The sequence below is a fragment of the Mirounga angustirostris genome, unplaced genomic scaffold (assembly GCF_029215605.1).
Source record: "Mirounga angustirostris isolate CCGP_5_RB_7025 unplaced genomic scaffold, mMirAng1.0.hap1 SCAF_8, whole genome shotgun sequence".
Taxonomy (NCBI): Eukaryota; Metazoa; Chordata; class Mammalia; order Carnivora; family Phocidae; genus Mirounga; species Mirounga angustirostris.
In genome coordinates this window covers 67,905,914-67,978,002 of record NW_026991716.1, presented here as the reverse complement: position 1 = coordinate 67,978,002, position 72,089 = coordinate 67,905,914, and the positions used below count along the sequence as shown (strand labels likewise).

General features: G+C 39.2%; 1 protein-coding gene across 8 annotated transcripts; it reads left to right on the top strand.

The window, feature by feature from the left end:
• The first annotated feature begins 24,652 nt into the window (after positions 1–24,652).
• On the top strand, positions 24,653–56,375 carry HMGN3 (high mobility group nucleosomal binding domain 3). 8 transcript variants are annotated; one of them, XM_045867136.3, is made up of 7 exons: positions 24,653–25,053; positions 44,327–44,377; positions 51,140–51,169; positions 53,810–53,860; positions 55,240–55,353; positions 55,474–55,516; positions 55,894–56,375. In XM_045867136.3, the coding sequence occupies exons 1-7, from the start codon at positions 24,811–24,813 to the stop codon at positions 55,905–55,907; spliced, it is 546 nt and encodes a 181-aa protein (XP_045723092.2). In that variant the 5' UTR covers positions 24,653–24,810; the 3' UTR covers positions 55,908–56,375. The 8 variants fall into 8 exon arrangements, with proteins under 8 accessions (XP_045723092.2, XP_045723090.2, XP_045723089.2 ...); XM_045867134.3 differs by having other exon boundaries at positions 55,474–55,560; XM_045867133.3 differs by having other exon boundaries at positions 55,474–55,566.
• The last annotated feature ends 15,714 nt before the right edge of the window (positions 56,376–72,089 follow it).

Below are 72,089 nucleotides of genomic sequence, written 5' to 3'. Positions count from 1 at the left end.
AGATGGCTTCCCAGGGGAATTCTACCAAACATTTCAAGAAGAATTAATACCTAATCTTCTGAAACTGTTCCAAAAAATAGAAATGGAAGGAAAACTTCCAAACTCATTTTTATGAGGGCACCATTACCTTGATCCCAAAACCAGACAAAGACCCCATTAAAAAGGAGAACTACAGACCAATATCCCTGATGAACATGGATGCAAAAATTCTCACCAAAATACTAGCCAATAGGACCCAACAGTACGTTAAAAGGATTATTCACCATGACCAAGTGGGATTTATCCCTGGGCTGCAAGGTTGGTTCAACATCCGCAAATCAATCAATGTGATACAATACATTAACAAAAGAAAGAACAAGAATCATATGATCCTCTCAATAGACGCAGAAAAAGCTTTTGACAAAGTATAGCATCCTTTCTTGATCAAGATATACTTCAGAGTATAGGCATAGAGGGTACATACCTCAATATCATAAAAGCCATCTATGAAAAACCTACAGCGAATATCATTCTCAATGGGGAAAAACTGAGAACTTTCCCCCTAAGGTCAGGAATGTGGCAGGGATGTCCACTATCACCACTGCTATTCAACATAGTATTAAAAATCCTAGCCTCAGCAATCAGACAACAAAAAGAAATCAAAGGCATCCAAATCGGCAAAGAAGTCAAACTCTCACTCTTTGCAGATGATATGATACTTTATGTGGAAAACCCCAAAGACTCCACCCCAAAACTGCTAGAACTCATACAGGAATTCAGTAAAGTGGCAGGATATAAAATCAATGCACAGAAGTCAGTGGCATTCCTATACACCAACAACAAGACAGAAGAAAGAGAAATTAAGGAGTTGATCCCATTTACAATTGCACCCAAAACCATAAGATACCTAGGAATAAATCTAACCAAAGAGGCAAAGGATCTGTACTCAGAAAACTATAAAATACTCATGAAAGAAATTGAGGAAGACACAAAGAAATGGAAAAACGTTCCATGCTCATGGATTGGAAGAACAAATATTGTGAAGATGTCAATGCTACCTAGAGCAATGTACACATTCAATGCAATCCCCATCAAAATACCATCCACCTTTTTCAAAGAAATGGAACAAATAATCCTAAAATTTGTATGGAACCAGAAAAGACCCTGCATAGCCAGAGGAATGTTGAAAAAGAAAAGCAAAGCTGGCGGCATCACAATTCCGGACTTCAAGCTCTATTACAAAGCTGTCATCATCAAGACAGTATGGTACTGGCACAAAAACAGACACATAGATCAATGGAACAGAATAGAGAGCCCAGAAATGGACCTTCAACTCTATGGTCAACTAATCTTCGACAAAGCCGGAAAGAATGTCCAATGGAAAAAAGACAGTCTCTTCAACAAATGGTGTTGGGAAAATTGGGCAGCCACATGCAGAAGAATGAAACTGGACCATTTCCTTACACCACACACAAAAAATAGACTCCAAATGGTTGAAAGACCTCAATGTGAGACAGGAATCCATCTAAATCCTAAAGGAGAACACAGGCAGCAACCTCTTCGACCTCAGCTGCAGCAACTTCTTCCTAGAAACATCACCAAAGGCAAGGGAAGCAAGGGCAAAAATGGCTATTGGGACTTCATCAAGATAAAAAGCTTTTGCACAGCAAAAGAAAGTCAACAAAACCAAAAGACAACCAACAGAATGGGAGAAGATATTTGCAAATGACATATCAGATAAGGGACTAGTATCCAAAATCTATAAAGAACTTCTCAAACTCAACACCCAAAGAACAAAGAATCCAATCAAGAAATGGGCAGAAGACATGAACAGACATTTTTCCAAAGAAGACATCTAAATGGCCAACAGATACATGAAAAAGTGCTCAACATCGCTTGGCATCAGGGAAATCCAAATCAAAACCTCAATGAGATACCACCTCACACCAGTCAGAGTGGCTAAAATTAGCAAGTCAGGAAATGACAGATGTTGGTGGGGATGTGGAGAAAGGGGAACCCTTCTACACTATTGGTGGGAATGCAAGCTGGTGCAGCCACTCTGGAAAACAGTATGGAGGTTCCTCAAAAAGTTGAAAATAGAGCTACCATACGATCCAGCAATTGCACTACTGGGTATTTACCCCTAAGATACAAATGTAGGGACCCGAAGGGGTACGTGCACCCCGATGTGTATAGCAGCAATGTCCACAATAGCCAAACTGTGGAAAGAGCCAAGATGTCCATCGACAGATGAATGGATAAAGAAGAGGTGGTATATATATACAATGGAATATTATGCAGCCATCAAAAGGAATGAGATCTTGCCATTTGCAACGACGTGGATGGAACTGGAGGGTGTTATGCTGAGCGAGATAAGTCAATCAGAGAAAGACATATATCATATGACCTCACTGATATGAGGAATTCTTTTTTTTTTAAGATTTTTTTTTATTTATTTGAGAGAGAGAGAATGAGAGAGAGCACATTAGAGGGGGGAGGGTCAGAGGGAGAAGCAGACTCCCTGCTGAGCAGGGAGCCCAATGCGGGACTCGATCCAGGGACTCCAGGATCATGAGCTGAGCCGAAGGCAGTCGCTTAACCAACTGAGCCACCCAGGCGCCCGATATGAGGAATTCTTAATCTCAGGAAACAAACTGAGTGCTGCTGGAGTGGTGGGGGGTGGGAGGGATGGGGTGGCTGGGTAATAGACACTGGAGAGGGTATGTGCTATGGTGAGCACTGGGAATTGTGCAAGACTGTTGAATCACAGACCTGTACCTCTGAAACAAATAATGCAATATATGTTAAAAAAAAAAAAAAAAAAGAAGATAGCAGGAGGGGAAGAATGAAGGGGGGGAAATCGGAGGGGGAGATGAACCATGAGAGACAATGGACTCTGAAAAACAAACTGAGGGTTCTAGAGGGGAGGGGGGTGGGAGGATGGGTTAGCCTGGTAATGGGTATTAAAGAGGGCATGTTCTGCATGGAACACTGGGTGTTATACGCAAACAATGAATCATGGAACACTACATCAAAAACTAACGATGTAATGTATGGTGATTAACATAACAATAAAAAATTAAAATCCCTAAAAAAATAAAATAAAATAAAATACATTTGGGGATGAAAGTCTAAGACAGATGTATTAATTTGTGAACAACTTAAGACAACAGTAGCAAACCAGATAAATCCTTAAATAGGCTCTTGAAATGGGCAAAAATACTACTATATCCACTAGTCAATTTATTCTCCCACTATCCAACATGAGTATTCAAGATTTCTTTACTCTCTTCAAAAAATTTGGATTCAATGCTGTGGCTGCCACTGCTGCAACCCCTAACTTCACCATACTCCTTCACCTTCACTCCTTCCACCTTCCCTGCTCTCATGATCCCTTCTCACTTTTCAAGGCTAGCAGCATTGCATCTCTTTCTTTGACTCTCTTCTGCCTCCCTCTTCACTTTTGTTTACATTTAGATATAATCCACATACCATAAAATTCACCCTTTTAAAGCATAAAATTCAGTGGCTGTGAGTATGTTTACAAAGTCATATAAGTATCACTGTTAATTCCAGAAATTTTCCATCACCCCAAAAAGACATCTTACACTCCTCGGCAGTCATTCTTCATTCCTCTTTCCTTTAGCTCTTGGCAACCACTAATTTACTTTGTGTCTCTGTGGATATGCCTATTATGGAAATATAAATGGAAACATGCAATATATAGCCTTCTGTGTCTGGTTTCTTTCACTTAGTTCGTCCACGTGGTAGCACATATCAATATGTCAAGGTTCTTCCCTGTGGTGGCATGTATCTGTACTTCATCCTCTTCACGGCTGAAAAATATTCCATTGTTTGGAAATACCACACATTGTTTATCCATTGATAACAGTGGATGGATATTTGGGATGGTTTCACCTTTTGGTTACTGTGAATAATGCTGTTAGGCAAATTCATGTACAAGTTTTTGTATGAACACATGTTTTTAGTTCTCTTGGGTATAGATCCAGGGGTAAAATCATATTGTAACACTATATTTAACTTTTTGGGAGAGGATTCCAATTTCTCCAAATCCTCATTAACACTTGTTCTTTTCTTTTCTTTTTTTATTTCTATAGCTATCCTAATGGCTGTGAAGTAGTATCTCATTGTGGTTTTGATTTGCATTTTCCTAAGGACTGATGATGTTGAGTATCTTTTCATATGCTTTTTGGCCATTCATATATCCACTTTGGAAAAATGTCCACTCAAATTTTTTGCCCCTTTCTAATTATTGTTGAGTTAAAACATTTTTTATATATTCTGGATACTAGACCCTTGTCAGATTTATGATAAGAAAATATTTTCTCCCATACTGTGGGTTGTGTTTTCACTTTTCTTGATAGTGTGCTTTGATGCAAAAAAAGTTTCTAATTTTTTTTAAAAGATGTTATCTTTAAGTAATCTCTCCACCCAGTGTGGGGCTCAAACTTACAACCCTGAGATCACTAGCCATCAGGGAAATACAAATCAAAACCTCAATGAGATACCACCTTACACCAGTTAGAATGGCAAAAATTAACAAAACAGGAAACAAATGTTGGTGAGGATGTGGAGAAAGGGGAACCCTCTTACACTGTTGGTGGGAATGCAAACTGGTACAGCCACTCTGGAAAACAGTATGGAATTTCCTCAAGATGTTAAAAATAGAGCTACTCTATGATCTAGCAATTGCACTACTAGGTATTTACCCCAAAGATACAGATGTGGTGAAAAGAAGGGGTACATGCACCCCAGTGTTCATAGCAGCAATGTCCACAATAGCCATACTGTGGAAAGAGCAGAGATGCCCTTCAACAGATGAATGGATAAAGAAGATGTTGTACATATATACAATGGAATATTACTCAGCCATCAGAAAGGATGAATACCCACCATTTGCATCTACATGGATGGAACTGGAGGGGATTATGCTAAATGAGGTAAGTCAAGCAGAGAAAGACAATTATCATATGGTTTCACTCATATGTGGAACATAAGCAATAGCACAGAGGACCATAGGGGTAGGGAGGGAAATCTGAAGGGGGAGAAATCAGAGAGGGAGACGAACCATGAGAGGCTATGGACTCCAGGAGACAAACTGAGGGTTTCAGAGGGGTTCCAGAGCACTGGATGTCTTTCCATTTATTTAGGCATTCTTTAATTTCTTTCAGCAATGTCAGTTTTCAGTGTACAAATCTTGTGCCTCTTTGGCTAAATTTATTCCCAAGTATTTTATTCTTGTTTATACTTTTATAGTAAGTGAAATAATTTTCCTTAATTTCATTTTTGTATTGTTTGTTCTAATATATAAAACACAACTCACTTTTGTATATTGATCTTGTATCCTGTAAACTTGCTGAACTTACTATAATAGCTTTTCTGTAAATGGAGGCAGTTTTACTTCTTTCACCCCAATTAGATTCTCCCCTTCCCCCTCTCATTGAATAGAAGTCATAAAAGCAGACATTCTTTGCTTGTTCCTGATTTTAGGGAGAAAGCTTTCAGACTTTTGCCATTAAGTATGATATCAGCTATGAGTTTTTCATAGATATTTATTACTTTGAGGGTATTCCCTTCTGCTCCTACTTTATTGAATATTTTTATCAGAAAATGCTTTTTCTTCTTCTATTCAAATGATCATGTTGAGGGTTTTTTCCCCCTTTATTCTATAATACGGTATATTTCATTGATTCATTTTTTATGTTGAAACAACTTTGGATTCCTGGAATAAATCCCACTTGATCATGTTGTATAATTCTTTTTATATGTTGCTGGATTTGGCTTATTAGTATTCTGTTGAAGATTCACAAGGGATATTGGTCTGTAGTTTTCTTTTCATGTTATGTCCTTACCTGGCTTTTGTATCAGGGTAATAGTGGTTTCATAGAATAAGTTAGGAACTTTTCCTTTCTCTCCTATTTTTTGGAAGAGTCTGTGAAGGATTGGTGCTAATATTTCTATAAATACTTGGTAGAATTCACCAGTGGAGCCAAATGGTCCTGGGCTTTTCTTTGATATAAAGGTTTTGATTACTGATTTAACCTCCTTGCTTATTATAGATCAATAACATATTTTCTATTTCTTCTTGAGTCGTGTTGGTAATTTGTATCTTTGTAAGAATTCGTCCATTTTATCTAGGTAATCTAATTTGTTCACATATAATTATTTATAGTATTTAATTTTAAGCTTTTTTAATTCTATGAGGTTGGTAAAAATGTCCCCTATTTCATTCCTAATTTTAGTAACTAAATCTTCTCTCTTTATCATGATCAGTCTAGCTAAATATCTGTCAGTTTTATTGATCTCTTCAATGAACTAACTTTTAGTTTCTTTGATTTCCTGTATCATGTTTCTATTTTCTATTTTATTTATTTCAGCTCTAGTCTTTATCGTTTCCACCCTTCTGCTTTCTTTGGGTTTGACTTGCTCATCTTTTTCTTATATATTAAGTCAGAAGTTTAGATTGTTGATCTGAAATATTCCTTCTTTTTCTCATAGCTTACAGCTATAAATTTTCCTCTAATTACTGTGGTTTTTTTGTGTGTGTATGTGTCCCATAAGTTTTGGTATGTTGTGCTTTCACTTTTATTCATCTCCAAATACTTTCTAAATTCCCTTGTGGTTTCTTCTTGGAATCATTGGTTCTTCAGATGTGTGTTATTTAATTCCCACATATGTGTGAATTTTCAAAACTTCCTTTTGTTTTTTATTTCTAATTTCCTTCAATTGTAGTTGAAATAACATATTTTGTATTATTTCAATCCTTTTAAATTTATTGAAATGTGTTCAATATAATGGCCTAACTATGATCTGTCCTGGTAAACATTCCATGCACACTTGAGAAGAATATACATTCTGTTGTTGTTGGGTTGTTTTCTATAGATGTCAGGTCTAGTTGGTTTATACTGTTGTTCAAATTCATTTCCTTGTTGATCTGTCTATTTCCCTATTCATTATGGCAAGTGAGATATCAAAGTCTTCAAGTATTATTGTCACATTGACTATATCTCTGTTCAATTTTGTCAGCTTTTGCTTCATACATATTGAGTCTCTGTTAAGTACATAGATGTCTATATTTGTTGTATCTTCCTAACATATTGACCTTATATCACTATAAAATGTCCACCTTTCTCTCTAGTATTATAAATTAGAAAACTAATTTTTATTTTTAAGTCTATTTTGTCTAGTATTTGTATAGCCACTACAACTCTCTTTTGGTTACAAGTATCTCATTTCTATCCTTTAACTTTTAACATATTTTTGTCTTTAGACCTAAAGTGAGTCTCTTAGGCACATACTGTTGGATTATTGGGGTTTTTTTAATTTGTTTTTTTGGTTTGTTTTGTTTTTAAATCTATCTGCCACTCTGTCTTCTAACTCGAGAATTTAATCCATTTACATTTAATATAATTATTGATAAGCTAGGATTTACTATCTATAGACATCTATTAGGTCTATAGATAAATTTTATTCTATTCTTCTATTTTGCTGTTTTATATGTTCCTTGTGTCTTTTGTATTCTTCAATTCCTCAATTACTGCCTTCCTTTATGTTAAATAGATACTTTCTAGTGTTCTATTTTAATTCCCTTATAGAATTTATCTTTTACTATATATCTCAGTTATTTTCTTATTGGTTTCCTTGGGGATTACCATTAATATCTTAAGGTCAGCTAATCAACAACCTTAATTCCACCTGTAACCTTAATTCCTCTTTGCCATGTAACATAATTTATTCACAGTTTCCAGAGATGAGGATGTGGAAATTTTGAGGAAACCATTATTCTGCCTACTATAGGCACCTAAAAGTCAGTATTTGCAAACTTCTTCTGTTTGCAAATGTTGCCCGCAAATGTTGCCCGCAAATACACAATCACACACACACACACACACACACACAAGATTCCACAAAATAAACAAGCAAATGACAAACTCCTGGTACTTTCCCAGGGTTTCCACATCTCAGTGTCTCACTGAATCATTTCTTATTGTGTAAACTAGACCTAGGCATTATCTTTCACAACTTCCTTTCTCTCACTCTTTAAATCCCATTCATTATCAAATCCTAGTTGACTTACCTCCCCCCAAATTTTCTGTTTCTGCATTTCTACTTCCATCATCCTAATCTAAACAACTTTTACTAATCTTTTCCTCATTATTATGTCCTAAGAAGCCTTTTTCAACATTTTTTCCTAATTGCCCTATCCACAAAATGTAAGCACCACAAATATATTGTATAGTTATGATTTATATATAAAAAAAGTAAATATATTAAATACAGGAGTTTTTTATTCATTATAGGATTAAGAATGGCTAAGTAAAATTTTGAAGTTAAAAGGTAAATTAGAAAGCTTTCAACATTTAACTTAACTTTAAAACTATATTTGCTGAGTAACTCTTTTTTAATGAATAAAAAAATTTATTAGCTATTTATTACAAACCAGGTAGTCTGATTGATGATTTTGAAGCACAGTATGTCATTTAAACTTTTATCTATAAGTTTTAATTTTTATCAAACTTGTATATGTACGTTGTTTTAAATGTTAAATGAAGCCTACTATGGAAAATAGCAATCCTCTACTTTTATCCCCCTTCCATTCCCCAATTTACAGTAGGTAAATTTTAATGTAATTTACATGCTTATGTAAATTGCAATGTATCAAATATATGCATAAATGCAAATGAGCGATTTATATAAATACATACTAATAATAGACATGTAATCAAGTTTTTCTTAAAAAACCATTAAACTGTATTTTCCAGGGGTACCTGGGTGGCTCAGATGGTTAAGTGTCTGCCTTCAGCTCAGGTCATGATCTGAGGGTCCTGGGATTGAGCCCAGCGTCCCACTCCCTGTTCAGTGGGGAGCCTGCCTCTCCCTCTCCCTCAGCCCCGACCCCTGGTTATTTTCTCTCTCTCTCTCAAATAAATAAATAAATAAATAAATTTGTATTTTCCAGCAAAAGTATAATTAAAAACTGAATTAGGGGCACCTGGGTGGCTCAGTTGTTAAGCGTCTGCCTTCAGCTTAGGTTGTGATCCCAGGGTCCAAGGATCAAGCCCTGCATCGGGCTCCCTGCTCGGCGGGAAGCCTGCTTCTCTCTCTCCCACTCCCCCTGCTTGTGTTCCCTCTCTCACTGTGTCTCTCTCTGTCAAATAAATAAATCAAATCTTAAAAAAAAAACTGAATTAATTTTTTAATTAATTTCTTAAAGTTATTTTAGTTTTGACTTTGACTTTTACCTGATATTGGAATATAAAATTTAATTTAATTAGCTGCTAGATACCAATTCAGATATTGTTGCCATTTTTTTATCATTTGATAAGATGAATGATGAGTTGATTAACTTCTGTCAAATTAAATAACATAATATAAACTGCTTTTATTTAATTCTCAAAGCTCAACTCACACACAAAAGCATTAAGATCAAACATAAACAGCATCTAAGGTAGCCAAAAGCAGCCCATACCCATGCTCAGACCATCTCCTGTAATATGCATTCAAGATCAAATAATCTTGCAAGACAAAGTCCCCAATTACAGCCATCTATTCCCTGTTGTTAGGTAGCACTGATTTTGCATACATTTTGTGCATCATCCAAAAATCCAATGCCAAGGTTGCTCATGTGATACCTCAAAACAACACTAAAACCCAATGAGAGATATTAAATACTGAGGGAAAAGGTTTTATCAATCAAAGTTGAGCTTTGGAGGGTCACAAACTATAATAATAATAATAGCTAAGATTTTTTTGCCCCCAAATGAACCAATTTTCACCCCGTTGGGGGTGATATCACCCCTATTAAGAGTTCATGGTTGGGGAGCCTGGGTGGCTTGGTTGGATGAGCAGCCAACTCTTGGTTTTGGCTCAGGTCATGATCTCAGGGTTGTGGTATTAAGCCCTGTGTCAGGCTCCCATGCTCAGTGGGGGGTCTGCTTGGGATTCTCCCTCTCCCCCTCTCTCTATCCCTACCCCCACTCCCAGGCATACACCTCTCTCTCTCTTAAATAAATAAATAAATCTTAAAAAAAAAAAAAGAGTTCATGGTCTAAACAATCAGCATTTATCATTTGTATTCCTACTCAATACCTCCTTCTTACCTCTCTGATCTTTCTTTACAATGCTGTCAGAATGATTTTCCTAAACAAACTTTAATCACCCCACCTCCTTCCGTGCTTTCAGCAGCTCTCCAAGTAAAGCAAAAAGACCTAACAATGCCTACAAATTATGCATGATCTGGTCCTAGTTCACATCATCTCATATAATAACCTCCAACCCTTTCTGCACACCAGCAACACTGCCCTTTATTTCACTGAACCACCCTCTTGCCACAGAGACTTTACACATGCTGTTCTGCCTGAAGACTCTTCTCTGCCTTCTTTGCTTATTTAAAGGCTATTTCTTCAGACTTTTGCTTAATCATTCCTTCCTCAAGGGATCATTTTCTGTTTTTCCCAATTTTATCAAATCTACCTTTAATAAACTGTAACATGACCATACCTTCCCTTCAGTGACACTCATTATAGTTGTAATTTTATTTGTTCTGTAAGTTCTATAGTCCCTAAGTTTTATGTCTTTTTTTCACCAGTATCTCCCCAATATCTAGCATAAATCTGGCACATAGTAAGTGCTCAATAGTTTATTGAACGAATGCATAATTGATGAATTAATTGTGTTTTAAAGAACTCAAAAGGTTAAGTAGTTTGAACGAGTAAAAAAAAAATCATTGAGACCCATACCATAATTGTCTGCAAAGGCTTGATGAGGCAAAAGTGAAACTATAATAACAAGTATAAACTATAAAAACAAGCAATATGACTCTAGACCTTGAGTCTTCTATTAAATTGTATTCCAGAAATCTTAACAATTAAACAAATTGTGGGGGCGCCTGGGTGGCTCAGTCGGTTAAGCATCTGCCTTCGGCTCAGGTCATGATCCCAGGGTCCTGGGATCGAGCCCCACATCGGGCTCCCTGCTCAGCAGAGAGCCTGCTTCTCCCTCTCCCTCGGCCTGCCTCTCTGCCTACCTGTCCTCTCTCCCTATCTCTCTGTCAAATAAATAAATAAAATATTTTAAAAAATTGTGTTTGAGAGTTGCCATATTGTCACCTAGGAATGCTATCAAATATAGTAAATGCTAAAACTGTTCCAAATGTAATAACTATTTGATACTTCAGATCACATCCTGAGAACCTGCAGTGCCTTAGGGACATTGTTGCAAACCACAATTATCACAGCACAACTCAGCAGTCACAGACAACACGTGCTTGCTTTCAGCGATCTGTCAAAAATGCTGCACCAGTATTCTGCCTCCCAGCCTTGTGCTGTGTCTGGGCTGACGACAATACCCTGGCATACAAGCAGGCACGGAGAAGGAGCCCTTACAAGCCTTAGGGTGTGAAGGCAGCTACTAACCTCTATCCACAGAAAATGGCCTTCATGCCACCTATTGCACAAGTGTTTAATACTGTCGATGATGCTGAGGACGGCATTAATGTAGTGAGTAGTATGACAGGTTTTAGTCAGAAATTTGGGACTTAGTCCTATCCCCATCATTAACCACTTGCATGACCTTGGAAAATGCATTTGACCTCATTAGACCTCTGTAGAAATTAAACCAGATGAGAGGTTGAAACACTGACACTACTAAACTCTCCTGCTAATAATTTTTAACCATGGACCTTGTATTTCAAAATATTATGTCTAGAAAAAAATCACTTAGTGAGCAACAATTATTTCATTTTTTTGTTTTGTTAAAAATTCTGACAAATCTCTAAGGGGGACTAGGAATGGTGGCCACACAGATGGAGGAAGCTGTGGGAGGCAGAGGGCAGTGTAGGTGATTGGGCCAGAAGGAGATGTCAATTTTATCAGTTAATTAAGAAACAATTTGATGTCCTGCTTTTATAGAACAAAGACCTATAAAACTGAGCACATTAGGGGGAAAAAAGCCCAGCAGAAGTATGATTTTGTCAAGGAATTTTGAAATATTGAAAATAGCACATGACATCTCATTATTACCTTTGTAATTATTCAAAGATCTCAGATTAGACACACTGTACAAGATGATCCCTGAAGTCCCTAGAAAAAGTGCACTCCAAAATGAATTTCTATTAAATGAACTTTGGGATCGCTGACTTCTGTAATCAAGTTAGGGAATTTTTTTAGGAGGCAGGCAGTAATCTCTTGTACACATAAAATTATATGTAAGAAAAAAATGAAATTATGTAGTTCAAGGGAAAATATATTTTTCTTGCAAATATGCACTTTATAAATATTTTCTATCAATATTTTAAATTCATTTAGATTATGCATTCTCAGTGGGGCACTGTTGAACCAAACAGGACAAAATTTGTTCCTTGGGGAGTGTTAAGAAAAAACTTAATATTACAATGGAATGCAGCTCTCCAAAGTGCAGCTCTACCTAATTAAATATTATTCCTTAGTATTTCATTCCTCTTGTTGAGTTTTGGGTTTTTAGGGGTATCACATAAGCAGCATTGACACTGGATTCATGGAAGGTACCAAATGTATGCCAGGTCAGTTCTACAAAACTATGTCTAATAGAAGGCTGTGAATCAAGGACTTTCTCTTGCTCAATTGTTTGATCTCAAAAATCACATTTCAAGAGGTAGCCTGAACATGGGTACGGGCTGCTGTTGATCTGGTGATGTTGTTCCTCATGCTTTCAGGTGTAAGGTGGAGTTTGAAAATTAAATAAAAATAGTTCATATTTTATTGCTTAACTTGATAAAAAGTATTTGATACGTTATCAGTTATGTCAAGTGCTAAAAAGAAAACTTTCAACAATATCTGCATGATAAATTAGCAGCTAAATTAAAAGTTACATTTTCACACCAAACGAAAGCCTGAAGTTTAGTTTACTAAAAATAATTAAGAAATTATTTTAAATTTTTCAATAATTTTACTTTTGCTGGAAAGTAACACTTTTGAGTGATTTCTGAAAAAAATTCAGCTACATTGCTATCATTATTATGTATTTATATGTATTGCTAGAATTTGACCCTTCTCTGAAATTTAGTTTCTTTCAGATTCTTTTTTTTCCATTTAATCGCTCTCTCTTTTAAAATATGAGTTTCTAAGTTTATGTAATTTTTTTTTCATTTAAGGATGCAAGTGATCGTCATATTTCCTATATCCTAACTGGAACAGAATGCCATTTGTTTTAATGTTGCCATTTTGATAAAGGGAGAAATCAATAGTATACAGGGATTTTATATGTTTGATTTAAACCTTTATGGAAGCAGGGACATGTCAGCATCCAAAATGAAGATTACTTCTCCAGTCTAAAGACACTGATATACTAGGTTATGTATTCTGTAAGGGGTCTCAGTACAGGGAAGTAGCCAAAATGAAATTCTTAGAAATGGGCTACAATGTTGGGGACAATGCTAATTCTTAGATTGTGGGACAAGAGCTCTTCAAATCCTTCCTACGTAGAGTCAATTGATCCTCACCTTGTAATTAAATTTTCTCATGGTTTCCTTATAGAGTCAAAAGCAAACATGAAGCCTCATATTAGAGTATTTTCTCTTTGGTCTAGCAAGAGATGTTAGTCAAAATAGTGTAAAACACCAGACTAGATTAAAGATCTAGAGATGGGTTCTCGTAAATGGAAGAGATGGACAGGATTTAAGGGGTTTCTCCCTTGGACAGAGAGTGTATTCTGTGTGTGAAGAAAGAAGTGTGCACAGACATTTGGGTGGCTAAAGAGAGGCACGGTGCCTGAGATGCTAGTGTACTAGTTTTCCATTGCTGCTGTAACAAATTATCATAAACAGTGGCTTAAGACAACAAACATTTATTGTCTTACAGTTCTATAGGCCAGAAGTCCAACATGTCTTCCTGGGTTAAGAATAAGGTGTTGGCTGGGCTGTGTTCTTTTCTGGAGCCTCGAGGGGAGAATCTGTTCTCCTGCCTTTTCCAGCTTCTAAAGGCCATCTGCATTCGTTGGCTCATGGTCTCCTTTCTTCTCCAATTTCAGAAGTGGTGGGTTGAGTCCTCTTCACATGGAACCTCTCTGACACTCCTTCTGTGGTTACATCTGCCTTTTGACCATAACCAGGAAAAGTTCTCTGCTTTTAGGAATCCATGTGATTATATTGGGCCCACCCAGATAGTCAAGGATAATCTCCCCATCTCAGGGTCCTTACTGCAAAGTCCTTTCTCTGTTTTTACATATTCATAGGAATATCCTGGGAATTAGGATGTGGATATCTTTGAGGGACAGTTATTCTGCCTTCCATAGTTAGTTAAACCTCAATATCTATTTACTTCTTTTTCAAAAGTAGAACCTCCATGTTATTTACTGGAAGCAGAGAACATCACTGCTCAGAAGGAAAACCATGCTTCCCAGCTTCCTTTCATATGTTTGATGTGACTAAATTCTACCATGGGATATAAGTGGAAGTGCTATATGCAGCTTCTGGAAGTTGCCTTAAAGAAAGAAAGCATTTCTTTCTTTCTCTTTTATCCTTCCTGCTGGCAAAAATGTACACATGAGGAATAAAGTTGGATCAGTCATCTTGGAAGATGACATAGAAGCTGTATAATGAGGATGACAGGATGATGAAATAGGAGACTGCATCCCAGTTGGTCATGGTGCTACCATATAAACCCTGTGATTTTATTTTATTTTTTTTAAGATTTATTTATTTGAGAGAGAAAGAGCAGGGGGAGGGGGAGGGAGGATAGGAAGAGAGAGAATCCCAAGCAGACTCCAGGCCAGGGCATAGAGCCTGATGTGAGGTTTGATCCCACAACCCTGAGATCATGACCTGAGCTAAAACCGAGAGTCAGACACTGAACTGACTGAGCTACCCAGGCGCCCCTCAACCCTGTGATTTTAATGTGAAGGAGAAAATTAACTTCCATCTTCCTAACTTCTGTTATTATGGGATTTAGATGCTCAAATGTATTCCTATCAAATATATAGGGTGCAATGACATTGACCAGCCAAAGTATAGAAAACAAGATAAATAGATAAGGGATGAGAAATGAGCACTTGGGATTTCTCCAGGCTTTGGCCAGCTAAAGAAAGAGAAGTCATGGATGTGGCCATAGAAAACAAAACAAGAACAAAAAACCAATCAAACAAACAAACAAAAAACCTCAAGAAGAAGGTGTAACCAAAGCAATGCAATGGAGGTGTAAGGTTCAAACACAGCAGCCTTTTCACTGAGAGCCTCCGTTCATTGTTTTTCCCTGTAAACTTTGAAAGAGTAAAATTTTAATTTTAAAAGTTAAAACCTTATCAATTTTCCCTGGGGGGAAAAAAGGACCCAAAAATCTCAGTGGCTTAAAATAACAAAGGCTTATTTCTCATTCACTAAATGTTCGCTGCAGGTCAGCAGGGAACACTGCTAATTTCAATAATTCAGGGATCCAGGCTGAGAGAAGCTCATCTTACTGTATGCCTCTCTTCATGACAGCAGGAAAAAGAGAGTATGGTGAATCATACACTGACTTTTAAAAATGGTGCTCAGCATAGCACACTACTCCTGTCACACGCTATACCATGGATGAACCTTGAGGACATTATGCTAAGTAAAATAAGCAATCCACAATGACAAATATTGCATGATTCATTCCATTTATATGAGGTACCTACAGTAGTAAAATTTATACAGAAAGTACAATGGTGGTCACAGGGTAGGGGGGAGGGGAGGTAAACGGGGAAGTTATTTAATGGGTACAGAGTTTCTAGTTTTGCAAAATGAAAATGTTCTGGGTTTCATAAGAACATTCATGTGAGTATGCTTAACACTACAGAATAGTACACCTAAAAGTGGTTACGATGGTAAATTTTATGTTATGTGGTTTTTACCACAGTAAAAAAAAGTGGTGCTCAGGAAAGACAAACATCACTTATGTTCACATTTAATTAGCCAAAGTAAGTTTACATAGCTAGGCCTAACTTTAAAAGTGGGAGGAGGAGAAGGATAATCCCATTAGAAGTAAAACCAATGAACAGTACTGATTATTACCATAGTCATCTCTTCTGGGCATGAAATATTTCTTTCACCCTCCTTCCTGCAAACAAAATGCATTTACTCAATCCTTTTGAGAAAGGAGAACTCAAAAATCCCAGTGATGACGTCAAGCTCAAAGCCCAGGATCTCTGGGTGATGCATGGTGGTCTTCATTTCAGAGAATACTAGCCTCTAAAACGGGTCCATGTGCATCTCCTCTTGATCCAGAGACCTGACCCTCCCTGTGGGGGAGCAGGATCAGGGTGACTTTAATAAATGCTTTAATATAATAATCCTTTAATAAAAAAAGGAAGAATGAGAAACACATGGCAGTCACTGGCCTATTATAATTCTGATATTAGACTGAGCAGAAGTTTTAGGCCTCCTACCCAAAGCTGAGGAATTGTCCCTGAATAGGCTTCATGTAGGTTTCCTAGGAGGGGCTCCCCTGGTATTTATCTCCACGGTCCTTGGATTTTCCCTTTGGGAGGTTCCTCCTTTTCCATTATTCTTCTTGACCTTGTCTGAAGTAGGCAGTGAAGAATATATTAATTTGCCTTAGAGATTGAGCAGTTTTCTCAGCATACTTCTTGTTCAAGGGTCCAAGGGTCATTTTAAGTCTCAAACAGCCACAATGGCATTTAATGCAGTTTGGTGCCTCTTTTAGCAGTGAAACCATCTTCCCAACTTAAACTTCTTTGACTTCTTACCTACCCCCATGTTTCCTTTCTAGACATATGACTTTGTCATATTTCTCTGCTCTCTTGCCCCAATGTCTGTCTCCCTCCTCCTCTCCCTCTCTCTCTGTCTCCATCTCTGTCCCTATCCCGCTCTTTCTCTCTTTCCTTCTCTCTCTCCTTCCTTCCCTTCCTAATTGTAGGTTCCTTGAGCCTAGCAGTGAGTACACCTTTCCTCCTGAACCACTGTATGTTATTTTGAGCTATTTGGTCCAATTGAAAGGAATTTCAGGCCAGCACACCCTAACCCATGCTCAGTGATTTGATCCTTGCTACAAAGCTGAGTTTGTGGTGCCTTGTGGTGCCTTGTGGTCCCTTGTGGCTCAAAGTATCAATTTTATCCTTTACTGTTTGGGTTGAGAACCAGTTGCATTTGAATCTCTGAATTTGTAGACTCTCTAGTCTTTTCTATTTATCATTGTAAACTGACCAATTCTTCTCCAAACATATATCTTTCTTGTAATATTGTGCCAAATGCAGTTGATAGCAGCCAATTAAATGGTAGTATTAATGTTTTCAATCTCTTCCCTAAAGTTAGGTATGCCTTTTACCTTCCAATTTACTGCAGGCAACACTTTTTCCAAATGTTTCATCACCAGAAAAATCCATTCCTCCAGTCTTCAGCAATAGTTTCTTTGATTCTCTCTGACCAGCTCTTAAGCCAATGCCACATATTTTAGGGTTTATTTTATTATTAAGACAGTACCCCAAGCTCTTAGGTTCTAAGTTCTATGTCATTTTGGAATAAGGTAGATAATCCTGTGAGAACAAATTTCCCCAAATATCAACAGCTTAAATAAAAGGTTTATTTTCACTTATGTCCCATATCCATTGGAAAGGGTTTCAAAGGGCACCATTCACAGTGGTCACTCAGGGACACACATAGACAGTCTGCATCTCAACATTTGCGTCCATAATCATAGATTCAGATGGAAATAAAGCTGGAAATATTTTCTTTTTTCTTTTTTTTTTATTCTTATGTTAATCCCCATACATTACATCATTAGTTTTAGATGAAGGAAATATTTTCTAAACAATACTAATAGAAGCTCTATAGCTCTGAGTTCAGATGCAGGGAACAGAACCTGTTGTATCTAATTTAAGGAGGCAGAGATACATTCAAGGAGTCAATGGCTTGTGGACAGCTGGGAGGACTAAAGAAACAGACTCTACCTTTAATTTTCAGAAAACTCCCAAAGTCACACCCCAGAACCAGGTCATCGAAGGAGCTCTGCTTCTTCTGAAGTCAGGACTCCACTAGCGTCAGGACTCCATGAGAATAAAAGTACTTTCTCAATCAGGAAGCCACCACTGCTCCCAGTTCTAGACCATGCCTCACCTGCTACAGTCTATGTCTGCAGAGTGGATGCAGGGAGTCCTGCCTAGCAAAACCCACAAAGCCAGCGCCTGGGATCTCTGAGGATATTGTTGCAGGAAAAGAGAAAGCAGCAGACACAGCAGACATAGCCTAGTGTGGCCTCCTCCTAATCGCCACTCCACAAATTTCATGCTAGTGCATCTAATTGGCCAAATCCAAATCACACCCAGAACCCGAGCTGCTCTGGGATGTGATTTTTTAGATTCTAGCATCAACGGTACAGGGAGGCATACTACAGCAAAGATGGAGTTGAGCCACAAGCCAACATATCCATCCCTTAACACATGGCAGTAGGCCATAGTTTAGGGCAGTACATTCTACAGCAACAATAAAACTTGTTTGTAATGTTTATCTCTGCCTATTTTAAAGTGATTTTAAGAGGTTTACACTATACATTCATAATCAGGTCCTTAGGGATTCAGGAAAAGTTAAAATTTTTCTGTGTTCTATTTTATAATCTATGGGGGAATATAATATACTTTCTTTTTTCCTGTATTAGTTTATTTTTTTAATTTAAATTCAATTAATGAACATATAATGTATTATTTGTTTCAGGGTACAGGTCTGTGATTCATCAGTCTTATATAATACCCAGTGCTCATTACAACACTGATATACTTTCTTCAAACAAAATATGTTAAGTACTATGGTGCAGGCACATGCGCATTCCTATAGCTTACTGTCTCCAATTTTCACACCAATTCTATGAGGTGGTGTATTCGTTAGGGATTATATTCAGCTGCACGTCACAGACACTCACCTACCATGGCTTAATCAAGCAGGTGCTTATTTTCCATGCATAAAAAGTAGTGGAGTGGTACAATCCAGGGCCAGTACAGAGACCTGCAGCCCTGTCTTTCTCTTTCATTCTTGACTTGTTCCGCTCATCCTCTTGGACGTAAGATAAGTGTTCTACTTCCAGACATTATTACCAACTTCCAGGATGGAAGAAGGAGAAGAACAAAGGCAAAAGGCAGCTGTGGGGCTGGGTCTGCCCCTGCCCTGTCATAGGTAGTGTTGACACTACGACCTTGTGACGTCTGCACACATCTCATTCACCAAAACAGTGTCACGTAGCAACCTCTCTCTGCTGGGGAAGTGGAGAACTAAAGTTTTTGTTTTGCTTTGGCCAGCTCTAATGTCAAAAATCAGAATTCTGTCAGTAAGACCGAAGACTAGTGTGAATATTGGGTTTGTAACTGGCAGTGTCTACCTTGGATCAACATCATTATTGTCATTTTACAGCAACAAAAAAAGCGGATGTCAAAGAGGTTAAGTAGTGGGATTGCAGCTCAATGACTTGGGATGTGAGTTCAAGCCGAATGGCTCCAAATTCAGGGCTTTTTGATGAGGATTTATTTAAAGAATAGTTAAAACTTCAGAAAAGTTTTGACATATCCTATATATAAAGAGGTAAATTGGATTATTCAGAAAGCAAATTTTTAAAAAATTTGTTAAAGGTTCCAAAGGCCAGAAGTGGGAGTAGGAATGAGAAAGGGGGGAAGGATGAGATTTTCTGTGGGAATAACACAATGCCATGCCTCAAAAAAAGCAACAACAACAACTCTGTGTAAAAGCAGCCTTAAAAGGATTATGGCACTTTTCAGGCTAGCGTTCCACTGCTGGGTAGAAATGTATTGCCTTGAGAATTAGGACAGTTATTAACCAAGCTAACCTGAAAAATCTTCTCCAGTTGCCATACGGTGTTTTCCAGAATGATTCACTTGACTTTCATTTCCCTAAGCCTGGATTTTGTTTATTTGTTTTCATTGAGGAAAGAACATGGTTCAATCTGCCCTGAAAGGCAGGACCACTGTGCACAGTGACAGGAAAGGGGCTACTGGGTGTTTCTTGCAAGATCCCAAGGATTCTGAGGTTTGAAGAAATGCAGAAGACATTAGAAATGGGTAGCCAAGATCCCCAGCTTCGAAGGCAGGGTGCGGTCCTGTCTGAGAGTGTACTGGCAAAGGCAGTAATCTACAAGAATGTATATATAACTCCATCTGAGAGATCTGCAACAACCCCTAATGAGTTTCTGGCACTTTGCAGATTGTGAGTTTTCCCCTAAGGGGATGAGTGGTGTCCTTACTTTGCTGCGTCCTCACCATGAAGCCCTTCCCTTAACTTTCACTCCTTGTACACGGCTGGCTCTTGGCACCAGACAAGCTACCAATCTGGCAGAAAGTGATGGCTGGACAAATGTAGCCCAATCCCTGGTTCTAACTACTGAGCATGGCTAATTCATCCCCCAAGAGTCATTTGGGAGTCACAAAGAGCAAATTAATTACACTCCGATGAGTTTAAGCAGCAGCAATAAGAAGAAGGAGAGGTAAATAACACAGAGATTGAACCTGAAAAGGACTAGGGGTGGGAAAACTGTGTAGAACATACATAGGGTAAAGAATCTGCGCACAGATTAAATTTGATTGAAAGCTGGGAAAAACAAGTTGGTTCCTGTTAGAAGATCACAGAATGTCCTGGCCCCCTTGCTGTTAATGCAATTACAAGGTATGCTTGTACAATCACTGAAATAATAAAACATTGAAAGGGTGTGGTTTGTGGAACTTTGAGCAGGTTAGGTTCCCTTTGAGGATGTGGGGCCCGGGAATTTAATCTTGTCAGGGGCTCAAGGAGCTGCCCAGAGCGCTGCCAGCGAAGATCCCAGCTATTCTAGGATCTCAAAGTGTACAGTTTTTAATGACTCTTCATGCTCCTTACAAGTAGAGAAGAGGAGGGAGAAGAATGCAGAGTAAGCATGTAGTGCCAGTCAAAACTGGAACCGAGGACAGACGGAGTAGAAGCACAAGGCGAGGTCCATGGTAGGGAAGTTTCACCCACAGCATTATGCTCCTTCTCTGCAAGTGTGTTAAGTAGGCAGCAGGCTTTTACAGCATTCGAATCTAAGTACTGGCATTCAGCAAATGGTCGTTGAGAACTAAGGCCTAGCTTAAAATTCTCAAATTCTAGTATAAGCGTCATAGGAGAGGGGCGTCTGGGTGGTGCAGTCAGTTAACTGTCCAACTCTTGGTTTCGGCTCAGCTCATGATCTCAGGGTCGGGAGATCAAGGCCCAAGTCGGGCTCTGTACCCAGCGCAGAGTCTACTTGAGATTCTCTCTCCCTCTCCCTCTGCCCCCCCAACTTGTGTGTGCACACTCTCTCTCATAAATACATACATACATACACACATAAAAGAATCATAGGAGGAACTTGTTTGAAGTGCAGACTCCCAGGTCTAGTCATTAAAAATTCTGATTCAATAACTTGGGCTTAGGGTCTAGGTACCTGCATCAGGCAGCTCCTGTGATTTGAGGTTGGTGGCTCTTAGACCTGGTTACTTTGTAAAAACTGTAACATGGTCTCTGCAAAAGTTAGCGTTCAGCAAACTAGAGATTTGACTAATAAAAATGCGAACAAAATAAAGTATTCCTTTGCCACCTCTTGTCAGTTGTTTTTGGTGTTTTGTTATATTCCTGAAATCATTCACCTCTGGAAATCTTTGGCCAATTTCCTGAAGAACAGTTTATTCCAGAATTACAGAGTTATCAGAAGCAACAATAGATTCTACATATTAATTCTCCAGCAATTTGCCATTAATTAAAGCAATACCCTGCCTATGCCTGCCTGAAAGAGGGAAGAATGAACAGATCAAGAGGGAGATGATAATTTCCCTTCAAAACTTCCTTTCAAGATTTGAAGATTAAACACCCTTCTTCAGAGCAAGAAATTGCTGGAACCCCAAAGATCCATAAGATTCATTAGGGCTGTGAAGTAGCTTTACTTCACAGTAATACCTATCCTAAATATACCAATACCTATCCTAAAAATACATTTCAGGTCTCAACCTAGAACACTCACACACGCCTCCACGCACACACGCCCATACATGCCAACTATATACGTACATGTGTGCTGTGTGTTTATGTGGGAATGTATGAGAAATGGAAACATTTTAGAAAACACTACTTATCTTTACCATGTGAAATGCACCCTGATATTTTCCATGCTCTGCCCTTTCTTTTCTTCTCCTTTCTCCTGCTCTCTTCCTTAATGATAGTCATGATACCACCAATGGGTTTGCCCTGCTGTTTTGAAAAATGCTGAGGTAGGTATAAGATTCCAACTGTTTTGACTAGGAAAGAAGGGGAGAGGAATTGGAATTGGAAAAGAAGTTTGTTCACTAATTTTTCTTTCTTTCTTCCTCAGGCAGTAACTCCCTTTATTTGTCCACTGTCCATCTTGGCTAAGATAGTCTCCACATCTTGTAGAGAAGATTTTACTGGCTTAGAGGTTGATGTTTCGAAGCAAGTGAAACACTCAGCAGAATATACTGATAAACACATGAGTTTTTACTTCTTACCAGGTTGACCTTGCCTCCTCACTGTCTTGCATGAGGCATGCTCATTTCTGTTCAGTTGTCTTTATCTCCTAACCTGGAATCCTACCTACCCACTAAATTATTCTCTTTGCCTACTCTTCTTTCCTCCACAGGTCTGTGCTTATTTTCTCAGACCTTAAAGCTACTGAAGCTACAGGGAGAACCCTCCATTCCAGAGTGTTCTCCTCAGGCAGGTGCAATCCACTTCAAAGGAAAGAAGATCAATGCTGTTATTCATTTCAAAACTAATCTGTTATTTTTGTCACTTGTAAATGAACTAAGAGGCTCAAATGACCCAAGGTTCCCACAATCAACTTTCTTTATCCAACTAGCAAATTTCATTTTCATTGCAATTATTTTATTATGTGCAGTAAAAACATTCACAATTTTGTTTGCTGTTGATTGCCTAGCCTTGAAAAATATAAACTAAAGATGCCAAATTGTGAGCCGCTTTTCCTCACAGAGGGAAAAATTCACCCTAGACTACCTTTGTTGTGAAACATTTTGATCTCCATAAAGAAAAAATTTTCGACCCAGATTACAAGTGCTACCCAGCATCCTTCCCACACATATCTTATTAAAAATGTCTTCACTGGCTTTTTTTCTTTTTTAACCACCAAGCATTCTGCAAATGAACTCTTTCCCAAGACAACTCCATTATAAATATGATTTTTATGGTAAAATTATTAACCTCAAAGTTTTTATCCAATTCTCAAGCAAAGAACTGGTTTTATCCGAGTTATTCTGAGCATATTGTGATCCACTGAATGCCTGAAAGCAAGAAATCTACCAAAGACAAATCTGTCAAAAGGACCAATTTGAAAAAGATCTCCTATTGGGGCAATATGAGCATTAAAAAATAGTAATAATGGCAATAGGTTGAATCATATCAAATATATACAAATCCATCAGTTCCTAAAGATATTACAAAAATAAAATCATTGACCACTTCTAGAGTTTGCTGGGATGTCAATTCATTATTCTGAAAATTAATAAAGAAAAAAGCCACATTAAAATTTATTTGATCGCTTCTCAGCCTTTTGGCTAAGATCAAGTGTAAAATTAATTACTTGATGACATTTAATGCATATTTGCAGCCTCTGCATGACCAAAGTGAACTTAGCCATGTATGTGGTGTAAGACTTCAATATATTTTCCTATGATGTGAACTTTTGCCTTCTAATATGATTATGAAACTAAACTTGCCTAATTTTGCTTTTCCTATAGTTTCTTAAGAATGAAATTATTCATTATGGTCTTTTGTATTTGACTTGTTTCATGTGGCATCTTGTTTTTGGCATTCATTCATGTAGGGATATTTTGTTCCTTTTTATTGCTGAGTATTATTCTATTGCATATGGTTACCACAGTTTGCTTACCCATTCACTAGTGCTTTTCCTTTATCTGCTGAAATGATTTGTTTTTTACTTTATTCTATTAATATAGTGAATTACATTGGTTGGTTTTTAGATGTTAAACCAACTTTGAATTCCTAGGATAAACCTCACTGGTCATGATGTCTTATCCCTTTAAATGTTGTTGGGTTTGATTTACTAAAATTTTGTTCAAGATTTTTGTGTCTATGTTTATAAAGGATATTGGTCCATACTCTCTTTTCTTTTGAGATCTTACACTGGTTTTGTTATCAGGGTAAAACTGATCTCATAAAATAAATTCAGAAGTGTCTCTGCAATGTCAGTTTAATGCCTTGCAGAACTTTGAGAAATATTAAATTATGTCTATTTTAAATATATTTATTTAAATATGTTTCAAATATAATCTGTTCTGACCTTGTTCATTCTTTTTCTAATTTCCATAACAAACATCCTATTCATCTTCAAGCCTAGTTTGAAGTTGGCTGAATTAGTGAGTGATTTGTAATCACAGATTTTTAGGAAACGAAAGCTAAGTAACTTTTGAGATTATTGCCATTAGATATCTAGAAAGGGAAACTGAGACCCTTAGAAATTGCCACACTCTCCCAGAACAGGGTATCTTCTCACTCTTACAGGTCTCCATCACCTAACATTCATTACAAGCCTTTACGGGGTAGGAAACGTATCAAGTGCCTGCTGTGCATATACTTATACTATATAGTTGATGTGTCCAGCCTTACTCTTTTTCCTGACTATAAAGGCCCACACTGTTCCTACTGACAGGATCCAAATAGGGAGCAGCAAAACGATGAAACTCCAGGACCGTGTGGCTTGGGGGTTACTAGTTGAACTGGGCATGCTCAGTCACCAGGCAGATTTTTTTCGGTGAAGTGGAAACTACAACAGCGCTTACCGTGTGCGCTGAGGTGGGCGTGCCCTCGTGGAATTTAGAATGTTGCCGCAGCCAATGGGGCCTCGCGGCCGGCTGCCGGGGCTCCTCATTGGAGGAGCGGAGAGGCGAGCGAGTAGAGGGCCCCTGGAGGGAGCCGCGGAGGTGCAGGTCGGAGAGGCCGGGCTACGCCGTGCCCTGTGCGTGAGCAGCTGCGGCGGCGGCAACCAGCGGCGGTGTCTGCAGTTCCACCCCGTTGCTTTACTTTTTAGCTGCACGAACGTAGTCATTATGCCGAAGAGAAAGGTAAGTCTTACCAAAAAAGATTCAAAGGCCTTCAAATTGTGCTTACAGCAGATCTTGTCATTGCGGTGGATTGCGCGGAATGCGCTTGGTAGTAACTCGGCGTTTGCGAATCTCTTTGCTTCCCCACGCTTTTCAGATGCCTGTTGCGGACATTCCTCCTTCCCTCTCTCCCTCCCTCCGTCCTCATCGGTTTCTGCCTGATACTTTCTCTCCAGCGACGCGGCTTCCCTTCTTTCTGAACTCATGCTAGCTGGAATGGTTTCCACCTCGAACAACAAGAAGCAAAAGAGCTTTCCATTCGCCCTTCCAGGAGGGGAGTTTCCTCTTTGAAACTGCCGGGTTGTGATTAGTGTGGAGGGAAAGCAGTGACGGGGGCGGAGGGGGGGGAACAAGTCCATGCATAGGGAGGCCGAAAAAAAAAATAAGTCGGGCAGATGTTGGGGTTATTCCCAGGTGGGCCTAGCCCACGGCTGGGCGCGTCGCGTCGGCTCTGAGGCCAAGGGAAGGGAAAGCCATGTTTAAAATAGCACTCACCCCCCTGCTCGCCTCCGCTGCAGACCCGTATGTACCAACTCCCGTGTCAATCAGGGCTGGGGACGGCGCAGGCGGGGCCGGGCGGCCGGGACCTGCCGGCAGTTCGCGGCGGGAGCGGCGGAGTTAGCCACGCGCAGGACGGGACAGCGCCGGTGGCGCCCACCGTGGCTTGCCGAGGAATGCGGCCAGCGGGTCCGCTCCGGCGACCCAAGCCCGCACGCAGTCGGGGCAGGCGGGGTGCGCGTGCTCCCGCGCCCCTCGGTACCCACAAGGAACCGGGGACATTTTCGTCCCGGCTTCAGCTCCTTGGGGACTGTTACGTCCCCTTCCGCGCGGGGCCGGGACACGAAGTATCTAGCTCCGCGGTGCATGTTTCCCTCGGGGTCATGGTCCTGGGGAGGGAAGGGAAGGTTTTCCTTCACCCAGAGGAAACCGGTGTGTGGCGGCTGTAACCTAAGAAAATGTTTTGCACCCTCCCACTGCCTGCCAGGAGTGTAAATCAGTGTGTCTTAAATTTGAGGCAAAATTACAAATAATATCCTGCTTTATCAGTTAAAGACTATGGCCTGATTTGTGGCATTATTTTATAAAAATAGAGAAGCTTTTGCTTTCTTACCCGCCATTACTAAGAATTGGATGGGAACTTGTCTCCTACACTTTTTAAAAAACACAACAAAAGTTTGTTGTGTTTTTTTTTTTTTTTCTTAATCTTACAGTTTATTGTGCACATACTGTGTGCTTCATACTGTGGGAAGAGTTTGACTTGTATTATTTTATTTACTCCTCGGTACATCTTGAGAGGTGTTAACGCCATTGAACTAGGGTTTGAATACCTGAGTTCCCCAACGTTTCACCAACCAATAAGCTAGTACCAAAGATTTAGTGGTGGGCGGGTCAAGTCGAATTTAGGAAATGCAAAGAGATTAGGAACCTGAGAAGATGGATGGCATATTAGGAGTGCTAATACTTGGGATTCATTATTTAAATTTGTTTATGAAAATACTGCTTTCCAGGCCTGTTTTACTAGAACTAGGGTATTTAAAATGATACCACCATTTTCAACATTTATCTGAGGATTAATGACTACGTTGGGAATTCTAGTAGAGTCAAAAGAACCAGTCATCAAGAGATGAGTGATGGAGTGAATTTGTGCCATCCCTTTTCCTGAGAATTATTAGCAAATTTAAATGAACAGTAACTTAGATGTGCACAAACCTATTATTAGACCCTGATGTGCTGGAGTCCTTGTTGTTATTGAAGGGCCAGAGTTGGTGAAACCATTACTCTTACTTGCTCTCATTGTCCATCTCTCTTAAGGAAACAGGGGAAGGAAAGAACAGTACTGGCTTTTGGTTATTTTATTTCTCTGGAAGGCAGGGAGTTCCTGTGAAGAAGCTAGCCAGGCATCCTGGGACTAGGGGCAGACTTGCATACAAGCACCTGAGTGTCATCCCTCAGGACATCAGCATGTTCTTCAGAGATGGAAAACCTGACCTTGATTAATAGGAAGGCTTTTCATTTATACCTGGAGCCCAAAGTTGATACCTGGACAGAAGCAGCCACAAATTTAACATAGTTACCACGCCATCCTATCTATCAGTCACACCTTAGAGCTGCCTCATGGAATCCTGGAGGCCACTGGAGCTTACTGGTAAAGCCTGCCTAGATGCAAAGAAAAGACCTGAAGACAATCTGTGCCTAGCACGTCAAGAGCTATAAAGCTGGGGCACCTGCTAAAACATTTATATACTACTCCACGTTATTTTTCTTGACTAAAGGACTGCCTGTTTTACATTAAAATAAATTTTTTAAAAGTGCCCCCGGAATACTTTTTTGCCGTCTTGGCCCCCTTTTTTCAACTTTTTTCCAGAAATCAAGAAAAGTTATTTAATAAACACCTGTTTAGGCTGTTCTGCAGAGTAAGATCTGGAATCCTAGCACTGCTTTAATGTCATGGGGATACATAGTTCACTCTCATGGAGCTTATATTCAATTCATTGAAGATGATAAGAGTAGCAGGCACAAAGCACTTGAGTAACATTAAGACTATATATATATATATATATATGTGGAATATACATATATATACACAATATATATGTATATATATTCCAGAATATACAGTTTAGGTATAGATTCTAAACGCTGTAGGACTTTTAGGAAAAGAAGGTTGAATTTGGGTGGATCTTGCAAGTGTAGGTAGGACTCAAATATATACAGAGAAAACCAGAGTCATTTTCTGTTATCAGGCATTTGAATGCCTCTTCTGATTGTATCTTAATATAAGCAGGCCTCAGTTAAACAACTTAAAGGCCATAATACCCACATTAATATAAAACGTTCTTTTATTAATCAACTCAGTTAAACAACTTAAAGGCCATAATACCCACATTAATATAAAATGTTCTTTTATTAATCATATCTTTGTTTTATCTCTATCTTTGTGTATGATAATTTTATTAAACCAAATGGTTTTTTTTATAACTGTAGTAGAATTTTTTGAAGCAATATGCACTCAACAGTAAGGAGTTCTTTAGTTAACATTAGATCTCTTTCTGAGTTTGCTAAATTTGAAAAAAGTTCAGTTTCCAGTATTTATTACCTAATGGGTGATGGGCCACCCACCACTTTTTAGTAGAGAGTGGGATAGCAGGGAAAATGATAATATGCATGAATGCAGGTGGTGCTGAGATCATGAGTGACTGAGTTCTAGACTGTTCTGGTCAGACAGCCATGAATGCCTGCTGTGGTCACATTATTATGTGATGATATGATGTTCTACAAAGAGAGATCAGCCAGTGAGGCCTAGAGTCATGGTCCTGGCATGATTAGCAACAGCAAACACATTTTCACATCTTTTTTTTTTTTTTTTTTTTTTAATTTTTCCAGTACCTCATCACTGGAACTATTGGAAATGTCTAGTGTATCACATCAGAAATACACTAATGAGGCAATTTTCCATGAATTTGGGGTGTAAACATTAGTGTCTCTTTACACTCAAAGGCTTAAGGAAGAAAAGGCTGTCTGCCTCTTTGAAATTTGAAATTAGGTTTTATCTCTTAAAGTGGAGAGGCCTAGTAGTTCTGGACTGGGCACAAGGGATGCTTAACTAACAATATTCAAGGTTTCTGATTAATGTTTCAAAAGAATATCACATGTCATAACACCAGAGACAGACTCTATAAATGAAAATACAGATGGATGTGACTTCATGACTTCACGACTTCAGTATGACAAAAACCCATTGTTAACAAAATCTAGAAACTTAGGAAAAACTGGGAAAAAGTATTTGTATCACATATCACTGAAAAAAGTTTGCTATTTTAAAAAGATAGAGTCTCACATGTCCTTATGGAAAAGATGTATATCCTTATAAGAAAATAGCAGACTCAAATAGATGAAGTGTTCAGTTTTGCTAGAGATCAAAGAAATGTATATTATTAAGAATAAGGAGATGTGATTTTTTAAAGCCAATTTGGTAAAAAATATTGGAAGTATCACTGCCAAGTGCTGAATGATACTGACACCCCATAGCAACAATCAAGCAGTGTGGATGGGAGTACAATTTCACTCTAAAAAAAAAAAGGCCTTATTTGAGTATGATCTACTTACCATAATGTCCATTCATCTATTCAAAGTGTGCAAATCAGTAATTTTAAGTAAATTTATAGAGCTATGTAACATTACCATAATTACCATTTCCATCACTCTGAAAAGGTTTCTCGAGTTGTTTGCATCCAGTCTCTGCTCCCATCCCAGTTCCAGGCAACCACTAATCTCCTGACTCTATAGATTTGCCTTTTCTGGAAATTTTACATAAAAGGAATCAAAGAGTACACAGCCTTTTGTGTCTGGTTTCTTTCAGCATAATGTTTTTGAGGTCCATACATGCTGTAGCATGAATCAGTACTACTTTCTTTTCTGTTGCCCAATGATATTCCATCGTTTATCCTTTCACAAATGGGTGGACATTTGGATTGTTCTGGTTTTCAGTTATTATGAATAATGATGCCATGAATATTGATCTGTAAGTCTTTCATGGGCATATTTTCATTTTTCTTGGGAAGTTTCCTAACCATAGAACTGGTGGGCGGTATGACAGTCTGTTTTTAACATTTTAAGAAACTTTCAAACTATTTTCCAAAGTGATTGTACATACCATCAGTGGATGAGGGTTCCAGTGTCTCTACATCTTTGCTCATACCTGGTATTGTCACTTCTTATGCTTATAGCCATTCTAATAAATTTAATTTACATTTCCATAATAACTAATGACGAGCATCTTTTCATGTGCTTACTAGCATAATGTATCTCTTAGGTGAAATGTCTATTCAGATATTTTGCCCATATTTTAACTAGGTTTTTAGTCTTACTGAGTTGTTAGAGTTCTGTAAATACTCCAAATACAAGTCCTTTATTAGCTGTATGGTTTGTAGATACTTTCTTCCAGTCTGTGACTTTGTAAAATAATTTGTCTTAATGATGTCTTTTGAAAAACAGAAGTTTATTTATTTTGATAAAATCTATTTAGCATCACATCTAATAAATCTTTGCCTAATCCAGAGTCAAAAATATTTTCTCTTAGAAGTTTTATAGTTTTCACTCTTATATTTAGTTCTGTGATCCACTTTGAGTTAATATTGAATCTAGTGTGAGATAGGGTTTAAATTCACTCTGTCTCATTGGTTTTTTTGGTTGTTTTTTTTGTATGTTGTTAGCCAGTTTTCCCAATACCAATTGTTGAAAGACCATCCTTTTCCCACTAAATTGCTTAGGTACCTTTGTGGAAAACCAATTCCATCATAAATGTAAAGGTTTCTTTCTGGGTTCTCAGTTATGTTCCATTGTCTATAAGTCTGCCCTTATGTCAGTACCACATTATCATGATTATTATGGTTTTATAGTAAGATCTGAATTCTGGTACTATCAGTCCTCTACTTTGTTCTTCTTTTTCAAAATTCTTTTGTCTATTATGTTCTTTGCAATTCCATATAAATTTTAGAATCAGCTTATAAACTTCTACAAAACACCTCCCATAATTTTAATAGGGATTGAATTGAATCTATAAATCAATTTAGGATGAATAACCTTCTTAACCATATTGAGTTTTCTAGTATGAATATGAAAGGGCCTAACTACATGTAGTATGCTATCCATAAATGCTTGCTGAGTTTAATTGAGTTAATATTGATATGGTACCTATGTTTGAGTAAAGGCTCCAAAATGACAGGCTTGTACATTTTATTCATTGATTCACTTATTTCATGTTAAATAAACATTTATTGAGCATCACCTTTATGCAAAGCACCATCATGTTGGGAAAATAAGTGAATTGGGTTTTTTCCCAACCCTCTTTGAGGTGAATAAGTAAATGCCCTCATTTTTAAGGATCTTTTAGTCTGATAGGGTAGGTAATAGACATATGTAAGTACTTATAATTCATGGCAAAAAATGATAATGAGCCACAAGAAAGGCTATGAGAGTTCAAAGGTTTAGCCAGACCACATGTCTGAAGAAAAAACACTGACAAGAAGTTGTTTGGTTAAAAGGGCTGGAGGTTATAGCTTTTTTTTAAATCTCAGGAGGATCAGTGCTAGTTTGTTATTAAAGGTGATCTGTCATTGGTCTTTTCTGTGAAGTCTTGCTTTCTTTGAAGTATAAGGAAGTTAAATTCAAGCCTGTTAGCAGTTGAGATTACATTGTGTGCAGTAACTGCCCTCCCTCATTAGTAAAGATTAAGTGACTTCATGGCCTTTATGCCTTTCTTTTAACCACCGTCTTGTATTTTAAAGGTGGTTGTCTGACAAGCACCATGTTTCTAAATTAGCACACGTTATTTAATTACCTAATTTGGAATTAACTTCATAATCGTCCTAATTTGACTTGACCATGAGATGGTTCTGATGGTTCTAATATCCCATGCCCCTAGCGCAGGTAGTAGAACTATTTGTTGAACAAGTGCACAAGTGAATCATTTTCAAGGGAAGAAAGGAGTAAGTTGAATTATTTCATATACGTGGTGAGGAGGTAGCCTGGTATGGTTCTGACGTGTATTGTTTACTAGCTGTATGATTTAGGGAACATTGCTTAACTCCTTCCTAAACTTTGAAATTCCTAATTCTCTAGGACTCAGTTTTCTTGTCTGTGAAACAGGGATACAAATATGTTCTACCTCATTGGGTTGTTGGGGGAATTAAATGAGATGGTGAATGCAAAGTACTTAGCATAACACCTGGTGTGTGTAAAACAGTCAATGGATGTTCCTTATTGCAAAAATGATATTTTCAATTATTCAGAGAACTGCAGTGAAATAGGCTTATGATAAGCCCCATGCTTCCTTTTTGTAGGAGGACAAATGGCACACACAGTGGATGGGGAGCAGGTAGATCTCACCCTGCATGTTTAATTAACTGCAGTTCTAGAAGTAGATGTTCAACACACAGATAACAAATGCAGTGTTTTTGAAGGAACATAAGCTTTAACCTGGTGCATTTTTACATGGTTGGTTTTTCTCAAAGAAAAAAATATATTTAAAAATATCTCCATATAACATTAAAATTCCCTTGGCAAATCAGTTATCAAGTGATCCTCTTTTCCTGTATTTTCCACCTAAAACACTGCTTTGTTTACACCAAAGTTAAATATATTCCACTTTCCTGCAGGGTACAATTTGGAAATGGTGACTGAAATAAAAACCATTTTAGCTGTCTGCTTTCACAGTACCTAGTATGTTGAAATATGATGTTAGTCTCCTGAGTAATTTAAAAATCAGTGTTGAAGATAACAAACCAAATCAAAATGTTGAATTCCTTTTTCACTGGCTGCTTATTTTTTGCCTATTTCACTGTCTTCTTAGAAGAGTTCAGTCACATCAAGTATTGGTTCCTTGAGTCCTGTATTACTATATCTTGTGGACACATCCAGAAAACAGGGCCATTTAGACGTGGCAAAGGCAAATACATATTTGATCACACATAAAGTAAATGATACACATATTCAGAAGTAGGGAAACAGGAAAAACGGTTTTAAATTTCAAAATTGGTTGCAAAATTTAATACTTTAAGGGAAACCTATCAGTAACAACATATAAATATATTTATTACTATTAAAATTTAAATAGCTACCATTTATTGAATGCCTGGATGTACCAGACCTTAGGTATTATATGCTTTGTATTCATTAGGCATCTTATTTTAAACCAAAGTATGTGAAGCTATTAGGAACAAACATATAGGGGAACTATTATGGTGTAATTTCATATTATTTCATGTTTTTTTCTCATAACAGTTATATGAGGCTATTCTCATCTCACAGATACGATAATGACAGCCACGATAAATAACATTTAGATGGCTTCCTATAACTCAGGCACTGTCTGAGCACTTTGCATTAATGAACAAAATCCTCTCAACCACCCAGTAAGGTATATGTACTCTTCAAACTGCCATCTTAAAGAAGGCCCCAGTGATAAGAAATGGCCCAGCTGGGACTGCAGTCCTGGCAGTCTGGCTCCAGAGCCTGTGGTTTTAACTGCCAAGCCCTACGGCTTTTCTCATACACACAAGAGAATATTAGGATTTAGTAAGATGAAGGAATTCCCCGCAGGTCACGCAGCGAGGAGGTAATAGAACCAGGAATTCTAAGCCAACCTCTTTTACCCAAGAATTTTGCTCTTAACTATTATACCACAGTACTTCCCATAAATGTTTATTTCTGAGAACCTCATGTATTTTTACTCAAACTAAAATGCCCAGTGAATGAAACAAGGAAGAATCAAGAGTTATATAAATACGCGAGTGTTCATTTGATTAAATGTTGTCTTTATTAAGACCTAGGCTGATGCCTTTTTTTTCTAGGTCCAGTCCAACTTACCCAAGTCATCACTCTCTGTGATCATGCCCTAAGGTTGGTGTCAGGGTCCAGGCATCTGCTCCATTGGAGAGGCACATTGCCATGAAGCCTTCTGGGTATTTCAGTTAACTAATGGATCGTAGGGTCATATACAAAATACGTATATGCACAATGTCCTCACCTAAGTATTGATATCTTTGAGTATCGAGAGTCTAAGACTCAATTATTTTCTCCAGTTACCATAAACTGCTGGATTTACTATTTCCAAGATATATTGTGTTCATTAATTTGTTCTATAGAGAATAACAGGGATACTCCCCTGTGATCAGAAACACGTAAGTACCCTGGCATAGTATATAATATATTGAGAGGTTGTAATGTAAATATTATGTTACCTGACGTCATTTAAAAAAATGAGCAGGTGCTTTTGTTTTTAGAACTCTTCAAATAAGAATAAGAATAAAAGCTTTATAATTTAGAAAATCTTTTGGACCTAGGACTGAATTTATTTCAGGTTCTGGATTACCAAGATTAATGTTTAATTACAAAAGTTATTTATTTATTTTTTTTTAAAGATTTTATTTATTTATTCATGAGAGACACAGAGAGAGGCAGAGGGAGAAGCAGGCTCCCAAGGAGCAGGGAGCCCGATGTGGGACTCGATCCCAGGACGCTGGGATCATGACCTGAGCCGAAGGCAGACACTTAACCATCTGAGCCACCCAGGCGCCCCTACAAAAGTTATTTTTAAGAGGTATACTGTAAGGTGATTTTATTTTAAAATTATATTTTGATTATTCTGACCCCATGCAAAGATAAATGCGAAGTCTACCCTGAGAAGTGTTGGGTTTCTTATTTATTTTTATTTTCTCTCTTTCTCTTTCTTTTTTTTCTTTTTGGGTATAAGCTGTGTTTTTTTTACAATACTGGACAGAATTAGTTAAATTCTACTTTGTGGGAAGTCATGAGTATTAAGCATGGTGTATGTGGGAGATAAACATACCAAAGATTTGAGGTGATCAAAATGTGAAGTTTGAAGACTCCTTCTGAAGTTCTATATGTGTTCCATGGAATACATTTTTTAAAACTATATTCTTTCTACTTCTCATTGCTTTCCTTTACCTCCTCTTAATTACAATTTTTAATTTTTTTTTTAATTTTTTTATTTATTTGAGAGAGAGAGAATGAGAGAGAGCACATGAGAGGGGGGAGGGTTGGAGGGAGAAGCAGACTCCCTGCAGAGCAGGGAGCCCGATGCGGGACTCGATCCAGGGACTCCAGGATCATGACCTGAGCCGAAGGCAGTCGCTTAACCAACTGAGCCACCCCGGCGCCCACAATTTTTAATTTTTTTATCCCCCTTTTTGTGGTCACATGTCAATCACATCAGACCTCACTGAATATCAGTTTTGCAAAAATGCAGGGAACATCATAACTGTGTTTACCATTTGCTAGAAATTAATTCATATCTGGGCAAATAGGAAAACAGAGTAACCATCTGGAAAGATCCCTGGTATAAAAGTTGGAAAACTTGGATCTAGTGTGGACTCCACCTCCTCTTTAGGGGAAAGTCACCTGACCTCTTTGAACTTTTATTCTTTGTCTGTAAAATGGGAATGTTAATTAAGGTCACCCATGTATATTCCTATGCTGTTGAGAGGACCAAATACAACAAGTAAAAGTCATTGAAAAATGTCAAGCGCTATAAAAACTAATAGAAATTATTTGGTGTTTTGTCTTTAGTTTTAATAGTAAGGTGAAAATACTTTTATCTATGTGACCATTCAGAAACCCAGAATGGTACTTTTGTGCATCTCAACATAGAGTATTTTTAATGGGGAATTGTTTATTATTCCAAGAGGCTCACCAATGAGGGGGGATAGGAAACATTCCACTGCATATTATATGCTCTTCCACTTGATCTACATATTAAAATATTTCCCAGTCGGGAAACCTTTTGCTCTTCTAGCATCCTAGATGTGCAGCCAATTTTGAAATTCAGAAAACTAACACAAACCACTCTGAGAGGTGTAGTGCTTAAGAGAATGAACTCTGAGACAGCCTACCTGGCTCTGAATCCTAGGTCTCCCCTTACCGGCAAGATTACCAGCTAGGTAATCTTGAGCAAATTACTTAACCTCTCTGGTCTCAATTCCTCATTTATAAAACAGACATGATGCTACTTTACCAACTTCACAGGATTGTGGTGAGGATTAAAAATTTAGATCATTGCCTTGCACGTAAGTGCAATATATACATTATTTATTATTATTATTATTATTATTATTATTATTATTATTATTACTTAGGATCCATTGTTTTGTCCTTTTCCAAGACCCCAGTACCTATAGGCATCCCTATAATATACACAGTGACACTTCTGTAGTGTGATTAATAAGTACACGAGCAGCTAAGTAAGTCAGGAAAATGAGATCTTCAGGCCCATCATCTTTCAGTTGTACTTGTGAAGAAACTCGGGCAGAGGGAAGTGAGATGTGAGCCAGACCGGAATTCAGGCTTCTGACTTCAGCCAGGTGCTTTCCCTTCTGTACAAAACCACTCACACGAAAAACGTAACTCAGGTGGAAGAGGCAATTCAGACCAAAGAGATGTGTGAAATGTTTAACGTTTATTTCATATTAAACTTCCATTATTGCATTATATATATTTACGCTAATAAAATTTCACCGAACATCCTAGAACATGGCTTTTTCTTTTACTTTTTGTTACCTTTTATACCTGAATACAATGTGAGATATTTTCCCTAAAGGTATCCCTCAGGAAAAAAAGGTAGTTTCTGTTTATTTCAGTTCATCCAGTCTTTTACAACAGCGTTTTTAACTCAATTACTTTTATCTCTAACAACAAAATAACATTGTGGGAAGACATACTAGCCTGACGTGACCTCAGTAAATGAATTTGGGTTTATAGAAGTTGATGAAATTAATAGACATAAGCAAGGAAGGAGGTAGCAGAGGAATTTAACATTAGTTTGATTATTAACCCTCTTAACGTGATCTCTCAATTCTAAGTATTGGGTTTTTAAAGATTATTTTAAAAAGTAATGCAGTATTGGAGGATCCCAAACAGATCTACAGAATGAATGAAAAACAACCATGCTAATGTTAAATAATGATCCAGGTGGCTTAAATAAAAATTTAAATGTGTCTGTTTCATGTGTCCATTTCATGTGTCATGGAATATTTGAATTTAAGAGAACTACCTGTTATTTAGAAAACCTCAAGAATTTTATGGGTAGGGGTGCCTGGGTGGCTCAGTCGTTAAGTGTCTGCCTTCAGCTCAGGTCATGATCCCAGTGTCCTGGATCGAGCCCCGCATCGGGCTCCCTGCTCCGAGGGAAGCCTGCTTCTCCCTCTCCCACTCCCACTGCTTGTGTTCCCTCTCTCGCTGTGTTTCTCTCTGTCAAATAAATAAATAAAATCTTAAAAAAAAAAGAATTTCATGGGCAGTGCCCCCATTTGGGGTGGAAATTAACACTGTGTTAATCAAATAGTTGAGTTATATATTCATTTTAGCAGAAGAGCAGCAGAGTTCGTTATATGCACATTTCTCTGGGTGGGTTATTTGGATATTTCCTCTGCTAGCCAGCTCACTCTTAGACTGCTTCTTTTCTCCAGCCTTGGATTTGTAACAGAAAATGTAAATTAATTTTTAAAGAAATTTTAAATAATAATGAAGAGGCTTAAAAAATATTGGCGATCAAGTTAGAGAAGAATCACCTCAAAGTAATGCATTCCCCAGGTTAAAAGAAGTAATTATTGGTTTATGTGCATTGTTGTATCTGCTCCCAGCTTTCCCACATTAGCATGGACAACCCAGGAGTTGAGACTGGATTTGTTCTATGGCTGCTGGAAAATGGTTACTTGAATTTCATACATACTCTAGGCTCTCAAGTAATTCACTTAACTTACAAAGCAATATCCCTGTCACTTAAAATCTTAGAAGAAAATCTCTAAGGGCTGACACTTACCAATAAAGAATTTTTGGATCTTTAATATAAGGCCCTGCACTTGTTGCAAGAATCCTGAGCCTTCCCCTTTCTTGTCTTGTGTGGCTTAGAACGATGGCGCAAGCCAGGTACTAGCCTTACATGTCCCAGCTGTCGGCCACACGGTCAGTGTCTTTCTCTGCACTGATAATCCACAGGCTCATGCCCTTTGAATTGTTCCCAAGCAACTCTTGAAGGGTATAAGGACTTTCCCATCCTCTCTGATATCTTCCTGAGTTTGGAGGGAGAAAATCTGGTGTAACACCACCACTACCCTGGTGTGCCCCTCTATCTGGTGGTAACTGCTCTTTACTGGAAGACAATCAGGCAGTTTTTCCTGTTGACTCCTTATGGATCATCTGTGGAATAAAAATTCCAAGTTTCTTTTCTTGGTTTCCTGATAAGGACTTCTGGTTTGTTTAGTCTTCAGGAGAATGGTTGTGTCCCCTTAGTACATTTTTGCGTCCTCATGTGCAGGGCTCAGGCATGTCTGTGTAGGGAAAGAATGGGGATGGTACAGTTGGTCAGCTGCTGAAGGAATCCAGCCTTCCCCTGTCAGCTCTCCTCCTACACTAGCCCAAGGAGTGTTCGCATTCATGGGGTCTTGCTCTTGGCTTAACCATCTTGCCCACTCCAGTGCCTTCCTGTGAACCCAGTTGAAGCAATTATGAATATGTCTTGAACAGAAAAGAAAGAGGCAGTATATAAACCAGATTTATAAGTCACTTAAGAAGTGCAGAAAATGCTGTGGATAAACCTAGTCATGAATTTGTGTTAGGGCACAGTTAAACTAGACTTGATGGAACAAGTTTGCTTCTAGTCTTTTTTTTCCTCAACATTGCTAATATTTTTATTTGGAAAAAATTTAAATACAGAAAAATCCAGAAAATAATATAACATATTCATTTACCCACCTCTCAAATTTCACAAATTTTAATGTTATCATTTTGCTTCAGATATTTTTTAAATAAAATAAAATGTTACAGATAAAGTTGAAGTTTCCTTAGAAACATCCCCTTGTTCCCATCCCTTATCAGCCTCCCTAGAGGTAACCATTATCATGAATTTGTTGTGTATCCTTCCAGTCCATGATTTTATACTTTTATGAAATGTGTGTCATATATAAATCCTTAATATTGATTTGTGCATGTTTTAAAATTTGTAGAAGTGGAATCATATACATATATTATTCGGTTTTTCTCCTTCTGTCACTTGACATTAAAATGGATGAGTATTATTTGTTTAGGTATATTGTGATTACTAATGTATTTGGACTTTTTCTAAGGACTTATTTTATGGTTTTTATTTATTATTTGTCCTTTTCTTTCCTCAATTTTTTGTTAAAATGTGCTTTATTCCACTCCTCCTGATTTGGAAGTTTATAGATTCTGTTCCTTACGTTAAAAATTTTAAGGGCTATCTTTAAATTTTATTTTATTTATTTTTTTTAAAGATTTTATTTATATATTTGACAGAGACACAGTGAAAGAGGGAACACAAGCAGGGGGAGTGGGAAGGGGAGAAGCAGGCTTCCCGCGGAGCAGGGAGCCCGATGCGGGGCTCGATCCCAGGACCCTGAGATCATGACCTGAGCCGAAGGCAGGTGCTTAACGACTGAGCCACTCAGGCGCCCCTTTAAATTTTATTTTAACAAAGTCTAAAATGATTCTGTGTCTGTATCATCCTCAGAACAAAACCAGGACTCTAGCATGCTTTAACTTCTCATCTATTCATTCTGCTCTCATTTTTTGTGGTTATTATGGTCTAGAACTATGCTGTTCAGTATGGTAGCCACTAGCTACATGAGGCAGTTAAGCACTCTTTAAAAAAAAAAATGAGCTGAATTTTTTAAATTTCAATTTTGATCAATTTAAATTCAAAAACTTGTATTAGATTAAGTTATTGAAAAAATTTAAATACGTTTGGAACAACCTGGATATGTGAAACTACTATAAACTTTATGAACTCTAAATATAGATCAGGTACTCCGGTGAAAACCTAGCATTTGAGTGGAGATGTGCTTATGTTAAGTGTAAAGTACATGCTGCATTTTGAAGATTTAGTATCAGAAAGCTTTGTAAAATACCTCAATAATTTGTAAATTGGTAACACATTGAAATGATACAATTTTAGATAGATTCAGTTAAATATTAAAATTAATTTCATCTGTTTCTTCATACTTTTTTAATGTGGCTATTAGAAAATCCGGAATTACATGTTATATTTCTATAGGACAGCACTGGTCTAGGATTTCTATTGAAGCTTTTTTAAACACAAAAAAAATAGGTATTATCTACAAGTAATAGTTAATTAGATTTACCAGTATTTCATACTTAATTCATATATACTTTGCTTCCATCTGAATTCATTTTTATAATTGCTAAATTTGATCCATTAGTAACAGGTCCTCATTGAAAGGAAGGTTCTATTGATGGTTAACTGTCTTAAGTATCTGTATTCTGAGATATCTTTATTTTTCGTTCATTCTTAAATGATAGCTGGGTATAAGGTTCTAGGTTGATAGTTACCATCAACTACTTGAACATTACTCCATATTTCTTATATTTGTAGTTGCTGGTGAGAAGTAATTCTTCGTAGATAATCCATCTTTTAACTGATAATTTCTAAGATTTTTCTCACTTTACTATAGTTTTACTACTTCATGTTTCATTGTATTTATTTGTTTTGTTTCCAGTTTGTTCCTTGGCATAAGCTTTCAATCTGGAGACTCATGACTTCAATTTGGGAAAATTCTCAGCCACCATATCTTTGCCTTGCTACTAGTACCTCTGTTCCTGGCTTCTGAATTGTCTGTTAGGTATATGTGGAGCCTCTCAATTAACCGTGTCTGCTAACCTCTCTTGCATAGTGTTCATTACTTTATTGCTCTTTGTTGCACTCTGAGCTAATTACTCAGCAGTCTATGATAGTTTATTATTTCTTCTGTCCCTGGTCTAGAGCTTATGTTTTGAGGGTTTTTTCTTTTTTATTTCAATGAGCCTACTTTTATTTTCAGAATCTGTAATTCAAACAAGTTCAACTACCTGTTGATTTTTGCCAAAGTTCATGCCTTCGTGGCCGATTCTCTGTCCCCATCTGGTCACCAGGTGTTCAGTGATCCACCTTCCTGCTGATTTGCCCTCAGATCAGCTCTCAGTGGTACTCCAGACTTCTAGAATCCCTGCTGTGCCTTCCATCTGGCCACCATGTTTGTCTGCCACCCCCCTCCTGGCTCTCAATTCACTACCCTTGCCACTCAGGTACTGAAGTAGCCTCATGTATGTGAATGAGACCTTTTTGTTTGACTATGGTTCTCTACCCTCTTGACCATTCTGGATTCAAACTGGATTAGCACAAGCCTGCTCTGTCCTGGGAAGTGAGACGAGAACCCTTCTGCCTTGGAATTCCTCACACTCACCTCATCCTTCCCATCAGCCCGCTAGAAGGTTGAAGGACGTCTGAGATCATCAGTGTACACCCCCAATGCCCATTTCCCCCTTTGTCTTTATTCCTCACAATCTCTTGGGACAAAAACTTTGGGCTTCTGTTTCAATCCCTTCATACCATACCCTCCTTCCTGTCCCCAGCCTCATGGCTAAGTGTTAAAGGTGGACAGGGTGTGTGATAAGACAGTCTGAAATGGTAAGTCCTTCTGAAATTACTCTATGTTACCCTGTTCAAAAACAGATGACAAGGTTACAGGGAATCTGGATGTGTTCACCTTTAAGGTTCTGTTGAATATAATTGGACATTTGATAATTTAAAGACTCATTAAGATACATATTTCGTTGCATAACATCTGTATAACAATTCACTGTCTATAAAATGCTCTAACATCTCACTTGGTCTTAAGCATGATGCTTGGGAGTTCAATGTCATTATCATCTGTCATTCACGGATGAAGAGACTCTAGGTAGAGAGCCAGCATTCAAGCCCTTGTCCTGACCTGCATTCATGCTACAGTACCACACTGATCCCAGGGTAAAGATCATTTGGCTTGTTTCTAAATTTGTTATGTGCTTGTTAATAGAAAGCCCTTATGGAGAGATTGCCAGAGAAACCAGCTTTGCCTTGAGTTGTAACTCTTCACATTTCCACTCTTACATTCATTCATCTGAAGCCATTAACATTTTCAGTTATACCTGTTTTTTGTGTGTGTGGCATCTTTCCAGGTTTCTTTTTTTTTTTTTCCAGTTATTTGCATTTGACTTAGGTCAGTGTTTAGAAAGTGATCCCCCAATCATATTGCTGTCAATAATGCACTGCATAGAAGAATATTGGAAATTATGTCATTAACATCCATTTTTAACTTTTTTAACGTCAGTTAACATCAGAATAACTGTGTGCTACTTCTTTAAATGCCTACCAGTTACAGGTGGAGGATACCCCAGACTGAACTGGGGTACCAACTGGCCTAACAGGTGTGAATGAGAGCCCAGCACTTCTTTTTTTTTTTTTAAAGAATTTTTTTTTTATTTATTCATTTGAGACAGAGAGATACAGAGAGAGAGAGTAGGAGCAGTGGGGAGAGGCAGAGGGAGAGTGAGAAGCAGACTCCCCGCTAAGCAGGGAGCCTGATGAGGGGCTCGATCCCAGGACCTGGAGATCATGACCTGAGCTGAAGGCAGAAGCTTAACGACTGAGCCACCCAGGCGCCCCCGAGAGCCCAGCACTTCTTGACAGAGGATCTCATTTGTGGCCAGAGGGTCGAGTTTGTAGCATAGAATTGAGCAAAGTCAAATGGTCCATACATGGACTGTCTTCATATGCTCACACTTTGTAAGGTTTTGCTCTCTCCAACTTGCCCGGCTGGTATAGCAAGATCTGTGAATTAGAAATTCCTGTGCAAGAGAGTGGGGAACAGAAAAGAGAAGCTCTGTTTCCCTTCATGATAGAGAAGGTATCAGGGAAGAGGGGAAAATGGTTGGTTCATTTGGTAAACAAGAACTCCATCATGAGAAGCGCCTGGGCAGCTCAGTTGGTTAAGTGTCTGACTCTTGGTTTTGGCTCAGGTCATGATATTTGGGTCGTGAGATCGAGTCCTGCCTCCAGCTCCCTGCTTGTCTGCTTGTCTCCATCTCCCTCTGCTCCTCCCCTCGCTTGTGTGGGTGCACTCTCTCTCTCTCTCTCTCAAATAAATAAATCTGGAAGGAAGGGAGGGAGGGAAGGAGGAAGGAAGGAAAAAAGAACAGAACTCCATGCATGTCTCCATCTTCTCTGCTCCTCCCCTCGCTTGTGCGGGTGCGTGCGCTCTCTCTCTCTCTCTCTCTCAAATAAATAAATCAGGAAGGACGGGTGGGAGGGAGGAAGGGAGGAAGGAAGGAAGGGAGGGAAAGAAGAAAAGAAAAGAAAAGAACTCCATGCACATGCGAGGTTCTGGAGAGAGGTGAACTGACAGACTGTGGAGAGAGAGAGGCTGTGGACAGCCTCAGGGAGAACTGAAGGTTTACTAGGTCATCTGCCTTGAAGAAAAGCTATTGACTTTCCAAAAGACTTTATCTACTTCTGATCTATGTTTTACATGTTATTTTATAAACTGTTTTTTTTTTTAACTTAGCATTATCTTATGTGGACTTTCTATGTATTCACACAGCCTAACTATTTTTAATCCCATTGCATTAATAATTACATAGTTTACTTAAATATTTCTCTATTATTTACTAATCATGTGAGTGGTTTCCAGTTACTCCTTATTAAAAACGGTACAACTAAAACGGTATTTTTACAGTCTGTCTTTGAGTCCTGGTTCCAAAACTGGAATTACTGGATCATTATATGATTAGTCCTGTGTTTCTTTCTCAGATTGCCAGTTTGTTCTTTGAAAATATCATATTAATTTACAGCGTCACAAGGCCCACCAAACAGTGGGTTTTATTATCTTTAAAATTTTTTCCTCATTTTATCAGATGAGGCATTACCACATAGCCGTTTCATTTTGCTCAAGCCAAGCAGTATGCCAAATGTCAGTTTGCTATTTGTATTTTTTCTCCCAGAAACTCTATTCATATCTTCTGCCCACCTGTCATAGAGATTGGGTAATCACCTTCCACATTTATATGGTTTTAAAATATGTGAAATAGTTTAATTTTCTAATTAGCTCAATCGTTTTCATCTTATTTACTGCCTTTAGCCAGTAAAAATATATTGGGATCTGCAGTGTGTCACCTACATCTAAGGATATTTTTCCCTCAGTTGTATGTACTGTTGTACTTACATAAAGGAGTCAGATCTGAGCTGTCACCGGGGTGACAGGTGCTGCCCCAGGGGGTGGGTCAAAATCAGGAAACAGATCAGCTGGGGTGGCCTGGCGTTGGGCTGTCCGGCCAAGGCTGGGAGTTCAGTAGAGATGCTGGAGTTGATAAAGAATAATAATCCATGACACATTTGTCAAGTCATATCAAGAAGCGGGCTAGAAATCAAAGCGAGGCGAGTATGGGACAAAAATATGCTTTTGTGCTCAGGCTGAGCTTTCTTAGCCTCCTGCCCTCATCTTAGAGAAACAAAGTTCCTGGAACGTGTGGTGGTTCCTGGCACCGCTGCCCCTGGCCACTGAGTCTCTGTTCTTTAACTAGTGGTGGAATCATCAAAAATCAATGAAAATGACGTAGGGTGAGTGCACATTAAAAACAGGGGTTCATATCAGCTCTTGCACCACTCCTGTTTTAAGATTGGAGCAGTTGTGCAGATAAATGCTGTGTGTGTGTGTGCGCACGTGTGCATGTGTGTAAAATGTATCCTCTTACAAACTTAACTTTTTCTCCACAAAATATCTGTTGACTTATGTGGTTCTGTGAATTGAAATAGCTATTTTTTTTCAAATCTGCCTCAAATGTGTGCTTTCCCTTTTAAATACAATTCACTGAAATATTTTCTTTCTAGTCTCCGGAGAATACAGAGGGCAAGGATGGATCCAAAGTAACTAAACAGGAGGTAAGTGTATCTTTGACATCCTGTATTTAATTATTTTAACTGAAATTTTTAAATATTGCTAGGATTGTCTACATCTGAGTGAATGCAATTCTGAATAAGGTTGTTGAGACTACATAAACCAGAGATAAAAGTGTCACTGTGGAGTGTCTCTTGGCCTAGGTAAATTTCAGTTGGGTACAGTGGTGCAGCATTTTCCACTTACTATGTTGTTTATGTTTCTACCTGTCGGTCTTACTATCTCGTAAAGTGGATACTGAGAATTCCTTCTGGGCAAAGAGCGAGATAATAGGTAAATTCATCAAGGAGAACAAAGTCTGCCTTTCACAGCAAGGAAATGAAAGACTGTTGATTTAATAAATTCTCCGCTCCGATGAGTGAATTATAAATTCCTTTTTTTAATGCTGAATATTTCCTAAAAGGAGTCATCTCTAAAGTAAAAAACTGTGAAAAGACACACAGAATGTCAAAATATTAAAGTTTTTTTTTTAATCAGTAAAATTCTTAGGGCTTAGGATAGTTAATTAGGTAACAATTCAAAGAAACTGTGTATTAAAGGGTATGTGCTAAGGTGAGCGCTGTGAATTTTATAAGAATGATGAATCACAGACCTGTACCCCTGAAACAAATAATACATTATATATTAATTAAAAAAAAATGGACTCAAAAAAAAAATAAATAAAGTACAGAAACCTCCAAAAAGCTAAGAAATGGAGAGAGATGGTTGCATTTACCCACCGTGGTAATATGAACTTCTAAAAGGAGATGGATGAAAAAGTAGCAGATTAGATGCTAACTCTGATGACAGCCATTCACTTTTGCAGAGCTTCACAGTGTGTAAAAAAACTGCAGCTCTTACCCTTGAGCTTATAAACTAAAAGGGTCATGTGAAAGTCAGAAACAGTATCTGGTTATAGATTCTTTGGGTGATTCATACTGTGGTTTAATAATTCAGAGGAGTTTGTCATGATAGCAGAACCCCTCCACAAAATTTGTACAAGGGAATTTGTTCTGCCAAATGGAAAATCTTTAACAGAATCTATAACTAAATTAATTTAAAAGCAAAACAAACAAAACTGCCTGTAACCAAGGCCCCACCATCATTTCCAGCATTCAGTGTCTAACAGAGTTTGGGAGGTGAAGTTTGTGGTCCCCTGTCAAGTTACTAAACAAACACTAGAATCAACCAAAAAATGACAAATGCATGGATTTTCCTGAAAATGGCAAAATGTAATTTGTAGGACAGTTGGCTAAGTGTAACAAATCTTAATGTAATTTTTAGATTTGGACACAAACCGCATTTGGATTTTTCCTTAGGAACTGCTATTTAAATTGATCTGTCAGTCAGAAAACCTAGAAACCATTACACACAATAGATCTTGGAGAGTATAAACAGTCTTTCCAATCCTTCTACACAGAGCAGTCAAGCTGGTTAGAATATATGTAAGAGATTCTTGCTTATCCAGCTGTCTTATACGTATTATTTTAGCCTCAGAATTTTAATTATTTGTGTTATTTATATATTTTATATTATTTTTAACAATTTACTTTATGTTATTATATATATTATTGCTAACAAAAATTGTTCCTAGAAAAAACTCTTACCATGTCATTTAAGCCAAGACCAGATTAAAACTCATGATTTGTCTTCAGGACATCAACACAATTGTTTGAAAAGTGAAAAGGTCAGTCAGTTAGCTGGTGGGTTAGGGTAAGAACTGTCAGACAGTATATTGATTGATTTTTCCCCCCCACTGAATTGACTGAATTTTCTAGTTATGTCATTGAATATGCACAGGCTTGACTATGGGGAATAGGTATCAGTTACAAAGAGGGATCCTCTTTTGAAAATCCTCTTCCACTGCCATGATATTTCAAGGGCATGGTGCAGAGTATAGTTTTTGGACAATAAGCGACCACAAAAATATGTTAAAAGCATCACACTTGGCAGTTTACAAAGCCCTTTCACGTTCATTATTTTATCTGATCATTACAATAACCCTGAAATGAGGGCAGAGTACATTCACTCCTCAACAGAAATGTACTGTGCACCTGTGATGTGCCAAGCACTGTTCTAGGGTCTGCAGTTTCCACAGTGAACAAAAGAAGCCAAAATCTCTTCCTTCATGGAGCTTCCATTTTAGTGGAAAGAGAAAGGGAGTAAAATAAAATCACTGGATATTTGCTATGAAGAAAAATAAAGCCAGGAAAGGGAATAATGAATATCAGGGAAATGCTATGTTTGATAACAGGCAGATATTATTATTTCCAGCTTTTTACTAGAGGAAACAAGGTCCTGAGAGAAATACATTATTTTCCACAGATGTCACAACTTGTGTATTGCAAAACCAGGAAAAATATCTGAGTCTCCTGATTCAAAATCCTATGTCCTCATGCCACTTTTGTGGTAATCATAAATCTGGCTATCCAGTGCCATTTTTCTGTCCTCTCCATTCCCCAGCCAAGGCTCTGCTATCCATCTTTCCCCACTTCCCAGTTTTCCAAAAAGGTAATTTCTATTTGGCTCCTCATTCGTCTTTGGAAATTAAGAGCAGCTTGACTTCTGGCTTTGCCTTTGAGTACACATGGTCCCTGACTTGTGATGGTCTGACTTAATTTTTTGGCTTTACTGTGGTGAGAAAGCAATGCTCATTCAGTAGAAACCATGCTTTCGGTTTTGCTCTTTTCCCAGGCTATCTTTATGTGGTGTGACGCTCGCCTGTGATGCCGGGAGGTGGCCATGAGCCGCAGCTCCCAGGCAGCCCTACGATTGCGAGGGTCGACAACCCATCCGTGTACAACCCTTCTGTACCTAGACAACCGTTCTGTTTTTCACTTTCCGGATAGTACTCAATAAATTACGTGGGGTATTCAACACTTTATTATAAAACAGGCTTTGTGTAAGATAACGGTGCCCAACTGTGGGCTAATATACATGTTCTGGGCACATTTAAGAGAGGCTAGTCTAAGCTATGATGTTTGGTAGGTTGAGTGTATTAAATGCATTCTCAACTTACGATGGGTTTATGAGGATGTAACTCCATTGGAAGTTGAGGAAGATCTGTACATGGTCAGGCTTAGGAGCATTAAGAAATCTTATAAAAATAAACATACTTCCAAATCCCATTGGAATGGCCCATATGTTTCAAGCAGTATTCAGCAAAGTCCAGTGATTCTACTTGAATCCAGCTATCCCAGTGAACTTAGTTGTAGTGAAGTTAGACTTCCACGTTCTTTTGCAACCAGGATGCTAAAGTAAAAGACTCTGTGTCTTTCAGAGTAGCCTTCACCAGAATTTGCTCCAACCCAGGGAGTGATCAGTTACTCAAATGCTTATTAAAGAATTTCGTTGTGCCCAGCCCCTATACACCACAGTGACAAACCCTCCCATATCTTGTCTCTGTAATTCTTGGTGACGTGTCATTCTGAAAGTCTTCTTTCCTCCTCTGAGAACCACTCTTTTGGCCACTTCTCACAAGGAGTCAGTCAACAAATTGAGAGAAATTCTTACTTTTTTTTTTTTCATAGTGGTCCTGCCCAACAGTCCGAGTCTCAAATGAATACTTAAAATGCTAGTGCTTTAAGGAGAAAAAACTGGCAGTCTTGTCCACGTTACAGCCAATAAATACAGCCCGGTCATTTATAGATTTTAAGGCTGTGCAAGCTGATGGAAGCTTCCAGGAAGGTGAACAAACTTGCATGCATAAGCTGCTGCCTGTGAGTGCAAGGTCTGTCTCAGCCTCCACTGTTTGCAGTGAAAAAGAAAATCTCTTATGGTCACTGGAAAGGGAAATTTAAGAAAAGTCCTTCTTAAATAGCATAGAAAGAAGAGCCAGTGAATTTTAGACAGAAAGTCATGAAATGATTTTACAGTAAAAGATGTGCTTTTTCGAGACGGTTGGTTTCGACAGCCTGGAGAGGCAGACCTTGTTTTTGCATTAATTTCCTAGGCTTGTTATTTCAAAACTCTTGTACTGGGCCTGAATTAAAAAAACGTAGGGAGTCCTCTGGATCAGAACGGCTTTGGGGCCCAGCAGAATAGTGCTTGCTTGGGGTTGGAGTATCTCTGGAAATCCCAAAGCGGTCTCTGACGTCTGCCTCTTCGGTATGCTCAAGGGATCACAGCGAGAGCAGAGGAACTGCAGCACCAGAGTTGGAAATTTTTCACATGGTTTGGCCTCGCTTCTGTGAGATTTTACTCACGACCACTACTTGGTGGATAGGAAGGCAGTTTAAGTAGTGGTGTATTTGGCGTCTTTTCAGATCCCATCCTGGACGGTAGCTGAGCAGTGGCCTCGGCACGGCTCCCCTCCAGTTCCCACTACTACACATTTCTGGTGCATATGCATTCTGCTCACCTCAGCATTTCGTGAGGGCCCCCGCTGGGCACTGGAGCTACGGAACTGCCAGACAAGAGGGTCTTGTGCAGTAGGGGTACAGACAGGAGACAGATGAGGTGACCAGTGAGGTAAGGCCGATGCCGTACATACGTAGACACCAGCTGGAGAGGGATTCAGATAAGGTCCGTTCACCCCTCTTGAGCATAGAGGTGGCCATTTTTTCTCTCAGAGTGTCTCTTTCTGAGCACTCTTCTACCAGCGGGGCTTCACCTGGGAGAGGGTGGGGTAGTTCTTGAGGCCATACAGAAGCATCAAAGCTGAGCTCTGTTTGGTAATTAGTGGATGCTCCGAGAGCATTCTGAAGAAGCACAAGTTACTTGCTGGCTGATTCAGTTGCTAATGTTGTCTTTTTTTGGTGATACCCAGTTCGTTGCAGTTCACCATCCTGAGAAAGGCATCACAGGATTTGGGTTCTGGTTCCCTGTGACTCATGGGTGCATTGTCATGAATGCATCCGTGATAATCCTAGCAGACACCATGGTGTTTCCTATGGAGCATCTGATACAGGCACTCCTCCCATACTAAGCGTCGAGCTGTACGTCCTCTTACCCTGTGCAGTGAATATATCACGGCTACCACTTCACCGGCCCCGTCTCCAGTCTCTGCATATTCTGTTAGCTGGCCTGAAGTCCAGCTCTGCTTTTTTCCCTGAGACCCCAGGGTTAAAATTATTCATGGAGGCTCTGGCCCTTCGTTTCCTTCTGTAGTTGAAAGGAAGATGAATTTAGCTTCCTCCAGCTATTTTCAGGAAGAAAGTTCTTAGATGTGAAGATGGCAAGAAATATTTCTTCCAGTTTGGCCTGACCAGCTGACCTGCACTGACCTAAGCACAGCTTCAAGAATTCCATAATTCCGGGGCGCCTGGGTGGCTCAGTTGGTTAAGTGACTGCCTTCGGCTCAGGTCATGATACTGGAGTCCCGGAATCGAGTCCCACATCGGGCTCCCTGCTCGGCAGGGAGTCTGCTTCTCCCTCTGACCCTCCCCCCTCTCATGTGCTCTCTCTCATTCTCTCTCTCTAAAATAAATAAATAAAATCTTTAAAAAAAAAAAAGAATCCCATAATTCCTTGCAGTTGTGGCATGGGTTCCTACTGACCATTTTTGCTGACCCCCTTAAAACAATTATTTGAAACATTTAAGCTATCGTAATGAGGCAAAGTCTGCATAAGACAGCAAGGATTAGGCAAAAGATCGAGTTCATTTTTTCAGCACATCCTTTTGAGAATCTACTATGTGTTAGGTGGAACATACACTGTGTTCTGCCAGAGACAGAGCAGTGAGTACAACAGACAAAAAGTATGGAGTATTTATTTCTGGAACACTTTTAAAGAAAGGCAGCTGTACTTTCAGAATGTGAAATCCCTTGGGGAGCCATCTTTTGCTGATGGTAAGTAGAGTATCAGTTCTGTGTGCTTCTTTCTGAAATGCCTACAACAGTTTGGCTATTTTAAATTTTCTTTGCAGTCTCATTTGCTTAATTTGTGCTGTCCTTGAAAAGATTTCCTGAAAAATACCGATCTCAATCCAGTTTTTCTAAATTTTCTAAACGTCCAAACTGAAAGATGAGTGAATTTTGGGGGCCCCCGGGTGGCTTAGTCAGTTAAGCATCTGCCTTCGGCTCAGGTCATGATCTCAGGGTCCTGGGATGGAACCCCACGTCTGCTCACCCAGGAGTCTGCTTCTCCTTTTCCCCCTGACCCTCCCCCGATGCTCGTGCTCTCACTCATTCTCTCTCTCTCAAATGAATAAATTTTTAAAAATCTTTATCAAAAAAAGATTAGTGGGCTTTTTACTCTGTTTAAATCTTTAGTTAAACGTATGCATTTAGCAGATAAATAAATATAAATACCTGTTACAGGTAAAAGGAAGTCTTTCTTATTAACTGCCTAAGATTTATCATCATTCTCCTTTCTAGCATAGTAACAAGTCAGGGAACTCCTACTTTTGTTTCTACACAATTATATACGTCTTTTTTTCTATTAATGTGTAAGTTTTAGTTCTGTTTGTAAGGAACAAGAGTCAGACTGAAACTAAGTTCTTAAACAGCTCCTCAATGCTCCTGTTGTTCATTTTATCACAAAAGGAGATTATGGGTCAGAACCTAAATTAATCTTCCTTTCTTTTTCTTGCCCACAACACCCTTAGTTAGGAGAGGCCATTTCTTTGAATAGTGTGTCTACACGTCTTTAGAAAACTTCCTCTTGAGTATTGTGGTACCCAGGGCACTTGAAGTACCCACCTGGAGAGGGTAATGGGAGCCATACCATAATACTCTTTCAACAAAGTCAGATATCAGGAATGAATTTTTAAAAACCAACTTGGTTTGGTATAATACGAATACATATTTTTTTCATTTCCTTTGTAGCCCACTAGACGGTCTGCCAGATTGTCCGCGGTGAGTACTTTAGAACCCCCTTGTTGTTAGTTCTTATGAGTCCATGTTCCCTCTGTTCAGGACAAAGCAGCAGAAGGAAGATTAAGGTATTATTTCCCTTGAGTTTTTTTATTTCCTTTTTGGAAATTACCTGGGTCAGAATTTCTAGCAAACGTGACCAGTGTTGCCAAGCAGTTTACTTGAGCAGATAGGTCATTGAAAAGTCACACGGCCACCCCCATTACCAAGAGTATAAAGCCCGGGAAGTAGTTGGACATTGCTAGATCTCTGCAACAAAAGAAGCACATTAAGCCAAGTCCTACCTCCTGATTCCACATGATGTGCTAAGGTGGACAAGAATTCGGAGTCTCCGCAGCTCATGCTTCCATCAGAATGTGCTGAAAGCTATCAGAATCCATGTGCTGTAGCCTCATTTCAGAACCAGAGAAGCTTTGAAAAAGTAATGATTCCACTTTGCCACTCAAGAGTCTCCCACTGTGGGTGAGGCCTGGGGAATAGACAAGGGTTAAGATCATTAGGTGTGACCAAGCCTTGGCCATGAATGGGTTCCAGCCCTTCTCACCGTGCTATGCTCCTCCTTGCTGTCCTGCCGGTGTACCAGTCCTCACTCCGCCAAGACAGGTGGTCAGCCTGGCTCGCTGGTGGAGGAATTTGGTTGAAATAGCTGCCCCCCAGGCTGCGCACTGAGATGTAGGGAGAAAGGCGTTGGCTTCTTGGCCGCCAGGAGCTGCTCGCTCCTTTGGCCTTCAGGGAAGCATGGCTTCCATCCTCGGCCAACACCTGTGCCTGGCACAGAGCAGGGAATAAATGCAGAAATGTTTAATTAGGGCACTGACAAGTTCAGAGGTATAGCCGAGTTTGGGTTGGGTGAGGCAGTGCTTCACGTGAGCTAAGGAAGCGATATTAGAGTCGCCCGAAAGATTAAGAGCCGGGAGGTGTGTGTGTACACAGTTAAACTGGATTCTTCTGCAGCCCCCTTAAGATGGTGTGCTCTGTCCAATATTAACTTTCACCAGGGTTCAGTAGTTACATTTTAACTTTTGTTAGGCTTAACTATAGATTATACTACAAGCCGCTATAGTCCGTGGATCTCTAGCCCATTAAGGGAGTAGACCTCCTAAATCAAATAAAAACCAAAATTTAAAACCAGGCTTTTCCTGAGCACCGTGAACCAGCAGTAGAAGCACCTTCCACCGAGATCATCTGCTGACACAGAGCCTCCTCAGTGGCCAGTGGGACTACAGACTGCAGAACCTCATCCTTTCTTGTCCCATCAACACGCTTGAATGCTGAATCTCTTACAGAAAATATAAAAGAAAATTATTTGCTGTAAATTGTGAAAACAAATATATGTTAATACAATATATCAAAGCCTGATACAACACAATTTTTTAAGTCCTGAAAATGTAGGAGCTCTGCAAGCTGCTGTATTTGGGGAATAGACTACAGATTTAGGGTGGTAAGATTAATAAAAACACCCCTTATTTCTCAAGCCGTTTTCTTTTTGTATTTGAAAAGTCATGTCTAACAGCCAGTCTTCTGGAATTGCACTGTCTACGATTTCCCTTTATGCCCTTGATGAACAGGGCCAGATTCAATATGAACCTGAACCACCTAGAGGCATTGCGGAGGAATTTTTCTCCAGAGGGGAAGACCTTGGGTGGTGTTTTCTGCTTAAAAGCCATTCTCCCTAGTGCTCCGAGAGAAGTACACTTATTTTTTTCTAGCTTGATGAGAGAAATATTTGCCCTAAAATAGCTATAGAAAACCAGAGGCTTAAACCCGTTATCTTCCCCAGTGTCCCCACGTGCACCCTGGTCTAGGAGCCCTGGTAAGCAGGAGAGGGCTGAAGCCCCAAATGGAGGGGACCTTGGCCACAGGGTAGGCACTGCTCAGGGCAATGGGGAAGAGAACCACATGAATCAAGAGGAAAATAGTCACTTTGTGGACTCTTTGGCTAAGTTTAAGAAAAATCTTAAACTTTGGAAGCTAACAGTGGACATTTTATTATTATAATTGTGTTCTTAATAAAGAGCTCTAGGAGCAAGTGAGCCCAGTGTCTGGGTGGGTGAGAGATTCTTCTCTCACCTTGAGCTGGCATTGGAGAGGATGAAAGTAGAAGAAGCTTGGCTACAGAACTTGAAATCAACATCAGAGGTGGAAGGATGTGGAAATGATTTTGAAATACTTCACAGGCAGCAGTCTTCATTACCGGATGGGCTTTGCCTGCGATTGTGCTGTGATTTCTAGACTGTTGGGAAGGCTAGTGTGACCAAATTCATTGAGTCATTTGGCTGAGGGCCTGAGTCATTCCTCTTACTGCTGTGCTGTGATCAAAGGAAGTACAGAGACATCAGAGATGGAAGCTTAAACCTGTTCCTGGAGAGCTACTCTGGACTGGGGAATAATGAGTCGGCTTTTAAATCTCACCTGCTGTTCACTTGAGAACCCAGGATGAAAATAGTTATGAAATGCACAGATCTTTATGCTGTTACCTGATGCTGAAAATAGAACGAAATATTTTTAAATGAACAGAATCAGAGTCAAAATGGACTGTTGTCTTTTGCAGTCTTGCTGTGTGCCTTTTGGTCCTCAGGGTTGTCTTTTTCAGTATTTGTATAATTTAATTTATCTTTGCAGAAACCTGCTCCACCCAAACCTGAACCTAAACCAAGGAAAACATCTGCTAAGGTAAGAGGTGCTCCCTCCCCCATGTTGGCCTTTTTTAAAACAATGAATAAATTATAATTCCATATCTAAAAATCATCCAAGGAAAGATCACATTTACTGATTCAGGCTAAACGTATGATTAGGAAAGTATCACCATTGTTAACATTCTTTCTCAAAAGGCATAAAGCACAGTTTTATGCTTTACCAGGAATTTCTCATTCGGTCAGTAAAGGCAAAGTCAGAGCATGTTACTCCGAGAAGCCTCATGTCCAAGAGGGGTTTGGTAGCCACATGCTGTTCACATGGCGGCTCGGAAAGCGTGAGGCTGGGCCCTGGCCACAAAGTGGCCCGCAGCTCTAGGGGCTGGGGGAGGGGGCCGGACTTCCTGTAACTGGTCTTAGGCTGGGCTGATGACTCATCATACAATAATTAATACTAGCAAATAATCAACCATCAGCAAACACTTCGTGGCTCTCCTACTATGCTAGACCCTGTTCTAATTGCTTTTCTTATGAAGCCGTTGCATCAGTCCTACTGAGGTAGGTACACACACCCGGGTTTGCTAATGAGGAGAAAAGCACAGAATTATTAAGAAACTTATCCCAAATAGCTTTTCTGTGCTCTGCCCTTCAGAGCATTGTTGTGAATTGTTTGAAACTACATGTTATTTGGGGGGTTCCTGGGTGGCTCAGTCGGTTAAGCGTCTGCCTTCGGCTCAGGTCATGAGCCCGGGGTCTTGGGATCGAGCCCCGCAGCGTCGGGCTCCCTGCTGGGCGGGCAGCCTGCTTCTCCCTCTCCCACTCCCCCTGCTTGTGTTCACACTCTCTCTGTCGCTCTCTCTGTCAAATAAATAAATAAAATCTTTAAAAAAAAAAAAAAGGAAACTGTGTATTTGTGGCATGAGTAGATGATTCTGAAGCAGAACTCACTTCTGTGGCTTGTATTAAATTCAGGAACTTTTCTTCACGTGGGGCTTCATTTTCAAGCATTTTCTCAGCCTTCTCGTCCCTCGAGCCCCATGTCCCCACGTGAGGTGTTTCTCTTGCTGGCTTCTTCCCTGGCTTCTGCCTCATCCTTCAGTTCCCCACTGCTCTCGGCGGCAGAACCACTTGTCTGTAGCGAGTGAGGAGGCCCACTGAACAAATGCATGAGGAGAATCATCATCTTTTCCTCAGAAGAGGAAGTCAGTGGACCGTCTAAGCAGCCCGTTAACATTCTCATAGAGCCTCAATGTAACTCACTTGAAGCCTTGCAGACTTGGCTTCTCCTTCCCCACCTGAAAGCCACCGTGTTGGCCATGGTTGCACTCCGCCTTGTGTTTGGACGAGGCTGACGGATTTTCACTGACCTCACACCCTGTCTAACATGCTTTGTTTCCCTGTGCTCTGACCCTCTGTTAGAAAGAACCGGGAACAAAGATTAACAAAGGTGCTAAAGGGAAGAAGGAGGAAAAGCAAGAAGCTGGAAAGGAAGGTACTGCACCATCTGAAAATGGTGAAACTAAAGCTGAAGAGGTACTTTCCATGAATACCTCCCACTGACTGACTCAGTGCCTTAAAAGAAATTGCTCAATGCTTCAGCCGGTGATAGCACGTTCATAATGTCTCTTTTTATTGCCCATAATGTTATTGCAGATCCACATCTCTCGCTCAACTGTTAATGTCTCAACCTCCAGAGGTACCCCACCCAGCACACTGTCAGTAAAGGGGCAGATTGAAACAGTGAGAGTTAAGGGTACAGTAGAAAATTCTGCATGTTTGCAGTGGCTAGAAGCAGATAGTAGTAGTGTGGTGTTTTTTTATCATGAACAGTGGGAGCTTGCAGGTAAAGCTTCTGTGGCCGTTTGAAAAGCAGAAAGCAATCAATGCAGCAAAGTGTTTGCGTACTGTATTCCTGCCTTGTCTGTTTTACACCCAGAGTCGAATTAGGTTTTGCAATAGAGCTGCTAAAAAACAGATGTTCAAAGCGTGTGTGTTGGCTGGGTAGACTTTTCTTTGGCTTCTAGTACGTTTAATAGTAACTGTCTCTCTTTTTTTCCCCTTTCTTTTTCACAGGCACAGAAAACTGAATCTGTAGATAACAAGGGAGAATGAATTGTCGTGAAAAATTGGGGTTGATTTTATGTACATCTCGGGGCAACTTTTAAAAGCTATTTTTACCGAGTATTTTGTAAATGCTAATTTTTTAGGATTCTACTAGTTGCGTACAAAAATATATAAGGATGGACATTTTATCTTCTCATAGTTGTGCTTTTTGGAAATTTCCATCATCCTCAAGTGAAATAAATACCAGTTTGATATTGGAAGCTGTGTGTAAGATTGATTCAGCATTCCATGCGCTTGCTTTAAAAATCGAGTCCTGTGCATACTGTGGTGTTTTTACTGTGTGTATTTAAATTTTTCACGCAGTTTTTCTAGAGCAATAATCAGTGGTGCTTTTGTACCTAGGTTTTATGTGATTTTAATGAAACATGGATAGTTGTGGCCACCTGCTGACTATTTGTGGTTTAAAATAAAAGGTTTTCTTGCCTGCAAAATACCTGCCTCTTAGTAGTGTCTTTACTAAACTTGGGCAGTGTTTCATTTTGTTGTTGCTGAAGACGTGAAAAATAGTTGCAGTTTGTGCCATAATGGTATCTCTAGTAAGTCAAACAGGATGATTTCTTAATTACTGGGCCTTTAAAAATGTTGTTATTTTTAATAAGACCATCTATGAGTGCTAGCGTGGAAGAATTACATCTGAAACACTCGATGCCAGAAGTGCTCAGCAATGATCGCCATATAATAAACTTAATAAAACAGTACTTTTTAAAAGGTCTTTATAAACAGAACAGAGTTCTGTTAAACCAGAGCTGATGAAAAACCGTAAACTAGGGCTGATTCTTGAGAATCTGTCACTTTTGGGGTGCCTGGGTGGCTCAGTCGTTAAGCGTCTACCTTCGGCTCAGGTCATGATCCCAGGGTTCTGGGATCGAGCCCTGCATCGGGCTCCCTGCTCAGCGGGAAGCCTGCTTCTCCCTCTCCCACTCCCCTGCTTGTGTTCGTGTGCTCTCTCTCTCTCTCTCACTTCAAATAAAATTAAAAAAAAGAAAAGAAAATCTCTCACTTTCAAAGTACACTGAATCACATTTAAAATACTTTCCCATTCATTGAGGACTTCACCATTTGAAAGCTCTTTACCCAGCATGACCACATTTTAGCCTTGCGTGAACCGGAGAAAGGAGGTGGCATAGTTAATATTAGAGCTCCTTTCTAGGCTAAGATATAGGGACTTGGATATATATGCCTTCAGGAATGAGAAAAACCAGGATTCGAACCTGGTCTTTTGTTGAATTTTAAACATAGCCTATTTTGGTCTGTTCAGGCTGCTGTAACAAAATACTACAGTTTGGGTGTCTTATAAATAAGAGAAACTTAATTCTTACTTTTCTGGACACTGGAAGTCAAAGCTGAAGGTGTCAGCATGGTTAGGTGAGGGCTGGCTTCCAGGTTGTGGACTTCTCACTATGTCCTCCCCTAGAGGAAGGGACTAAGGAGCTCTCTGGGCCCTCTTGCCTAGGAGTAGTAATCCCATTCATGAGGGCTCCACTCTCGTGGAAACACCTCCCAAAGGCCCCACTTCCTAATACCATCATCTCTGGGGGGTAGGATTTCAACATAGGAACTTAGGGGGATCACCAGCATTCAGACCATACTGGGGTCCTCTTTTGGGAAGGACATAGGACTGCCAGGAACAGAGGAATCACTTTGTAAAGTAATTTGTTTTTATTTCTTTGCATTCCTGAGAAGTTTGGAGACTGCATGAGCACCCCAGGAAAGCTGAATTCTAGGGATTCCTCTTAGATGAAGATTTGAATCTTTTAAGATGGAAAGTAGCACCTGCACTGCTCAGGACTCTTGCAACCAAGGCCGTTGTTCCTCAGGGCCTTAGCATATATTGGAGGGCTCAGAACCTGTGAGCCAAGGTTGTCCCAAGTATGTTGTGAATCCACTGCAGTTACCAGCCAGCCATATTATATACAGAAAAATCTTAATCTGTTCATAGTTGTTTTTGGCTTCTGATTATAAAATGTACCTTAATTTGTGTTGGACATGCTGAACACCACTTTTACCCAAAGGAAAATAGCTGGTATCCTGTGAATACTTTATGAGAATATTTTCAGTGTGCAGTCAGTACACAGCTGAACTGTATTGCTGACTAGCTACCAGTTCACAAATGCAGTATGAACTTAACAGGTCTACTTTTTAAACAATGACAAAAGTGCTACAGGTGATTTTTTTTTTTAAATAGACCTAACAGTTGTACATAGAGAAGTCAAAGTCCTGCTCTCTCCCACTCTTGTGTCTTAGAGGTAACACCGCACTGTTTTCTCTGTATATATATGTGTGTGTGTGTGTATATATATGAACATACATGCACACACACATATATATGTGAACATACATGCACACACATGCACATGTTATTTTTAAAGGAGAGAATATTATATACATTCTATTTTCAACTTATTGAACCAATAATTGGAGATAAAGATTATTTCTAATACTGCAGTGCTGTCAGTGATACTGCAATAAATATTCTTGTGCACAAAGCTTTGCCTTAGATATTTCTACTCAACTAGATAATTTCCTGGAAGTGGAATGTCTACATCAAAGGGAATGTACATATGACATTTTGACTATTGCCAAAAAGTTGTGCCCATCCACTTCCATCAACAGCATATAAATGCCATCTTATCTTACCTTTGCCAGTACTCTTATTTTGGTCAACCTGGTAAATGAAAAATAATGCCTTACTGCTTTAATTTTAGATTTGTTACTAGTAAGATTGAACTTTCCGGAGTGCCTGGGTGGCTCAGTTGGTTAAGCGACTGCCTTCGGCTCAGGTCATGATCCTGGAGTCCCGGGATCGAGTCCCGCATCAGGCTCCCTGCTCTGCGGGGAGCCTGCTTCTCCCTCTGCCTCTGCTTCTCTCTCTCTCTCTCTTTGTCTCCAATAAATAAATAAAATATTTTTAAAAAGATAATAGTTAAAATTTATTTAATGCCGTGTGATAAGTACTTTACATAATTTGGGAGAAAACTTGTGAATTCTGTATTATTTTAATGTTCCCACCCCCTAGTAAAAATGAACCCAATTTTCCAATGCCAAATAGAGCTCAGGCTTATTTAAAACTACAAAGGGAACTTCGTGATTATCTGTTCTTCATGGGAGAAGAAAAAGTCTTTGAAATCCAAGTTTTAAAATGATATTTATATAAACTTCATGACTTTGAATTAAGTAATGGTTTATTAGGTATAACACCAAAAGTACAAGCAACCAAGTAAAAAATTAGCATCACAAAAATGTCAAGAAAAACACAGAATGGGAGAAAATATTTGCAAATCATATCTGATAAGAATCTAATATCTAGAATATGTAAGGAACTCTTAATGAATTGAAAATAAACAGTTTTAAAATAATTTTAAGATGGGCAAAGGATTTGAAAGATGTTTCTCCAAAAATGTACATCAGTAGCCAATATGCAAATGAAAGGATGCTCAACAATTAGTAATTAGGAAAATGTGAGCCAAACCATTGCAAGATACCATTTTACATGCACTAGGATGACCTTAAAAAATGGAAAATAGCAAGTGTTGGAGAGAAAGTGGAGAGATTAGAGTCCTTTTTCATTGCTGGTGGGAATGTAAAATGATGCAACCTCTACAAAAAATAGTTTGGAAGCTCCTCAAAATGTTAAGAGAGTTAATGTATGAGCCAGCAATTCCACTCCTAGGTACGTACCCTAAAGGACTGAAAACAAATGTTCACACAAAAGCTTGTACGTGAATGTGTATAGCAGTGTTATTTATAACAGCCAAAAACTGGAAACAATCCTGATGTCCGTTAACTGATGAGCGCATAAGCAAAATATAGTAAGTATATCCATACAACGAAAAATTATTCGGTCAAGAAAAGGACTGAAGTACTGATATGCTACCACATGGATGAACCTTGAAAACACCATGCTAAGTGAAAGAAGGCAGTCCCCCCGAATCACTGATTATATGATGTCATGTATATGAAATGTCCAAAATGGGCAAATTCATAGTGGTAGAAAGTAGATACATGGTTACCAGGCATTGGAGGGAGGAGAGAGTGGGGAATGGCTGCTAATAGGTACAGAGTTTCTTTTTTGGAGTGATGACAATGTTCTGGAATTGTGGTAATGGTTGCATAACCTTGTAAATATAATAAAATGCACAGACGTGTACACTTAAAAAACCACGTTTGCAAGGCTACTGTTAAGCACAGGACTGAGAATCAGGAGGTCTGGTTTTAAATCTCAGCACAATCTCTCACTAATTGTGTGAAACCCAACAGGTCATTTAACTTCTGCTTCTCAATTTCTCATCCTCAAAATAGAATTAATATCTGTTTGACAAAAGCTGTTAAGATCAAATGAGACAGTCACTGTGAAATCACTTAGTGCAGTGCCTAAAATACAGTAGGTTTTCCATAGATGCCAACTGAACTGAAATTGGATGAATACAAATGAGCCGAGTAGGCTTTGATGAGCGTGTATCATGTATGTTCGTTTTAGGCAGTCAGCCTCCAGTCAGTCTCCTTTGAACAGTTTAAAAGGAAGAATTGTCTTGCCCTTAAAGAAGGCAATATAGTGTAATGGTTAAACTTATGAACTCTGAAACCAGACTGCCTGGGTTCAAATCCTCTTTGCTACTCACTGGCTGTGTGACCATGGACAGATTACTCAGTCTCTCTATACTCTGTAGATCTTAGAGTTCCCATCTGTAAATGGAAACAAAAATAGTACCTATTGTCTAGGGTGTTGTAAATGTTAATGGTACAAAGTAAGTGTTCAGGAAGTATCATATTTGGTTAAAACATGAAGCAGATGAGATGTTAGGTCCTTGAAGGAAGGGATCATTGTCTCATTCTCCTTTGTGACACGTAGTAGAAGCCCAATGAATGTGGTCTTCCAGAGACAGGGAAGAACCAAGTTCAGGGTTGTTACCATTGCTATATCCATCTCCAAATTAAGCTAATTGGATGGTGTAGCTCAAATATGCAAAACAATTCTGGTCAGTCTTCCTTGAAATTAACATAAAAATTAAACCATCTTTATTTCACTTAGTTTGTATTTAAGCTAATGCCTTTTAAAACACACCTTTACTACCATAACTTTAAGAACATTTTTCTGTTGGTTGTGGTATTATTCTTATAACAATACCTGTTTAAGCTGTGTACTCACATACTTTTAATTTAGACCCAGCTTCACTTTCCTAGAAAAATACACCACGCACGATATGCAATGCCTTTATTTCTAGGTCACAAAGCACTTAACAATTAAACAGGGATTATATATTCTTAGAGATAAATACATCTGGACCTAGGTTAATGGGTCTTGATGAGTTCCTTGAAGCCAAATCATCAACTCTGAAGAGGGGAAGAATCCCTGAGGTCATCTAGTTCCTCTCTGATGTGGCTTAGATTCCCCTTTATAACAGGACAAGCAAAGAGTTCCTCAGACTTACATCTGATCATAAAGGAGTTATCCCTCAAACAGCTCTGAGACTTAGAAAGTACTTTCTTATTGTGGAGCCAAGATATACCTTTCACCAGGTGCAGGGACACATAGAACTAACGGATTCTTCCCCCAGCAGTCCCTCAAGTATCTGAAAACAGCTGTTATATTGCCTCAGAAACACCTTGGTCTCTCGCACATCCTTATGGATTATAGTCAGAGGACATAGACCTTTCTAAAAAATGTAATGCATTCAAATTAGTCTCATAAATTCAGATGGTTGAGAAATGGAAGCAGAAAATTTTCAAAACAATTAGGTTGAACTATATGAAATGCCTATCTTCTACGGACCTTCAAAAACAGTGATTTCACATGGTTCAACCTATACTTCTCTTCAGTTTTTCCCCCTTATGGAAGCTTGATTAGTGAGTTCATCCTGATCTCTAATGTTTACAGGGCAAAGAGCACTTCAGGACTGCACCAAATACTGTCTTCCAGATTTATCAAGTCATCAAAAATATATTGAACATCTACATGCTGGGCATTTTGCTAGGCATTAGGGATTCAGTGGTAAGAAGGTCAGTGTCCCTACTCTTAAGGAGCTTAGAATCTAGTGAGGAAACCAAGATTAATTACTTAGTAACACAAACAAATGTGTATTTACAGGAGCCATTACAGAATTCTAATCTCTTCATGGTAAACCCTTCATGTAGTTCCTCTAACGGACTCCATTTTGAGAAAGACGTTAACCACAAACAAACCCACAAGAAACTAAGCTAACTTACTGAATGGCTTTTCTAAAGTATTAATTCACCTGCTTGCTATAAAGTGCGAAAAATGACAATTTGCACTTGGCCTGATAAATGTTCAGTTGCTCTTCCAGGAAATAATTGGTCCTGAGTACTTCTCATGGCTCTTCTACTGATGTCTTTTTGACTACAAGACTGCAGTCACTTAAATTGTGGGTGGAATTTGAATGACTGGACAGGTGAAACAGATTTTTGAAGACGTGGAGGATGGAAGGATAGTGGCCTCAGAGTTGGGAATCACAGAACCGGATTGACCTTGGTGGGCATCTGATGTAGCTTTCCTCTTAGAGCCTAGTCTCCTTTGAATTCTAAAAAAATTGCTTTTTTTTTTTTTTTCTGCCCAGGTTTTGAAGTCTTTTTATAGTAGACTCCAAATCAGAATAAGGGGATTTAAAAAATATATGCTTACTTTTTGTGATGGAATTCAATTTAAGAAATTGATAATGAATGAGGCGCCTGGTGGCTCAGTCAGTTAAGCGTCCAAATCTTGATTTCGGCTCAGGTCGTGATCTCAGGGTCATGAGATCGAACCCCGAGTCTGGCTCCGCACTGAACATGGAGCCTGCTTAAGATCCTCTCCCACACCACTCTCTCTCCCTCTCCAAAAAAAACTAAAGAAATTTTTAAAAAAGAAGTTGGTAATGAATCATACTCTTAAAAACTGGTTTACTGAGCACATACAAAGCCCCAGGAGCTGCACTGACCTAGCAACTGTTATGCAGCTACAGTGTTCTGAGCACTTTGCTGCAGAAGTACTAACAAACCCAAAAAGGTGTGAATTTTGGCTTTGCTCTTAGAGATAAAACAGGCCTTGGCTATATGCATTTCTGAATTTTGTTGTTGTTACAAGAAATTGGATACTGATTCATCAGTAAAATCCTCCATTAATCAACAACTGTTGAATGTCTACAATGTGCCCCATGGTGGATAGCAACAAAAGAAAACTTTACTGACCTTTTCTGGCACAATGAGTTTCTTTTCCTCTGCATTCCCATAGCACCTTTCCTGACCTATGCTTTGTACTTATTTTATTTGTCTGGTACTGTAAAATGATGTTTCGTGTCTGTTTCGTCAAGTAGAATTGGAGTATCTGGAGGCAGGGAGTTTTTCATCCTTATTCTCCGAAGCACCTAACTGGTGCTCAGTACGTAGTAGTTACTTAATGAACATTTATTGAAATGTTTAGGCGGACTAAATTAAAAGTCCAAACTGTTCTCTCCACTTTCAAAGTACTACTGACCTCAAAGGAAGACACAACTATGGCACATAAAAGAAGAAAAAAGACTCTAGCGTACAATATTGAGTGTTAAATGTGTATAGTTCAGAACTATCTTGAGCAGCTGTGAGAAGGTTCAATGGTGGGGAAAGCATGGAGGCTCTTGATTTCTTAAGGAGGTCTGGATGAGTCAGAGAGGAGCAGAAGGGCCTGTCAGACAAGGGAACAGCTTTTAAGAAGGCTAGCATCAAATACATCTGGAATAGGTTCATCTCCCAAAACTATGTTTTGGATACCTGAATAGGTTGATTCACCATCGCCTGCTTCCATTTCTTCTGTTAAATGATTGGGTTGGACTTGATTAATGGCTTGCAAAGCCATTTTTAAAGCAGTAAGATAACAATAATTCTGTCTTGTTAGTGGTGGGGGAAACTGCAGGAGGTGTATGACTCACCCTCTTGACCATCACCTCATCCCTTGGGGTGGCTCCTAATGTTCATTGATTGAGCCCATGGAACACAGTTTGAAGACTATTGAACCAGGGGTTCTCCGAAGGTCTGGGTGACAGGATGCCTCCTCCTGCCTGCTATCAACTTGCACAGTTTGTGCAGAAAGATGGAGTTACATAATAACTGGAATAGAGGGTTGATGGTGGGAAGCAGAAAGAACTGAGACTAGGAACATGAATCACTCAGCACTGTGCCTAGCATACAGTAACAACTCAGGAAATGTGATGTAAATGTATGGGGGAATGTGATATTGTAGGCTAGGAATGTGAGATCTACATGGCCATAGAAGCACTGAATGGCAGTCACCGGTGTTTGGACCTGATTCAGCAAGAAACACGGAGCTACTCTGGATTCTTCTTCCACAAAGAGAGACAGGATGAGCACAGTGCCCAAGGAAGAGGAGTCTGGCACTTAACTGGGTCCCTCAATTACCCCATATTTTCCCTTTAATTAGAATATAGTCTGGATATTGCATTTTACAGAATTATTGTTAGTTTTTTAAGGTGTAAAATGGTATTATAGTTATTCTTAGGAAATACATGTTGAAGTGTTGATAACTGCAACATTTTCAAATAATTCAGATGCATACACACATATATATACATATATCCATCTACATAGATACAACAAATATGACAAAATATTAATTGTCAGATCTAGTGGTTGGTATACAGGAACTCCTTGTACCATTTTTTTCTGTATGCTTGCATATTTTCATAATAAAAAGTTGGAAAAGAAGTGGGGAAACAATGTTTTTCTTCGATCTTCTTACAAGAGAGAGAATAATTAATAATGATAATCAATAATGATACTCATACACATTAAGAGAGTGCTTATTCTGTGACGGGTTGTGAAGTAAAAAATTTGGCGTGACCCAAAGCTCCTGAGAAGTAACCTTTAAACTCTTGGTATTTCCCAAGTGATAGAAGTGTTTTTGTTATTCCTGGTGGACCCCGTGGGCCTGGGTATCAGCCCAAATTGGGACGGGAGGGGTGAGGTGGAAGACTAGAGACTGATGGACAATCAATCAATGGGCAATCAATCCATCAGCCATGCCTGTGTAATAAAAGCCCAATAAAAACTGGACACCAAGGCTCTGGTGAACATCCCAACTTGGCAGTATTCCATGTGTATTATCTACACATTTATACCAGAAGGGTAATACATCCTGAGGAAAATGGATGCCTTGCCTTTGCCTCCACCCTATGTGTCTTTTCCTATAGCCTGTTCTAATTTGTATCCTTTCCCTTAATAAATCATAACGATGAGTGTAACACACTTTCAGTGAGTTCTGTGAATCCTTCCAATCTTATCACATTATCAACCCTGGGAGTGGTTTTGAGAATCCCTCGAACTTGCAGTTGATCTCAGAAGTGAGGACAGTCTTAGGGATTGTACTCTTAGACTTTGCAGCTTGGCCAACACCAAGCCCGGACATTCTCCTTAGTACTTTTGTACAAATATTTAATATTCATAACCTAAGCATTAATGAATTGGAGTAGGACCTACGATTTGGCCGATTTCACAGATAAGGAAACCTAGGAACAGATGACTAATTTGCCCAAGATCATACAGTGAGTAAATGCTGGAACTGGAACCTAAACCCTGGCAGGCTGTAGCAGGAAACAAATCTCCATCAGGAATACGACTGAAAAGAATTCCAGAGTACATAGGTCCAGGGAGCAATGTAGGTTGAGTCCTGTGTCCTGGTTCTCTTAACTGCAGAAATGTAAATTAATGACGATGGCCCATCAGAATGAACACCCTGAGGCACAGCAAGACACTGCCCCAAAAGAAAGACTCAGGGATGTGTAATACTACACACTTTGTTTTCTAAGGCCATTAAGTGGACTAATTAATTTTATAAAGAAGTCCAAGAGTTCTAACAGAATGGGCTTTCTCATAAACTTTCCCCTTATCCAAGCAGCAAGACCTCCACATTCTCTGACCAGTCTAGTTAATAGGAGGCCTGCTATAAAATTTCAGTGGCATGGAAAAAATGCTTTAAAAGAGAGAGCTGTCCCGCACCTCTCTCCACTAATTGATAGTTGACAATAATCCAAATCCAAATGACATGTGCTTCAGAATTCAAAAATAGGAATGGCAAAAATTTCAATACCCTAAAGAAATTATATGAGGAAAGATCTATCTAACAAGTGAAGCTCCTATGTACTCTTCTTTTGCACAATTCAAAATGCTCCAATTCGAAAGGTCTAATTTTAACAAGCCACAAATTCCAAGACTTTGCAAGCACTTTGGTAATTTTGTAAATCAACTAGCTGAATATGCGTTAAATTTTAATCAAATTGTTACAAAAGCTTCCAGACAAATGGTACTCTATAGGTGCAAGCAGAAAGTGTGAATGACTCTCTGCGGTAGTCACCAAAGTTGGGCATTTGCTCTTTGAATATGTGCATTGATGTGTGAACAATGCCCTTACACAGGTTGTGAGGATGCTATTCTTCTCTTGCCACCCCCAAAAAGCCTGGAGGTAAGCAATTCACTAGTGGGGGAAAAAATTAGGCAATGCCAAGAGTACATAAAAACAAGAGAGATCCAAGAGATTAAACCTCTAGTGCTTCTTTATTCTGCTAACTGGAGCCTAATGGCCAAGTGAATCTCTTAAGAGGTTTTAGTTCGTGCCCCTCTTTGGAATTCCTTAAGTGGCTTATATTTCATCTAAAACATAAAACCCACAACTCCAAACAATGTGCCTTGAGATTATGCTTTGCTGTGATCTCTACTATAATCATTTTCCGATTTTTTCAATCATTAAAAAAATTTGATTCTAAAACATAATTACGCACTGTGAGAAACAAAACAAAGAAAAAAAAAAAAAACACCACCATAAGAAAACAGGAAATGGTATTTACACGTCTCATCTATAAAATAAAATAATCAAAGTGCCTATAGCATAGGGATGTTGTGAAGATTAAGTGAATTAATATTTTTAAAGGGCTTAGGACAGTACCTGGCACATAGTAAGCTATATGACTTTGTTTAATAACAATTTTTTAACACAAGCAAAAGAAACTTTTCAGGCACAGGAAGAGTAAAGTGAGTGAACATCAGAAACCTGGCTTGTCCTCCTTATAAGTAATTAAGTACCATGAGGCTGTTCTAGAGGCAGAGAGAATTGAGGTACAGTGGGAGAAATGTGTTTCCAGCAAGTCTCAGCTAAGTGTGTTATTCCTTGGTTTATTTTCATTATATGAGTTTTTTGATTCTGCATACTTTGAAGTTTGCCTCAAGGGAAAAAGTTGAATTGGGACTCTTTGTGACTAGAATCTTTGGCCTGGAAGGTTGGCACCTTCAACTGTTTCTCATGCCAAGCCTTTGAGATTCTGTTCCCGTTCCAAAAGCTGACAGGAGCTTCCTTGCAAGTTTTTCAAAAAGAAATGAATGAGACTAAACTCCAACAGATTTCTGCCTTTATGGACCCTTAACTAGCCTAATTAGCTTGGTGAATTAGCAGTACGAAGGCCAGAATGCAGAGTGCAGCAGGCCCCAGTGCTGGGGTTGGAGACAGAGGAGGCCCCACAGATCCGAAGCAAGACCAGTCCTCCGGCCAGTGGGGGCCACTCAAGAAAGGCTGCCCGTGAAAAGACTGCAGAAAAACTGCTGCCATCTTTTGGCTGATTGCACAGGAACATGGATTTTGAACTACGAGCCATGCAAATTTATATCCAGAAAAAGGTTTTGTAATGCCAAACCTAGTGAGCATAAGATACTACATCAGTTCTACTTTGGGCTTGAAAAAAAGAAGGACAATTTTAAGGTGGTTCTGAGTAGCTCTGTTCCATCCCCGAAGGGAGGGAGAAATGACTGACAATGGAATGCGCCATTAAGCAGTGACAGAAGGGACCCAGGTCAAATGCAAAGAACTTCCAGGCCTTCTCAGAACAGTTGTACTAGATCTGGTCAGCCTCACCCACTTTGTATAACAAATATTTGTTAACACCCCCTTTATTATACTGAACTAACACTTATAGATAATATACCTACAGGCATAATTTTAAAAACTCAATATACTGGGACGCCTGAGTGGCTCAGTCGGTTAAGCATCTACCTTCGGCTCAGGTCATGATCCCAGGGTCCCAGGACAGAGCCCTGACATCAGCATCGGGGGCTTCCAGTTTAACAGGGAGCCCGCTTCTCCCTCTGCCTGCCGCTCCCCCTGCTTGTGTGCTCTCTCTCTCTTTCTTTGGCATATAAATAAATAAAAATCTTAAAAAAAACAAAAACAAAAAAACCTCAATATACTGTTCTAACTGCACAATGCAGAAGAATTTAAAAGAAATTTATAATAGATGATTTCTACATGTAAATGTTTGATCATAACTTAACAAGAAGACATAATGGAGTAGATGGATGCACAAAATAAGTTTAGCTATAAGAAAAATATATATTTTATTATATATATGTATATATATAAAACTATATATTCAGTGAATGAGTAACATACTCCCCTTATACTGGAAACTTAGAGACCGGGGTTAAGTACTTCTAGAGTATGCGTGGAATCACCGGTGGTAACAGCTGCAGCCGCACTGGAGACTCAAACACTCCAATGATGTTGCAGTTGGTGATGCAGTTTTCTGAAATGGTGAATAACACTTGTTAAAGTTCCAAACTAAGCACAATGTTTAAAACTGTGCAAAAGGTATTCAGAATATTCAGTGTGTAGGGGCACGTGGGAGGCTCAGTCAGTTAAGCCTCCGACTCTTGATTTCGGCTCAGGTCATGATCTCGGGTGGTGAGATGAGCCCATGTGGGTCCCTGTGCTGGGTGTGGAGCCTGCTTAGGATTCTCTCTCTCCCTCTGCCCCTGCCCACCATCACCACCCCCTTAAAAAAAAAAAATCACAAAGAAACTTATGAGCAGGATTTTTTTAATCTACATGAATGTCCAGTGGGGACATGAGAAGGTCGTGAGAGATGGAGGACAATGCTACGCTGTGTGGGACTGTTCACACATTGCAGGATGTCCAGCATCCCTGGTCTCTGCCCAGGAAATGCCGGTAATTTCCTCCAGACCCGTCTCACCCACCTCCCATCTTCTGGTCATTGTGACAACTAATGATGACTCCAAGAAAGACCAGAACACCCTCTGAGGGCATGGGATGGCCTCCGTTAAGAAACACCAGTCTAGAACCTTAGTAACCTCTCAGTAAAGTCAGAGGGGATGAATCTGGGTGTGAGGTCAGGTCCTAAGGGGTGGGGCCTCTGCTCTTGTTTGGGGGCCTGAGGGCATGGAGGGTGCAAGATCACAAATAGGCTTCCTTCTCTGTGTTTCTCCATTCCAACTTTTTAATTCTAGTGTACTTTATTTATTTTTAAAGATTTTATTTATTTATTTGACAGAGAGAGACACAGCAAGAGAGGGAACACAAGCGGGGGAGTGGGAGAGGGAGAAGCAGGCCTCCCGCTGAGCAGGGAGCCCGATGTGGGGCTCGATCCCAGGACCCTGGGATCATGACCTGAGCTGAAGGCAGACACTGAACGACTGAGCCACCCAGGCGCCCCTGTATTTTATTTTTTGAAATCAAATGTTTTAAAGGTCAAGTAGGACCTAACAGTTAATCTGCTCCACACTTCTCCACCAAGCCCTTTCCCCAAAGGCATATACTTTCAGATATTTCCTCTGTTATTATGCATCCATAATTCTAAATAATGTGTTTTTCTCTCCCTAGGGATTGATGTTTTAAATCATAATATTTTTAAATTTATATATAATTATAACAGATTATAATTATATATAATTTTTACATATATATAATTATATAATTAAATATAACTATATAGTATATAACCTATATAATATTATAATAATATATATTATTAAAATCATTTATAATCATAAATGTCGTCTATTGGCTTTCAAGTAGGGAATATAAACTTTCATGGCATATGTACAACATATATTAAAATTAAACTACTTTCGGGTGCCTGGGTGGCTCAGTTGGTTAAGCGACTGCCTTCGGCTCAGGTCATGATCCTGGAGTCCCGGGATCGAGTCCCGCATCGGGCTCCCCGCTCAGCGGGGAGTCTGCTTCTCCCTCTGACCCTCCCCACTCTCATGCTCTCTCTATCTCATTCTCTCTCTCAAATAAATAAATAAAATCTTTAAAAAATAAATAAATAAAATTAAACTACTTTCATATAGTGTTTTAAAATTTACAAGTGAGTTTTCACATGCATCATTTCATGTAATATCCTCACAGTTTTTTTTTTTAAGATTGTATTTATTTATTTATTTTAGAGAGAGAGTGTGAGTGCGGGGGGGAGGGGAGGGGCAGAGGGAGAGGGAAAGTATCTCAAGCAGACTTCGAGCTGAGTGCAGAGCCCCATGTGGGCCTCAATCTCACAACCCTGAGATCATGATCTGAGCCGAAATCAAGAGCTGGGCATTTAACCCAATGAGCCACCCGGGTGCCCCCATCCTCACAGAAGTTCTGATTGGGATTCTGTTAGTGTCGTTCTCATTTAAAAGATGGGAAATCGGAACACAGATAAGTGACATATCCAAGATCTTGATTATAACATAACAAAGACAGGACCCCCTGTCTTTGAATGTTTGCTCTTAATGGACTGTTTTTTTCCACCTTGCTCCGACAGCTTATTTGTCTGTGGAACTCTTCTGCTTAGATTCCCTTCTGGCAGAAACTCCTTCAAGGCCATGTTCCAATGGCACCTTCTTCCTGAAACTTGACTGACCCTCCCCAGGCAGATTTTTTCTCTGTGTGTCCCCAGCACTTTGTCCATGCTTCCGTCATAGCACTCATCACAATGAATCATAAGTTGTCCTTTTCATGCGGCCTGAAGTTGGATCATGAGCTCATCAAAGCCCTGGGCAGCTCCTACTTCCTCTTTTTGTCCCCAGAGCCTGGCAGTTTGTCAGGCACATGGAAGGTGCTGGTTATCCAGGAACGTGAAGAGGAATCTTTGTGCTGGGACCTCTGCTAAGTGCTGAGTACACAGGTGACCAGAACAGAACACATTCCCTGGCTTCCAAACCTCCAGTTTAGTAAATATGTGAATGCTTGAGTGCCACTTTCTGAAATGATAGAGGAGAAATGATTTCAAGAGGAAAGCCACACAGAGACTGAAGTCCTCTCAGATTTGGCTTGCTTTGCACCTTAAATCTTAAAAGATTAACCAAAACAGACTGAAAGAGATACGTATGGAGGACGAACTAGATTGATAAGGTTCTGAAGATCTTGAAAGAGGAATGGAGTTAACAAAAGAGGTCAGTAAAGGTATGTTGTTTTTTTTTTTCCGTCATGCACTTGGTTTATTTGCTTGGTTTTTTTTTTAAATTTTTTATTGTTATGTTAATCACCATACATTACATCATTAGTTTTAGATATAGTGTTCCATGATTCATTGCTTGTACATAACACCCAGTGCTCCATGCAGAATGTGCCCTCCTCAATACCCATCACCAGGCTAACCCATCCTCCCACCCCCCTCCCCTCTAGAACCCTCAGGTTGTTTTTCAGAATCCATCATCTCTCATGGTTCATCTACCCCTCCGATTTCCCCCCTTCATTCTTCCCCTCCTGCTATCTTTTTTTTTTTTTCCTTAACATATATTGCATTATTTGTTTCAGAGGTACAGATCTGAGATTCAACAGTCTTGCTCAATTCACAGCGCTTACCAGAGCACATAACCTCCCCAGTGTCTATCACCCAGCCACCCCATCCCTCCCACCCCCCACCACTCCAGCAACCCTCAGTTTGTTTTCTGAGATTAAGAATTCCTCATATCAGTGAGGTCATATGATACATGTCTTTCTCTGATTGACTTATTTCGCTCGGCATAATACCCTCCAGTTCCATCCACATCGTTGCAAATGGCAAAATCTCATTCCTTTTGATGGCTGCATAATATTCCATTGTATATATATACCACCTCTTCTTTATCCATTCATCTGTCGATGGACATCTTGGTTCTTTCCACAGTTTGGCTATTGTGGACATTGCTGCTATAAACATCAGGGTGCACGTACCCTTTCGGATCCCTACTTTTGTATCTTTGGGGTAAATACCCAGTAGTGCAATTGCTGGATCATATGGTAACTCTATTTTCAACTGTTTGAGGAACCTCCATACTGTTTTCCAGAGTGGCTGCACCAGCTTGCATTCCCACCAACAGTGTAGGAGGGTTCCCTTTTCTCTGCATCCCCGCCA

Bases quoted from the DNA above. Each gene is read 5' to 3' on its own strand.
- HMGN3 (XM_045867133.3), top strand. From the start codon at position 24,811: ATGTTGCCGCAGCCAATGGGGCCTCGCGGCCGGCTGCCGGGGCTCCTC. The intron at 44,378-51,139 runs GTAAGTGTATCT...TTTCCTTTGTAG, and splicing joins CCAAAGTAACTAAACAGGAG to CCCACTAGACGGTCTGCCAG. The intron at 53,861-55,239 runs GTAAGAGGTGCT...ACCCTCTGTTAG, and splicing joins CAAGGAAAACATCTGCTAAG to AAAGAACCGGGAACAAAGAT.